This window comes from Amblyomma americanum, chromosome 2, assembly GCF_052857255.1.
Source record: "Amblyomma americanum isolate KBUSLIRL-KWMA chromosome 2, ASM5285725v1, whole genome shotgun sequence".
Taxonomy (NCBI): Eukaryota; Metazoa; Arthropoda; class Arachnida; order Ixodida; family Ixodidae; genus Amblyomma; species Amblyomma americanum.
The window spans coordinates 37,720,705-37,792,793 of NC_135498.1; the positions used below are offsets into that span (position 1 = coordinate 37,720,705).

Consider the following 72,089-nt stretch of genomic DNA (forward strand, 5'->3'; position numbering starts at 1 on the left):
ACCTACTGTGCTGCCCGGCGCCGTTTGGAGTCTGAAAATGCACAGCATGAAGATATCAGTGTCAGCCAGTATGATTGATATGGAGGGCATCATCGTTACGTGGCAGCAGCACGCAGAAGGAAATCTTCTAAGGTGAAAGAAGAGCGGTTGTATTAAACTGCTGGTAAGCTCTTTTGACATTATATTTGTGGCTTACTTCTGAAGGGAAGGCCGTAGCGAATAATATTTTTTTGCTATGAGGGAACGTGAAAAAAAAAGAATTTAATAACATAGCAAGCCCACGAATTGGACCTTCACGTCATCAAGCATTCTTGAATTGCTGAGAAAAGGTGAAATGCTACGAAAATTTAAAATATGCCCATGTGCTTGTTACTGCAAAATAAGTGTAACAGGGTACGCTGGCACAATAATGCCCAGCTTATCTTCAATAGGAAAATTGTACTAATGGGATGTTTACTCTACTACTGACACTAAATATCGCAGGCATTATCTTTACATGCTGACATTACTTAGAGTGTAGCGAATTTAGATTTCTCTTAACAATACAGGATAAACCTGTGCCATGGAGTGCACCACTGTTACCTCATGCCTTCCCCAGGTAGAATGATGTTTATTAAGAGAGGAGAAACGGCCTACAGAGAGATCATATTTGCAATAGAATTAGTGGCTTTCATGAGGTCACAACCAGTTCTAAAAAATATGAGCCTTCGTGTTCTCATGCAGTTGTCCTCGTCGGTATTTACATTTGGTTGTGAAAACAGTAAAGCAGACTGATAGTACTCGAGATCTGCATGCTTCTTAAATCTGCATGTATTAATCTTTCTTAGTCCCCTGCACACGAAGAAACAGCAATGTTAAATACGATATATGTGCGTCCACAGCTTCAACAAGAAAGCCGTAGTCTACCTTAGCATTCCGGATGGAAAAACTTTTATTTCACTCGCAGTTGACACTTAGTCGAATTGCCTTTTTCTTAAAGCTTTTGTAGATATTTTCAAGGCCCGTTGTCTGTGACCACAAGCTGTGCTTTGTATTTATATTTAAATATATTATTAGTATTCTGGTACATTTTAGTATTTTTTTGCATGCCAACAACATTCTAAAATTTATTCCATATTCTATTACATCTTCGGAAAAGGAAAACAGGCAGTTACTCGTGTCGCATTACTTGATGGTTGGTGGAACCATTGACAAGACCAAGAAGAGAGAGAGAGAATGAAAAGGAAACGCAGGGAGGTTAACCAGATGTGAGTCTCCGGTTTGCTAGCCTACAAGACCAAGAAATTTTCACCAATAGTGATGATGCATGTCATTTGGCTGGTTTGTTGAGGCTCTTAAGATAAATGGTGCTTGAAAAATGAGCATGATTGCAGATTATTTATGATAAAGAATGAGAATAAAGCATATATGTTTTTTTCACAGAGCTAATTGTGAAAAGCGAGACACAAAATCTTGCTTAAGCTGTAGCTCCCCAGTATTGTGATTTCCCTACATACGGTTTGCAGGCCGCGTACTCGTTACTACATCGAGCCTGGATGCAAAGTGAGATGTCAAAGTGTTGTCATGAACCAGTATTTTGGACTCAAAATATTTGGCACCACTTTGAGCAAACTGCGAGGAAAATGGGGAGCGAATGTGTAAATTAGAAACATCCAACAATTCTTCGTCTTTCGTTCCCTGGAAAATGTTGCATGCAAATAGAAGTAAATAGAAACAAAATAGGAAACAAAAGCTAATTGCTGCTAATTAGCGATACACCAGTTGCTCAGATTTTACCAACGCTAACTAAACATTGGTATTTAATTGCTGGTACACTAGCAAGTATAATATGGAGGTTATAATGTTTTTTTTATTCCTTCACAATATAGACGTTAAAGCGTTTCATGATTTAAAAATCGCGCAAAGCATGAAAGGAAACGCGCCCGAGTTAATTCTTGAATGGTATGGTAAGACATCCTGGAACGTGTTCTTCCTCAAACGGACAAATGTATCCCCGTTGGACTGCTTGAAGATCATTGGGGACTACATGAGGTTGTCAGAGCGTACTCACCGACTCATCGGGAGGGTATTCTGCAGATTACCTTGCATTGACATTGCAACGCTGATAATGAAGTGCCCTGTTAAGCTCCCAGAATAGCTGAGCACCTGACATCAACAGCCGCAAAATGCAGATTATTTGAATGCAACTGCTCTGTGTTATCCTTGTCAGGGTGCGCAAATCTGTAAGCACACGAGGGAGTGACTCTAAATGTAAGTGCGTAACGACGAGCTTCTATCCAAGCACTGGGAAAAAATTGTTAGCAAACTTTTATTAAGAGTAGAAGTTCCCGTCTTCATAACCGATACATTACAACTTTCGTGTGAGGAACCGTGACAAAGACTCGCCCTTTCGAACCTGCGCTTGTAGGCACAAATGACACTTTAATCACAAATATGACATCACAATGAACATGAAGTTGCAACTAATTACACCTGATACACAACAGCGTACGAGACAGTGCAGTGCATGGCCTGTGAAACAGAACACAGTGCTATAGGCGCAAGTGGATAAAGTTGGACAAAACGATATGTTTGTCTGTCCACTGGCAGGAATGTGCTTTGCAGATTTCATAAGTCCGAAGTACTGATTTAAACTGTCATGGCGACGATTTCATACTATATTACCATGCCGTTACGGTATTCCGAGTTATGCGAGAAATACTGTATCAGATAAACCAATGCAAGAAGCAGCCATGCAAACTAAAGCTTGAGATGTGATCTGGAGGAAAGAGTAATCCCCGCATTTTGCCTGTCAGCTACAACATATTTCGAATAAATAAACGCGTATTTACTAGTATCGTAACTCTACCGCAAAATATTATCAGGTGGTACATTTACGTAGATCTAGGTGCCCGCCGTGATAGTTCTCATAACCCGGCAATAATACTCCATCAGTAATTCCAAACGCACACAATTGGATGGCTGGAATCACTCGTCTAGTATATTGTTTGCCCGTTTTGCGAAGAAATTCATTCCGCTTTCCGCTGATGCGTTCGGTTGCACGTGAGCAGGCCCTGAGGCTGCCACGCTGCTTTAAATTGCGATAGAAAACGTTTTTGAAGTAATTGTTCGAGCGTCTTAAATCACATTCGATTGGCTTGTGCACGTACAGCTACCATGTTAGCGTCGGATATTTGCTTCTGTACGGTCACATAGTTTAAACCTTGTTTCTATCTTAATACCTAGTGAATGCCTTCTCACAAAACGGAGGCTCTCTTTCACTTAAGACTTTGTTGCTACCACTGCCAGAGGTTAAAAACAATCCTACAAGATGTCATGACTGCGATGCCTTGATCTTCAAGCAGCCATTACACATGTCATTACATAAAATTACATTCTGCGCTTCAACATTGGTAATTCGTTTAATTTTACAATTCCCCAGAAGATCCCTTACAGCAGCAAAGAAATTGATGGACGATTACGATGCCTGAGGAGCTCTTCACGTACTTTAGTTTTGCCACCCATCGGGATATTTCCGTGCGAGCCACCTTCCAGCTGCTCATTCCTCTGTTTTCGCCGAGTCAGGTGGTGTTTCGCTCTGCTTGTCACCTGCCAAATAACAGGTGACAGTGTGACCTGTCAGGTGGGTGCTACGCCGACTACGCCGACGCGTAGTGGCATGGCAGGTGGCACGTCACGCTTCTCGCCACCCTGAGAGATCTTCCCGTGACCACCACGTAACATCCAGGTGGCATTTCTCTCTTCTACTTGGACAACCGGTTTTACTCCGACGACGCGGAATGCAGGAACGGGCGCATAAGAGCTGCGCTCTAAAACATTTGAAGACGCACTTCTTTATCAACTTCATCATCTATTCTATAAATGTGATCAGTAGCGGTAAATAAACAATAAAACCAGATGCAAAAATCAGAGTGGTCATAAGCACTTCTACTCCGGTTCTCAATGTGAGAGACAGGAAGCAAGCACTGTTTTCATTCGTTTACAAAATGATCTCTACGTTCAGATCGTCCTCTATCAACGTGAGGACGTAGCGATCATCGAAGTATGAGGACTGCATAAAAATTATGACGATGATGAACAATCAACAGACGCAACCTAAGGATGTAAAATGCAGTGCAGCTCCCTGTTGCCCTTGCCATTGTAGAAAACTGAGTGGCCCCCGGTGTACTGTGGATGCTCTGTGTGAAATGACAAGGCTTTGCCGTCACTTTGGACGCATCGCTGACTTAGGACTTGATTCGGGGCACAATCCTCAGCAGAATCGGTGGGTCAGGTTCCAGGAGCACCTTCCCTTTCGCGAACGACAATGGGACCTGTAAAGAAGAACAACCCAAGGCATCAGAAGAGGGTCACTACCTTAAGCCTTATTTTCCCAAGATCCGAATGGAGGGTAATGCACTCACTAAGCAGGTACCGTACGTAAGGGATTTAGAAGCGTCATTTCCTTCAGCTGAATAGCCAAAAGGGATACAAGCTTATAAAAGAAAACAGTGGCTAGCAACAACAGCCAATGGCCTGCAGTGGGCGACATTGCTCCACTGACCAGTCAGAGCACTAAACGAAATCAACATTTTAACCTAGCACTCTTTTAAACAAGTAAGGGCTTCCTAATTTTATTTCTTATAATTTCATTTTGTGGTTTGCTTTTTGTTCCTGTAACAGCAATGCTCTAAAAGTTTACAATTTACATGTATCGAATAAAAACAAATGTATCGCGGTCATAAATGTGGGCGGATTTCCACTGCAGACTTAACTTGCACCCGACTACAGAAGTGTTAACTTTTTCCAGCTGAATACCAGACGCAGTACGCGCAGCAGCCGTCCGCATCAGTGTATTACATTTACACGAGCACGTCCAACGATGACCTGAGTACCAATTTCAACAATTTGCCTGCCAGAAAAACTTCCGCTCGTGAAGTCATTCCCCACATAGTCGCTGGGCTAATAATTTGCATCGTACTACGACGTGAACAAGCTGTTTTACGAGGATAACTTACTGCTTGCATTTACCGGAGCTGTTACACGCTCTCACACTTTCCCACTCAATCCGTTCTTCTATTTTGATTTCTCAAGCACCTTCGCCTTGTGTCTTACTCTCTCACTACCGTTCTTCACTTCCTCACTCATCCATTCGAACATTTTTCTTTGCGCTTGTGTTCAACTTCACTACAGCGATTACACTGACTCCCTTGCCTGTGTTTCTGCGCATTTCTCGAAGGTGACGATCTGCAGGAGGCGGTAGAGAATCTGCTTGACCTGGACCATGCCCAGGCGCATGCCGATGCAGCTTCGTGGACCAACTCCGAAGGGAAGGTACGTGTAGGTGTTGATCGAGTCTTTGTTCTCGGGAAGAAACCTGCGGACAACAAACCGCTGATTAGGTACTTGTTGCTGGGCCACAAAGTTTGCTCTTGTGTGGGGCAGGTTTTCCATTACTTATTAGTATTTAATGGTCGGTTTCGTTTGCTTTTACGGGGTTGAACGCCCCAAAGCGACTCAGGCCATGAGGGACTCCGTAGTCGATCGAAAGGCGAGCGCCATGGCCGGGATCGAACCAGCGTCTGTCGAGTCAGCAGACAAGCACCATAACCACGAACCACCGCGGCGCCTAATAAATATTCAATTACAGCTGTATTCATGTAGCGAAATCTATTGATTTGTAGGTTAAGATATGTGCACTCCTTACGCACTAGTAATCCAGTCGATGTTATTGCGGCTGACTTTGCGATCAAATCCGTAGACGAGGAGAAAAAATCTGTCGTCGTAAGTGCAAGAAAAGGCCTAGCACGGTCTATAGGATGACTCCTTCCCGTAAAAGTTGGCTTTCAGTGTGTGCAAGCGGGTTCAATCCCGGCCGCAGCAGCCGAATTTCGATGGAGGCCAAGCCCAGCGGGCACACGTGCGTTTTGAGATGTGAACGAACATTAGAGATCTCCTGGTTGTGGAAATTAATTGGGGGCAGTCCTCAAAGGCGCCTCTTTTTCTCTCTCTTCTTTCACCTTCTTCTTGTTTCCTTCACAGCGTCGTGGTTCGGGTGTCCAACAAGGAGTGACAGTTTATACACCCTTTATTTTCCCCGCAATCGCATCAAGGCGCGTGTTTCCACTAGCACAACGCTAGTACAACAAAGCATCCGCAAGTCTGCGCCTACACATTTAACGGAGAAATACTGACATCGTTTGCGAGATGCTGCGTAAAGCACGAAACTGAGAGGAGTACCATGTGTCCGCATGAATCCATTGCATAGCTGGAGCCACTAGCGTCCTCGCTCTGCTTAAGTCATATAAAATGCACGTGAGTGAAAGGGTTAACATGATTATCAGGAAAGCTAAGGGGCTGTAGCGGCTTCAACAGTGGATGGATACCAGGACCGTACCTTAAAGGACAGGATTAAGGAATAGGCGAAATGGGCAGAGATTTGAAAAATCGACGTTCGCGCTAGCTCTCTGTAATTTCACGAAATACGCAAGAAAGGTAAACGCTGCGAGTTTTTTTCTAACTGCGCAAAAGTTGCATTTTTCAAAGCAGAACTTTTAGCTCTGTGCGTTGTGTCCATATGAAGCTGTCAGCTTTGAGCACACGGTGACGCCGCTGAATGTTCTCGGGGCAACGTGCCAGATGTCGTGCCCCAGTACTATGAAATATACCATTTAAATGATCGATTCCGGCGGCAGAATGAATATTTGACTGATTTGAGTTTCAATATAGAGGAAACTAGAAGTTAGGGTTTCTTGTTTTCAGCACCTAGCTTGTTCTCCGCCTGTTCTCTACTCACCTCTCTGGCTTGAAGCTTTCCGGGTCCGGAAAGAATTCCGGATCGTAGTGCATCGCGTGCGCTGGAATCTCCACACGCATGCCCGGCGTGAAACGGACACCGGCCACCGTGGTGCTTTGAGAGCATATCCTGCTGAGCCTGAAATGAGGAAGCAACGTGTAATAAACGATCTTATTCAAATGAGCGTTCTTTCCTGGTACAAAAAGGGGCGCATGATCTACCATGCACAATTTATTTATTCGTACTCCTCAAAAAGGCTTATAAGGCTCTTGTATACACCACCAAGCAAGCGCATCTCGAATAGCATCTAAATATTGCGTGCCACTTTATTTTGAAATGAATGTGCCACTTATTCGAGAGCATACAGCAATGTGAAAGTTTAAGACAATTCAATTTATTAGTTGAGATCGGTAGTCCACAAGAGTTCGGTACAACTTTGCATTTGCCGCCATAAAGAAGCGAGAATATTATGGCTCACATGCTGCTGTGCAGTACCTGTGCTAATCTGCTCAAATATATTACTTACACCGAGGTGGGTGAGTACAGCCGCAGTGTTTCACTGATGACGGCATCCAAGAGCTCCATGGACCTGAGAGACTCGTATGTTGGATCGTCCTGTGCATTGCAAGTGCATTGCAAAAAAAAAATCGATTAATTGTGGCTCGGGCTTCCCTGACAAGTTACGTTGCCCTACATGTGGTTATTTTTTTTACAAGAGCCTTCATCACATTGACACATCTCAGGTTCGGAGTCGTAGATCACAGTGTTTCAAAAGGCGGCAATCTAGTACCAAATCGTTTGTCTCTTAAATTAAGCTAAGTTCTCTTGTAAAGCCTCACAAGTCATAATTGAATAAACTAAATGTACCTGAACTTTAAGAACACTAAGCTACTGACATTTTGCAAGCTGTTAATGCTGATGATGAATTTTTATGGCTCAAGGGCATCTAAGGTCAAAGAGCGCCATGACACAAGGCATTTTTCTTTTTCTCGAGGTGGGGTCAAAGACCCATTTTCCAAGCATTTCACCCTAAATAAGCCGAGCGCCAGACCAGGGGAAAGCTTGTACCCATTGTATCACCGGTGGGTACCCGGCGGCACTGGGGATTGAACCCCACACCTCCCGCATGCGAGGCGGATGCTCAACCACTTGGCCACCGCTGCGGCCAAGCTGTTGATACATTGAAAGACTATTATACTGGGAGGCGAAATTTCCTGCAGCAGTTATTTTTAATGAACTTTTCGAACAACAAGCGAGAGATAAGCTAAGGCTCTCGACGTAAGGGAACACTTAGATTTAGGACCCCCAAAATTTTTTAATGTTCACCCCAGTCTTCGTTCACCAGGCTTTGCAGATCTGGGCTCCTTAGAAATGGCGCTCAGTATTGAAGAACGCCTTCAGAATGGATCCATCGTGTCACGCATGTTCCGTGACTGAAACGATAGCAGAATTTTTATTTCTTTTTGGAGCTTCGCACTTCCATTGATTCTGACCACATTCTCATAGCGCCAACCGAGGCGTAGAGTTCGTCCTCGTGTTTGAGTCGACGGCTCCAGATAATATAGCCTTATCTGCCCTCCGGCTGGCGCAACCTCACGCGTCGAAGGCGGGCTTGTGCGCGTTGCGCAGACTCACCGTACTGTCCACTTCCTTTATCACTTGCTCCTGAATCTCTGGGTGTAGGGCCAGACAGTAGGCCGCACACGTCACAGTGAGCGCAATCGAGTCGCTCCCGGCGATAAACAGGCACATGCACTGGGCTGCGATGTCGTTGATTGCAGACGCTACAAACAAAGATTGATAGTGCGTCAAATGCTGATAAGCGCCACTGGCTCATGACAGTTTAGATACACGGGAATGCCCTTTTCCAGTTTTGTTTGTTGATGCGAAAGTGGCAATGTTTGTGTTTGCAAACAATGAGAGCTCTATCTTTCACCTTAGTGGGCCCTCCTGGTGAGGTACTCCTGAAATGCTAGCGTTTCGAAAGTGCAGATAGAGGCTATGCTCGAGGTGTGTGTCTCAAGCGTCAGCAAAACAGGCACCAAAAAGCTGCAAGTTGACGCTTTTCGTTTGTTTTTCTATTCGACGTTCGGGATCGATTAAAGCAAGCAACTGAATGTCAGGTCTGTAAGGTGTGCGGAGAACAAAACGTAGTCCTTAATCCCCATGCTTCTTCCCATTAAAAACTCGTGCGTTGTGCTTAAAAGAGAAATATACCACTACAAATTCATGCTCTGGTTGTGCTTGGGTACCCTACAATCCAGCTATAGTCAGGTTAGTGGTTTCACTGATTTTTTCAATGACGTCGTTTTCAGAAATTGGGGGGGGGGGGGGGACGGTATTGATAAAAACGCACATAAGTTGCCCTGAAAATGAGAAAAAAAAACATCCCCACTATCTTTCTCTTTAAAAGCTTGCGTGTGTGATTGCACCACAGCTGTCTTAAAGTGGGCGTTTTATGCCAACTCATGGGCACTTCATGCCGACGACCTAGGCCGTTGTAGAAGCAAGACAGCACAGTAGCGTTTTATAAGTGCACCGGAGTGCTGACGTTTGTTAACGGACGTGAGTGGCTTCCTTGCCCTTAGGGTCTGGGATGTAGGGGTTTTCGTCGACTGGGGTGAGGGCTCCTTGTCACAGGGGGTGTATGTTGCTAAAACCGTCGAAGTGGCTTCGGCGGACGCACGTGGCAGTGATCGTGGCTCAGCTCGAACCAGTAAACAGGCCCGTACACATCACTTTCCATTCTTCACTCACAACAGCTTTTTTATCGAGCGCGTAGTACACATTGAACATTCCTGCTTTTTTTTTTTGGCAAAGTACAGTTGCAACAATATCAATGAAAGCTTGTATAAGGTCCTGGACAAGCACTTGAAATAGCGAGAGGGAAAGGGGAAATGAGGTGCAACGAAGGCGTTTGCATGGTATATCGCGTTACCCTTTCGCGGACTCCGCAATGGTGGCGCAGGGGAAGGGTACGTGTACATATAAAATCGCAAGAAGCGTGTTTCAGGTTAGCCCCGCTTGGCTTACGGCAACGCTCCTTGTGTCTGTGGGCATTTCTTCCTTATATGATTGGGGTTTTCGTGCTTGAGTCTTGTTCTAATCTTTGAATAGAATTGCGTTCATTCTGCTTAGGGGTAGCTGTAGGAAAAATAGCAGTACGCGCACCAACGTGTAATGCTGCGCAAATGGTCTTCCGCGGGCTAGATAAGCGTTTTTTTTTATTTCCCAAGTAACACTCCAGTTCTTGGCTCAGCTGCAACACACTATCCTTATCACTCCAGCTTGTGTCACATGTTCACAAATGCGTGTCACAGCATGCGTATAGCGTAATAGACTTTCGCAACGCCCTTTTTCTCCAACTGTGAAGAAAAAAAATGACGTGTTGCGCACACAGCAAGAACCTTAGGCCATTTGAATAAGAGTTCTATTTTATTTGCTTTGTGCACGAATACTGGTGTGCAGAAAAATGTCCACGTTTAGCATGAGAACACCCGACTTCTCGAATCACACTGCGCAGAAAGCGTGTGTTTTTGCGTTCACCTGCTTCGTACGTGCTGGTGGGGTCAGGGGAGACTTCTAGTTCACACACAAGAGGAAACCGAAGCATGCAAGAGACATTTGTTAGGTTGTGGCAACCTAAAAAGAATAAAAAATGATAGGCCCCTGCCTGCACCCCTAACGTTAAACAGGCTTAATCCAATCTGAAAATAAATGAAAAAGCCCGAAGGCAATGACATAACTTTACCACCTGTAGGTGGGGAAAATGAAAAAAAAAATGAGGGGGGTAAAAAGCTACATAGCACCCACAGCCGGAGAAGCGTGCTCGGGGAGACTCCACTGATCCCCCCTGGGAAGTAGCGGAAGGGGTTCGATAAACGGGTTATCGGAAATGGGATGGGAATGGGGACAGCGATTTTTTGCTCTGATCCTTTTCGTATATCTCGACTCAAATACTGGCCTGCCTGTCCAGGACAGGGAGGGCGTCGAGATTGCCCAATGGTGCGGCCCCGCTCACGGGATGCCCGGCCATCCACCAAACGCAACGGGCTCTAACCGCCGGAGACAAAAAAACGTAAAACGGGGTCAGCTACCTCGGGCTCCTTCACGAGTTCGAGAGTATGTTTCGGACCTGCCGGCTACTTGAAGTTGAGTGCTGTTCGCGGTTTTTCAACTGAATGGGGAAAACTAAACGAACCAAGCTACATATTCAGGAAATCTTTGCGCAGAAAAACACAGGATGGGAGAGAGAAACACGCACACATACAAAAGCGCTAACGACACTCGACGTCTTCATCGGAGCCGTACATTACTGTTGGTAGAGTTTGGCGCCTCTTTTACTTTACCGACAGTTTCGGCCCTCCTGGGGTGTTATATGGAGACACACCTCTCCTCAAATGCGTATTGAGAATGGCTTCTAAAATGCACGACATTACGGAATGCTTTGCCCGATAAAAACCCATCTGGAACACCACGTGCAAGTTCCTTCGCCATAGCGTCTTTCGGGGCTTCCGGCACAAAATGGTGCATTGCAGCATAGACGCCGAATTGGGACAGCTCCTGGCTCCAGCCATAAGCCAAGCTCTCTCCCAAAGGGATATACGTCTCTGGTCGCAGCAGGTCATTGCTAAGGAGAGAGCAGAAGCACTGGAGTCTGGTGAGGGAAGGTAAATGCACAATTTGGTACGGAATAAAAAGAAGGGTTTCTGCTGCTACTGTTCAGCTACGTTAGAAGCGCGTTGCAGATTTGGAGAAAATGGTTTTCCGCAGCTGGACCAGCTACACCAAGCTAATAAGCGTGGCGCAAACTGCAAGTTCAAGCTGTAATAGCTTTCTCTTCGTGTAAGTTATACGACGTGCTGAGAGCAAGCAAATGGCTTGGTTTCATTGGGGTTTAACGTCGCAAAGCGACTCAGGCTGTGAAGGTCGCCGTAGTGAAGGGCTCCGGAAATTTCGACCACCTGTGGTTCTTTAGCGTGCGCTGACATCGCTCAGTGCACGGGGTTCTATAACTTCGCCTCCATGGAAATTCGACCGCCCCAGCCGGGATCGAAACCGGCGTCTTTCGGGTCAGCAGCCGAGCACCGTAACCCCTGAGCCACCGCGGCGGCCAACAAGCAATTGAGAACATGAGGTGTGTACATAGCTACGGCTACTTACACCTGGTTTCGTACACAAACCTAGTTTGGTTGACCAATTCGACAGTATTTCTAGTCCTTTACCTCTCGAATATAGATGCAATTCTCCTCCAAACCACTGTATTATATTGGATTCAAACACACTGCACTCCATCGCTGTCAGCTACTCCCACGAAATCTCGATAGCGTTCATCACAAACCACTTTGCTGCCGCATTATCAGAAATTCATAACAAGCGTTCGCTTGGCTGCCACCACTTTGCGCATCACCTTGAACATTGAAAAATCGCGCGTTTACATCACCCGTGACTTAAGGAAGACAGAGAATCACCTACTAGCCTCCCATTCAAGCGCTATAAGCCGCTAGGCTTAGCGGTACTGGCTGGGCGCGCTCCCAAATTCCTGGTAATGAGGCATCGAAGAGTAGCTTCTATTATAAGGAACTGTTACCTGAAAGTTTTATGCCTCCTTTGCCATTCTGCTGCATCTTGCTTTCCATATACATTTGCAATGCATCGTCGTGCCTCTGCGTAATGAAAAACAAGATTATAAGTTTCAATCCGTCCTCTGGCACAATTAATAACACCTGTAGCTGTACAAGAGATAATTAAAATGTTCCTGCATCACTGAACTCAAAAATGGTCTCGTTGAAGAATTTGGACAGTCGTTTTTTTTATTGTGGGTGGTACAACGCGAACTAGACGACGGACAAAAACAAGAAGACAACACAGACGACCGGTCGTCTGTGTTGTTTTCCTGATTTTGTCCGTCGTCTAGTTCGCGCTGTACCACCCGCAATGAATTATTACCAACTTTCCCACTTGTCCATCCTTCTTCAAAGTTTTTTTTAATTGTGCTGGCATGGTTTGTGACGACAGGTTTCAGGCGACCGAAAAAGGAAAAACTCAAAAATGTGACGTTGCTATAACCGAGAAGTACTCCAAAGTGAGCGTCGGACGAAGACCTCAGGTTTCGCGCTTATGACCGACGCGAACAGCTTTCATGCTGGGGATTTAATTTTCAGCATAGGGACCGGGGATAAAATCGTACCGTTAGGATGTCAACAACAGGAAGATACGAACGAGACGGGGAAGTTCGCGTGGCCTGCAACAAAGACCTGTAGATATCATAACCTCAGTTCAGCGCTTCGAGCACTGCTTAAATCAGCCAATAAGCGGATGTTTTGTCGGGGCGATACAGAGTACAATGGCTCATTGTAACGAAGCCCCAGAGGGTAAATGCTACTGCCTTAGTTTGCACCGTAAGTGCACTCACGCGCTTTACCTGCCGACGCGATATCACCGCCGAAGTGAGGAGTACACTACTCTATCTCTCAGTTTAATCTATCCCTGCGGATTTGTTTTTCCTCGTCAATACTAGACGTACCCAAAATACTTCTCGTAGGCACGAGTTCTACCTTGCTCTATTGTTGAGACGTACCTCGTTATCTCGGAGCCGTTGCTCGATTATATGCCTCGTGAAGTCGACGGCGTACTGGGCATCACCCTTGTTCGGAAATTCCACTCGGAGCGCTTTGAAGAGCCTTGGCAGGGTGGCTGAAAGGCGAAAAACAATATTTACGAAAGGGCATTCCTTGCAAGAAAAGTGTTGGCCATTATTAGTTCCTTGCCTAGAACAAATTCGAGATGCAGGACATTACGGAATAATAGCATCAAGACAATTTACAAGCGTGAATGTCGCTGTGTGAATGAAATAATTACCGTCTGATCATGCGAACACAAGACGCACGGCGTGGTCAAACGGAACAAAACATTGGCTTCAGAACTACAAGCAAAATAATTACGAAACTACCCGTCATGAAGACAAACATGGCAGATTCGATAATTGGACTTGTTTCTATGTAGTAGTTTCATAAAAAAAGACTTGATTCGTGTTGCATGCGAACTGTCCAGTGAAACTTACTATTTCCTGCCGAACATAAGATGGCGTGATGACGACGTCTTTGTTTCATTTTTGTTGCCTATTTAGGCCAAAATGAAATGAAATTACCTAAAGTTAACAACAGACACCGGGACATTGTTGACTTAGAGCAAGAGGCTCCTTAGTGCATTGATTTCGCATAATAAGCGTCCTGACCATAATGCCTTAAGGGCATCGCTGCATGCAATGCGTCGACTACCCAGAACGAGGCACCCACTCATCATGAGTAGCCTCCAGCCACCCGGAGAATTGAGGAACCCGCTGTAGCATTTGAGCATAGGGTGGTCCGTTTCCACGTGGCTGTCGATCTCCAGATCAAAGATGAGTGATGTGTACAGATCCATGGCTGACTTCTCTAGGAGGCTGGAAAGTAACAGGGTGATGTCATTGTTACAAGAGTTAAGCGTAAGTTTCACCTGCGGCAAGTCTCAAGAAACTATGACGGTCCTCTTTAGAGCTGTTCAAGCGGCGGCGTTGGTGACAACAATTTGAAATTTAGAGCGAATGCCTTTCGTTGAACCGTATCAGCCACAATATATTTAATATTTGGCTATTGCGGTGCAGAAGCAAAGGCAGAAAGAATTGCGATCCACGCGCCTGTAAATATGGACTTCCTCGGAAAGATGCGTTTGAAAACACAGCATGCCCTCTTACCGCCGTGGGGGCTTAATAGCTGTTGCGTTCAGATGCTGAATAAAAGGACGCAGGATGGAGTCCCGGCCACGGCAGCCGCATTTTGATGGAGGCGAAACGGAAAAGCGGCCATGTAATGTGCGATGTCAGCGCCCCCCCCCCCCCCCCCCCTTTCATCGCCTTTAGGGAAGAAGCCAAAGAAGCCGCCGTACTTACTAGAGTATTAAACGACATCGTAGAAATTTCGGAACTATTTTAACCATAGACGGTACCGACTACTAAACACATGGTGAGCGTCGGAATTTCAATCAGGACCGGTCTTTCTAGAAATCTGCGTCCGTTCGAGGCATTTGAGAACTGATCGCTTTGCCAGACTTCATACGCACTCGAACGCTGGAGAGGAATTGGTTTCCCACCGTACTTGACTTGACTGGACAGTTCGTGTAAAAAGAAGGCAAAAAGGTTTCCTCACTTGTCCTTCGTCAGCCGGTTTAACCAGCCCCCCCCCCCCCCCCCCCCCCTTTTTTTTTGTCATAACGTTAGAATGCTGTCCTTCTGGTCGAGTGAATATATGATTGTGTGCTTTGCAAGTCGAAGCGAAATAACTAGAAACGTTAGCTAAACAATAGGCACCTAATATGGGGGGCGAACAGGCTTTTTCTCAGTGAAACAGATCGTCATATCTGACAAAATAAAAGTGAAATGAAAAAGATGCTTTGTACTCACTGGTAAAGGTCAAACGGTTTTTCGCCTTCCAGCCTCTTTAGTAGCAGATTGCAGAACTTGTCCATGAGCTTCGTCATCTTTGGCAGCATCTAAAGATTTGCACATCGTACGCCAATGAAAACGCAAGCCTTCACAGAAATAAAACTACAGGGGCAGCCCTCAGATCAACTTAAAAAGCCTAAAAAAGCAGTTGTCTGCAATTACGCCCCAATAAAAGGTTAAGTATTTTTTCAACCACTCAAATATGAATGGAGACCGTATAATATTGGATAACAGAACAGCAGATTTATTGGCAGAAGTAGGTTAACTTTACCATTCGACAAGAACTCTCAGACTCTGTCCCAAGGCAATAGAAAGACGGGTATATTTTTTACATTTATTATGAGCTACAGAAGGAATAACCGGAAATTCTTTTGTGTTCCAGCTGATGTTTGCTGGTGCCTATGTTTAGAGTGTTATTACAGTAAGAAAGCTGTTATTATTCAGCGGCTGCCAGCTATGCTTCATCCTGCTCCTCACAATGTGGAATCCAACGCTGCATACCCCTAGTACTGCACTAAGGCAGAGATATCTGCAGACTAAAAATTCGTGCAGTGCATAAGGCAGGTTGCTGTAAAGAAGGGAAACGTCACCAAGGTGGAATCATCAAACTGCTAAGTACAGCCCGTGTGCAGCCTCGGAAAGCACTAATAATTGAGGAAATGGCTAGACTAACATATATAGAAATGCTCAGGTGTTTGAAACCTGGGCATTGTATTATACGCACTGATTTTATCCTTGCTGTCGTGAACATCGGAGATAGTGAACTGCGGGTGTGCTTCCAGTGGTCATTTTGCTGGTGCAGCACCATTTGGTCCCACAGGGCGTTTCCCGAGACCTTGTCATCCTGGGAGAAATGCATCGCACATTGTCATAAGTAGGTTCGTAAACGTTTTACTCGCGGTCTTCCGACTACTATATCTTGTACTCTGGAGGTAGCATCGTTTTTTTTTTCACGCAGTTATCTGACAGCGATATTCTTTGGCATAATAGCTCTGGTCGGAGGAGGTTTCTCAAAACATTAGTTGAGCTTTACCGACTTGCGAGCTGCATAAAACGGACACTTTTTAATGTGTACTCATATAAGTGCCGCAAGAGGATGTTTTCTGCGTTCTTTCTTCACGTGCAGGCCATCATTGGTTATAATATATTATTTACATACATATTAATGAGAAGAAATCATCCTAGTCTGTTGTCTTCTCCTTCAAAGCAGTCAAACTATCGCTATAATAAAATTAAGTATTGCTGGCTGAAGAAAGTGCACAGGAAACAGGTAAGAAAAAACACTGCTGAAATATTTACCTATAAAAAGTTTTTAATTGAGGCTTAAACGTAAGTAATTAAGGCTATAATTGAACAGTATAATAAAAGGAATGCTTAAGCCAATGGCGTCGCTATTCACATGCATTGATAGTAGGCACCATGTTTTTACTCACCGACTTATTGACGAATGACTTGAAATCCTTGACGAAAATGTCACGCAAGACTTCTGGGTCACCGACAACAAGGGTTGGTATTAATCCCTGGTATGACCTGAAACCCGCCGAGAGCCGTTTTATTACCTTTTTACCGCTCCTGCTAACATCTTGTAGAAGTTCTCGCTAAATTCTTCGAACGCCTTTTTAAAATCTATCAATTATGTGACTTCGTGTCCAGCAGTTATGAAATTCAGGTTTCAGTTGCCAAAGATTCACTTCCACACCATTTCGCTGAGTAGTACAGCACAATTAGAGGGAATCGAAGACAGTGTGAAATAAAGGTTTTCTCAACTTCTGCTAATAGTGAGGACACACTGTGAGGTGCTGGAGGGTCAAACACATATATGCGACCTCAATCTCATGACATATTTATACCTATGTTGGTGCCTACAAAGAAGCCCTTTATGCATTTCTCAGTTCAGGTGAGCAGCAAAAAATATTTAGGGACATTTGGTCAATCGTTCTGCACCGTGTTGTTTAGTTCCAAATCTTTCGTGAATAAAATGTTCGCTGGCATTCAAACCTCCTTCCATCCTTCCCGTAATTTTTGTTCAACAGATTATGAACGTTTCAAAGCTAAGACAAAGGTATAAATAATCGTCTTTACTATTTGTTCTCAGCAAAGACCAACTTTTTAAATGTTACCCAGACTAAGTGACCTTCTATCTGCTTGTATATAATCTATTCGTTGTTCGAATCGTTTCATGCTACCCAATCGTATCACTCAATCATATTGCTCAAATCATATAATGCTGCAGGTACCGCGATTAGCTTTCACCGATTAGCTTTTTTTGGGGATTCAACTTCTAGTTCTATAATAGCTGCGTATTTTTACCAAAACTTTGGTCGACTATTATTTTTCCCACTAGTCTCAACTGTCTCGTACCGGTGATTTCTTGTAATCCACACTAAGGGTACGTGGTACCCCTATTATGACACATATTTTCTTCCATAGCGCAAAAATTAACAACTCAAAACCAAGTTTACTCACCCGTGTATCCGGCCATAACGCTTGTAATTTCTTACCGCGACCTTGTTTAGCTCCTGAAAACAAAAGAACATAAACACTATAAACACGGCAAATTTCTTTTCTTTCGTTATCTGTCGATGAAAACAACTATGCTCTCCGCAGAACCACCAAAATGTTTTCCATAATTAATAATCCTTCTATAAATTTTCAACGATCTCCCACAGAAGCCCCGTCTTCCACGCCGACGCCCAGGCTACTTATTTTAGTTAAAGGTGAGAAGTCTTTAGCTGGCAGCCATGTTTCTAAAACTCAAAATTACGTGACATTAGGAATCGAGTTCATATTAAAATGTCCGCATAGCTCACGGCGAGAGAAACAAATGAATGGTTCGGAGAGGAAAATTATCTGGCAACTTCGTTTGGTTGGTTGGTTTATGGGGGTTTAACGTCCCAATGCGACTAAGGGTATGAGAGACGCCGTAGTGAAGGGCTCGGAAATTTAGACCACCTTGGGTTCTTTAACGTGCACTGGCATCGCACAGTACACGGGCCTCTAGAATTTCGCCTCCATCGAAGTTCGACCGCCGCGGCCGGGATCGAACCCGCGTCTTTCGGGTCAGCAGCCGAGCGCCATAACCACTGAGCCACCGTGGCGGCTATCTGGCAACTTCGTATTCGCACCTTTCGTGCAAAACGTGAAACACCAATAAATACGATGACTTATAAAATCCTATGAAGAATTGTCTACCTTACTCTGTTAAATAAGGATATGAAGCACTTACTCCAGTGAAACTGTCCCGAATGGCACGAATGTAGTCCAACACCGAGAGGTACGGAATGCCTTTCCCTTTCCAGAACGTGAACGTCCGGGCGAAAATGCTGCAAAATTGAGAAAAAACAAAGAAAAGTGTTCCGATAGCAACAAAGATTGTCTCTACTCTTCTCACGTACATGTGTGCGAGTCTGTGTTGACACCGCACCAGCTCTATTTTTGTTATTTCTGTTTGTTTACTTTGCTGCAACACACTCTCGTCAAGAAAAGAGGAAGCGCTGAAGTGCCTGTGTGTACCTTTCTTTCCCTCCATTCAGGAACAATCTATTTTTGTGCCCCTTGGATACAGACGTAATCTGGACCAAATGCCCATACATATTTTTATAACTGTAATATAACCCTGTATCTTCAACAGTGAGCGTGCTGATTTTATTCATTTGAGATGCGCGCCAGACTTATTTTCTCCTGTTTATTTACGTTAAAATATATGCGACAGCGGCGTACGCTAAGACGGAATCATAAATATATTTCCCCACAGTACTGATGTCCTGGTTGGATATAGAGGAAGCTTTTATAGTGACCAACAACAGCTGTTTTCCAATGGGAAGAGTTATGCTACAGACCAATTCCAAATCGGCTGCAGAATGCGCACAAGGTTATCAAAGGTCAGTGCTCCTGGAGTTAGCTCAAATGCCTTCTGGTTAGTTGGTGAAACATCTGTCTGAGACGGAGACCAATCGGAGAACAGATTTTCTAGCCACATGGGGTATAAACCAAGAGAATATATCTGCCGCTACTTGAAATCTACTGCACCTGTTAGTTGCAGAATTCCCCACTTAAACATCAATCTTAGCTGTCAACCCAGTCTCTTTTAACGCCACCTGCTGGATGAATCTTTTTCTTCGGACGCCGAGATGCTTATAACTTATTTAACAAAGCTGTGCATGAAAATAACGCATTTAATCTTGTGTCTGCGTTCCTGCCTGTTGTACTGCAGAGGCGTAAAAGTTGTTTAATTTTTGCTTAACGTCGGCCTGCTGTATACAATTTCTCATGATACTCAGGATGGGACTTCTGACTGAGTACTGAGCTGCTTTGAACAGCCGCAAATTATTGTTGAATAAAAAAAAAGCACTGAAAGTCAAACCCATTGGCGCTTAATTGACAAACGCGCCGATTTCTTAAGGGAACGCGGTTACGAAAAGACCTCCTGCGCCCTCACTGTCTCCCCTATGCCTTCACAGGTGCGTACAAGAAGCGCTCAATATTTTCGAGGTGTTCTGCAGACGTGTGTGCCAGATGATGCGCACTTTCAAGGCTCGAGGCTTACCCGACTACGAGGAACACGACGCTTAGGAGGACGAGTAGTACGGCGTGCCACATGGCTCCTGCTGCACGCGCTGTGCGGGCTCGGCGCGTTTGACAGCTCTGCGGGTCCAAGGAGGGGGATGGCCCCTGATGTCCAGCGGGGGGGAAGGAAAGGAAGAAAAGAAATACAGAACAACGCGCGTGATTGTTGCGGCTTTTGCATTCTTCGAGATAAGGGGAGAGCCAGTCGCGCGATAAGGGCGGCGGTGAACAAGCCGAAGCGATAAGGGAAAGGTCTCTCTCTCTTTCTCGTCCCTCCCGCTCGCGGCCTGCATGATTCGGCGAATTGCCCCAGATACTACACGCGTTGCGGCACCACGCGCTGTTGCCCAACTTGTTTTGAAGACGCGTCATGAAGAAAAGGGTTTCCCGAGCTGTTACCTTGCCTTCGAGTGGCGCACGCGACTGGCGCAGAGTGGGATGAGATTGCGTGTGCAAATATACTTCGCTGTCCGTAGGAAGTATTAGGGCTCCGAAGATGAATGCGGCGTTAGCCTAACTCGTTTTAAGCATTGAAAGGCATTGTAATTGTGGAGTGGCTGCGATAAGGAAGCTTTGATTCCAAGCGCGCTTGCTTTGCATTTAAAAAGCGACAGTCCGGCATAAGGATAAGGAATGGGTGATAAGGAGGCGTAACGGTATCGTGGAATTGTTGCTTGCATAGAAGTTTCTTTTTCCCGAATGGCAGGAATAAAATAACATTGAAGAAAGAATGTGTTACTTATTAAGCTATAACGACGTTGGAAGAAAGTGCCTCTCCGATGCGAAAAGATGAACACCAACTTGTCCGGTGTGAAAGATAGCCAGCTTGTCCGGTGTAGTATGTTTGTTGTTATAAAAGGACTGCATAATACAATGAAGTCGAGTCGATTCCACTCGGACAACCCATATCGAAGGTACAGCTAAGGATGAGGTCGCGAAATTGAATCCCGGACGCAGCGTTTGCGAATGTACAAAGCACCAGTGCACTACCCCATGTCAGTGCAAGTGAATAACAGCAGGTGATCGAAATTTACTCGGGGCCTTTCATTACAGCGTCTCTTATTTATGGAGTCCGTGCATGCTTTAGTGCGTTAACGTAAGATGTTTCACGACTGGTGCTAGCTTGAGGAGAGGCTACTTCTTTAGAAGTTGCCAGTTCCGTGAGCAATGTGGGAGAATAGAACTGTCCGAATTTTTAAAAATATTTTCGAATGCATTTATTTTATTAATACGTAAAGTAGCAAAATAATATATTTTGTGCACGGGGTTTCCAGATACTTCGCATAATATTAGACCTTGCAGTTTTTAATATTAGGAACGAGTTTAGGATGTCTTGGATTAACGTTGCGAAGACGAACTGTGACAGCAAGTTCAAGCGTGAACAATTATCATCAACCAGAATGCCTTATTTCCAGCTTTTATAGTTCTCAAACCTAGGCAACACACAAAATTTTCACAAATTTTATCCGCACAGTGCATGACAAGTACCTCTCATGCCTATTGCACCATTGACGCGAATTGCTAAGTACGCACCGTACCCACGTTTAATTTCATAAGCTCATGTTCCAGTTGATGGTTTGTTATACTTCTGGCAGACGTTGCGACTATGTGGGAGTGAAATATTAGGAAAATGCCTGTACGTGTTTTGGAGCAAGAATACTCCTTTTTATCTTCTTGGAGAATACCTTAAATTTTATATCCAGACAAAAACTATTTTAAAAATGTTTTAAAAGAATTTGAACTGCGTTTAAAAGTATGCGGGGTGCTAAATATTCCCAGTGAAGTGCGTGTCTCTCTTGCAGTAACAACGACCTGAGACAATGCACAATGTGAAAATACCTGCGCTCAGACTAGGGCGTGTGACTGATTGCTGGTTCTGTCTGTGATATGGAAGGCCACAAATTCCGCGCTGACTATTTTCAATCAATATGGGTGCTTTTATGTTCCCAGCCACCTTTGCCTTCCATTCCTCAGCGATATGAAGGACAATGCGTATTAGGTGAATGAACGCATGGCTGAAATGCTGCTAATCAAACCTAGGTTCGCAGTTATCTAAATATTTTCCCCAGATTCATTATTTACCGTCTCTGCCATTTATCGAAATCTCATTTGATGCTCTGCGGCAGTTAACAGTACTGCATGTTACTTGTCATTCTCTTGCCATACCAGAGAGCAAAACAGCTTCCGGAAAAAAGAAGGATAAAAAGTACACTCGCTTTAAAATAAACATCAGATAACATTGTTTCATCAATGAAATTAAATTTTAACAATATCTGCCCCGACAGTCTTACATAGAGCTGCAATAGAAGAACTTCTTTTTACGTACATGTTTCTTTTCCTTGCAGAAATCAGTGTATCAAGAAGGTATACTCATTCACAAAGCTGCGTCGGCCTGCTTGTCTCGCAAAATACTATGAAGCTTTGAAGTGCGCATTCGAATGTGGTTAACTTTATTTGCAACACATTTATTTTTGTTTCTGGGCTCGCGTTCAGATCCATTTTTAAATCAATCTCTCAGATCTACCTTCTCCAAAAAAAGACGTCACGATGTCAAAGATTCATCTGTGCCACTTATGCATCAATATTTATTACCCCACTATCCAACAATTCTACTACCAACTTTCTCCTTGTTCGTGTTATTTCCTCTTTACCATCAGTGCCCTCTGCGAGACGGTTTTGTATAGGCATTTTTGGATGCATTAGCATTTTTCTGCTGTTTAGGAGCCGCTTTCAACCTTAAAGCTTCGTATGCTTTCCTTGTGCCACCATTTTGTGCGTTCACGTAATCTGGTGCTCTGCTCTACGAGCAAGCTGCGCCATTACTGGCCGCGCCGAAAACGACCGATAAGCAATCGATGAGTACCCGACTAGCTGGCACTTGAAGCTGACGCGTTCACGCTTTCGGAGCGCCAAGGGGACAGCGCAATGCCGTGGAGAACCTCGGCGGTTTTGAACACCTTTGCTACCACTTGCGGTAGACTAAGGCAGCAGCGGAAAGTTCAAATCGGTTAACATCTATTCCCGCCATTACAGCCAACTAACAACTCTAAACGTTATCATTAAGATTTCAGTAAACATACTGCAACACCTGCTTGGTGTTCTATTCTACTAATACCAAAGACAGATGGTCCTTCAGCGAGCACACCGGCAAATTGAAATTGTAGCTATTAAAGAAACTAACACTGTGCAACACGGTGAAATAACATTTTGGTTGTAAATATAACACTTAGCACTTGGAGCTAAGCAGCACCAGTGTCACAATGCGAAAGTTCTGGTGTCTGTCGGTAGCTTCGGAGAGTGAAGCCCCGATCATCTAGAAGCACCGCCCACTCCTGCCCACCTTTACCCTCTAGAGATGCCATCCACAACCCATCAATCAACCCAACTCTAGCCTCCAGAAGCGCAACCCACCATCAACTCAGCTGTCTTCACAACCCACATTGGCTCCACCCACTAGAAGCCCACACAGCAGTCGTATAAAAAAGCGACAGCGTAATCGAATCAAAAGACTCAGTACCCCCCAGAAGCACAATCCACCAGCCCCCTCCACCCACATTCGCACTACACCCTCACGCTTGAGGGTAAATTGAACTGTTTTCGCAAAATTGTAGGATCAGGTGTCGGATCATCCAGCAAAATTTTATACTGCGAGAACCGTTTTGGGGAGTGTCCTCAAACCACTGATAGCGCCGAATTCCCAACAGTGGGGTTTGAGTCTGAAAAATGTTCAACAAAAAAATTAATGAGTCTTTGAACGACACTTCTTTCGTTTGAAAAAAAAATTTTTGTTGTTATGCTGACTTACAGTACTTTCCAAGTTGTCAGTTGCGACCAATGAAGGCATAGTTGAATGCCTCAGCTCAGTCGTAGCCTACTTCAATCGCTTTTTTTCCCTTGGCTTTCTTTTCAGATGCTTTCGTTCGTAACTAGAAAGGCCGGGGGCACAACGTGATGCTTTATTTTGTCATCGGTAGTAAATACTCTTGTCGCCTGGTTTACGATGCACGGCCGAATATCAGGTGGCAAGGTAAGCGGAAAGCATTTGAATATAGCGTGGGGTGGGCTGGTGCAGGAACAGGCTAACTGGAAACCACTGGGAGTTGCCTTTGTCCTCTAGGGGATGTAAGCGGAATAAAGTTTAGTAACTATGTACTACGAAGCAGCACATGAAAGTAGTTGTCACCGAACAGCAAACGTGGCGTTTCAGGGACATCAAAAACCACTCATTATGAGAGTAGGTATGGCAGAAAGAATGTGTTTCAAACGGACGCCATTGGTCGCAGTAGTACTCGTAGGTTACATACTTGGCTGAAGTATGAAGTAGGTACTAATGGAAAGGGAACGTAATTTGAGGTGAGAAGGAATCGGGTGGGCAAAGGAGATATCTGCAGCTACAGGGTGACGAAGGCTGGAGAAATATATTGATAACTGAACATCGCTAGGAGAGGTTTTTATGCTGCAGTGATCTCAACCTTGCTGTTGATACTAATGGTGAATGAACAAACTGGGGGATGTGTTGTTGCTGCCTCTACAGCTGCTCGCGCATTGCAGATAAGTGCAGTGTACTGCGATCTTCAAGAAAGCTCTTCTGGTTTTCGGTGTTCGAAAAACTGAGCGTGCAGTTCTGCCTAAAATTTATTTGTTGGCAATGGTTGCGGTTCACACGTGTGCATCGGCCATTACAGCACCACTGAAGATCCAAAAGTACGAAAAGGGCACATTAACTGCCCTCTTTCTTGTCTCTAAAGCAAACTGTTTGGCCTCATAATATCTCTCCAAGTCGGTCCTGTAACACTTCACAGTGTAAATACTTACAAACAGGGAGATCTGCTTTCGACGTAGTGTCTTATCATGCTCACTTACAAATGCTGATAGCATTACATGGCTCATCGCCAACGAAACCCTGTGTCGTTGACCGCGAAAATTTTCACAAAAAAATCCCAGGTGACGTCACTGTGGTATCAAAGGAAAATAAATTTATTCTGAAGGTGCGTGCAATTTAACGCAGGAACTTAAGATTGCAATGCAAGCGCGCAATCCATAGGCGCCGCGTTCCTGCCGGCAAACAAAGGTGAACCTAGCGGAAGCGTCGCGTTACGACTGCATGCTAATGAGTAGGTGTGTCGTTAGGAAAAAAGAAAAAAAAGAAAAATAATTCAAAATAGAATGGAAATGCACAGTAAAAATTAATAATGTGCTCGCATTCAAAGCATGTACGTTATCTTAAGTGCCCTCGGTAATTAAAAAAAAACATAGCATGGCAGGGTACAGTTGTAGGCCAGTTGGTTAGACATTACAACAACGAAAAATCGCAGAACACATGAGATGGAGGCAGACAACACAAGACGGTACTGCTTGCATCTTTTGCGGTTTTTCGCCGTTCTAAAAAATAGCACCTTCCTTAATAGAGCGCACTTGATGAAAGAGCTCTGACATAATTCTGAAAATGTTGATTGTGGTAACATTTATTGCCCTTAAAAGTGCGAAGGCAATGAAGATTAAAAAGACGGTTCATTCGAAGAAACGCCCCAGACTTTCAAGAGCATTGACTGATGACCCAGGCCCAGTACCGACGCAGCGGCGGGAAAGGGCTAACAGGGCAGGCAGAAAAAAAAATAGAAAGAATTGTGCTAAGAACGAAGAGGCAGGCAAAGTGCGACCGTTTACTTCGACGAAATTCATTCGACTACGGATACTAAGGGAACGCAGTTTTCTTCCTTATACACAACATAGTCACATGGCGATAGCGGTTGCCGACGCAGATACACGGTTGAGTTAGGCGCATGCGGCAGCAACATAAACATTAGCCAAATCCGGTGGTTGCTCACGAATACACGGAACTTGGCTGAGCGAATCAATTTTCTGTCCTTGCCGCGCTGCCCCTGCTTGCCTCACAGCAATTTTAAGTAATAAAGTACTGCGTATACAACGCTCCTCCTCAAACAAGATCAGAGTCATACGTCTGCCGGTCTGGCGGCCGCCGAACGCGGGTGCTATGCTGTGACTTAGCAGATGCAGCCATTTCCGGTGACAAAGCACCCTGATTGATCACTTCGCATGCGACAACTCATTTGCATCATGATGCTGTTCAGCGGGTTGATTGCTCGGATGCAGTAGCTCAATTACAACAGCATGCAACTCAGCAGATCCGTCACGCGTCAGAAAGGAACATCGCAGGTGATCGGCATGCGGGAAACGAGTTTGATTCTCTACAAACACGAGGTGTCTTGATGGAGACTTCACTTGGACAACCTTCCGAGAGCGCCACTTGAAGCTCTCAACACTTGCCGTACGCCCAAGTGCACGGTTACACGCCGCAAACACTGGGTCGCTCCTGCGGATGTTCTCACCGAACAGCGCCCTCTAGGGTTCAGCCTTAATACCTGCATCCAAGTTTCGTTTTAGCAAAAGTCAACCTTGTACGCAATTTCCACTTCGAGAAAAGTTCCGCAGGTGTTTACCCTCTGAATGTATGTGACGTAGTCCTGTACGCGATAAGAAAGTTGTCGAGCGAGTGCTGAGGGGACCTCGAACCTTTGTTTCTCTCGTCAGCTAATAAATGTTTCTGTAATTACTGCTTTACAGTTTGAAGCACGCGTTCTGCAGCGCACTTAAATTGCCGATGATACGGCGGAGTTCGGGTGTGCTTGACGCCGGTTGCAATCAAGAAATCGGAAAACTGTTATCGGCAACCACCTCAACCATCAATGATAACCACCTCAAAGGGAAGGCCGTGGCCAGCAAACAATGTCGTAAGAATTTCGACAGTTTTTTTTTGACAATTTTGGAAGTCATTATTTTTACTCCTACCCACTTCGAGTAAGAGTCAACTGCCACAAAAAAAAAAAAAAAACAGGAGAATCGTGGTTCACTCGCTCCCAAGGGTTTTTACATCATCTCCAAGTTCAGAGCGGTGCTGGCTGCCCTATAGAGACCTGAAGTTCTTACAGATGGGGCATTGTTTTGCAGTGTGTTCAAGGCAACTGTGAAACCCAGGCCACCAAACCGTTTACCTTGCAACCACTTTCATTTTCGTTATCCCTATGTGCTGTTCATGCAACAATGACAGCACTTTTTTCAGAAGCGACTCACCACTCCACTTTCCCAAAACAAACAGCCATCGTCCACTGAAAGTCCATAACGTCGAAGAAAGAATGGTTCATATTTGTCATCTACTGCTCACAGCCAACCATGCGAACTCATCTGTTGCGCACAGGACCCTATCTTTTGATGGTCCGAAATCGGTATCTTTTGCAGTTATGGGCATGTCCTTGGCAGTAGAGAAGTAACTTTGCTCAGCGACATCAGTAGCTTAAGCCAAAGGCAGGCGTCACAAGCCATCAGCGTTGCTTTGCTTATCTTTGTGCGGGGCTTGTACACAACTCAAAAACAGTAATTCGCAAGGAAACGGCCCCATCGATGAATTAGAGCTGCAGCTACAGGACTTCCATGCTGTTTCAGCTAAGATATCACAGTGAGTGGCTCATGGTCTGTTCCAATGCGGAAACTAAGCCTATACAGGTACTTGTGAAATTTCTTGTGCTAACACGATGGCTAGCGGAACCTTTTCGATATGCGCGCAGTTTCTGTCAGCCGGTATCATTAGCCTAGACGCAGACGCAACCGGGCGCTCCTCGCCGTAAGCCACATGTGCTAACACCACACTAAGCCATACCCACAGGCATCGCAAGTCAATTGGGTTTATTTGCTTATGTCATATAGTTCCAAAACGCTACCTTGACTTAGTAGCTGCTTGCATTGTGCAAAAGTGTCTTCACAATGACGCGACCATTTCCATACTGAGCCCTTGCTAAGAAGGCGGTGTAGCAGTTCTGGCAGGTTTGCTAGGTAGGGTAAAAATTTCAGATAGAACTTCACTAGATCTAAAAAAGACTAGAACTGAGTCATGTTCTCAGGTTCTAGTCCTTCACGAATAGTCTTCACTTTGTCAGCATTTGCATGAAAACAATGCCTGTCTACTTCGTACCTTAGGTAGTGCACTTTTTCATGAAAAAAATTGCACTTTCCTTCATTAATTGGGAAATCGTTCCTGCTTAGTGCGCCCAGCACATGCTCTAAAGAGCTGTAGCACTCTGCTTGGTCTTTGCCAGATAATCGACTCATCGTCTTAATAACAGGCGGCACCAGGGATGCCCTGCAACACCTGATCTATTACGGCCTGACACATGGCTGATGCGCTTGCTACCGCCATATGGTAACCGCCGGAACCTAAATAGCCTCATGCGCATGTTTACTGTGAGCAGTTCTTGAGCATGCTCGTTCAGCTCGATCTGGGCGTAGCCTCTGAAAGGCCTGGAACGGTGGACACGGTTCCGTGTACAAGATTCGCAAAAGTGCCCTCAGGAGGAGGCAAATGATAATGGTCTACTTCAATGGCATGGTTGACAGTCACTCTGTATTCACCACATATCCTTATTTCTTCTGCGTTTTCCTCAGGCACGATGACCTTCGGCGACAGCAGACTACGCAGCGACCCGCACACTTGATCTCCTAGGACAGATAGGAAGGCTGGTAACTTCTTACTTAAGTCTATTTCATTTGCTGTAGCAAACAAATCGAACCTTTCCAGGTAGGCTTCAATGTTGCTGGTCTCCGGGCAGAACTCCGGCAGCTTTCCTAGGCTGGTGGTCATCGCGGTTTGCTTATCCCATCTTGGTCGCCATTTGTTAAGAACGAACATGCGTGCGGAGTGCTACCGTTTACTTCGACGACAGACTTCCGACTACAAGCACAAAGGTAAGAAAATTTTCCTCCACATATACATAACAGTCACATGGCGATCACGGCTGCCGACAAACACACACGGTCGAGTCACGCGCAGACAGTAGTAACATGAACACTTGCCAACTCCGGCAGTAGATTACGAATACACGGACCTTGGCTGCACGAATCAATTTTCTCTCCTTGCCGCGTTACCCGTGCTTTCCTCGCACCACTTCCGAGTTGTACGAGAGTGTGTTTATACCAAACTACGACGACCCTGCTTCCTTCTGACTGTTCTTGATGCGTTCAAAGGTGTGTACATTTTTTACAGCGAAAACTGTAATAACTTGTTTTAAGCCATTTAGGGGATACAATAGTAGTAGTAGTCAGTGTTTTATTAAAATAAAAACGGCCGTGGCTTAGCTTGGTTAAGCCTGGTGATTGCGAAGCAATTGTAACATCTGGCTGTATGACTGCCTTAGCGAGAGGAGCGGAGCTGTTTTATACAGCTGGTGTGACGTCACTCTGACCGTAGCGCCCCTGGTGAGAGGAGCGGCAGTTAAGCCGCCGTTGGTGGCTACCGCCTCGCCTCGCGACGGCGTGAGATGGGGCCCCGTTTTTACACAGCTGGTGTGACATCACACCGACCGTAGCGCCCCTGGTGAGAGGAGCGGGAGTTAGGCCGCCGTTGGTGGCTACCGCCTCGCCTCGTGACGGCGTGAGATGGGGCCCCGTTTTTACACAGCTGGTGTGACGTCACCACGTGGTGTGACGTCACGCAGCAAGGTCACGCTAAAGGTCAATGGTGCCTACCACCGCCTCGCCACGGAACGGGCTGAAGTGCGACCTAAAGTAGTATTGCTTCGCAATAATAATAAAATACGAAGAAGCCAGTTGTGCATCTTCAAAAGCGATGGAGTCCAAACCATCCACTGAATTTGAGAAAACGAAAGACACATAACTACCTGAAATTGGAGGTAGACACCACCGGCACCTCACACACCGACACCTCACAGTGCGATTCAGATATCCCCTGACCCAGTGAGTAATTTATGCCCCTTTCCTTTCTTCCAAACCGATGGAGGATTTACGCTGCGAATAAGACGACAGTGGGGCTAGTCTATTTGCTTCGTGGAAGCGAGTACTGCAGTCTGTGAAGTGTGCCGGGAACGCGAGTGACCCGAAGACCGCAAGGGAATAGGCGCTAGAACGAGTAAGAGACGCGCAACCAGGCAGTCGCCTATGAAACGTCAAATTGGCCTGCCATTCCAGATCTCTCAGCGCTAATGCCAATTTGCTTTCGCTAATTAATGCACTAAGCCGGTAAGCTTGAATCCAATAATCTTTTAAGCTGTGCATTTGCGATAACTACTTAGACGCTGATTATTTGTACTTGGAAAGGGTGTCACCGCTGGTTTGAGAGAAGAAACGTCTGCCTTCGACGTGTAATCGTGTTTTTTTTTAAAATCCAGCGAAACGTTTCACAATGAGACAAAATATTTCTCTGAGAAGGGACTTTTATAGCAGTTTGGGCCGTAATTGTTTATCTTCATGCTAGCAGCATAAATCATAGTCGATATGCCTATGAACTGCAAAAGAGAAACAACCGTTGCTTTAGTAGTCAGAGCACAAAAAGGGGGCAGGAACAGAGCACTTCTACTATTATTCTACTTTTGTCTGGCTCACAGGTCTATGTGAAGCATACTGACACATCTGCACCGTGGCTTTTCGGCTGCTCTCTTTATTGATATCTTCACCATTAACAGCAGCAACCTGGCTACGCCCACTGCAGCATAAAGGCATCTCCCATATCTCTTCAATTAACCCCATCCTGTGTCAGCCACGGGCACCTTAATCTCCCTGCTTTTCCGTTCATCTTTCGCTCTCTCTCTTATCTCCTCAAACTTCTGAGCTATATCCGCCCCCCCCCCCCCCAACTTTCTGCCGCACCCTGCTACGCCTGACTTGTCCTGAAATCCAATCCCCTTACCCATTAGCGTAATGCAGTGTAATGTCATTTAATGCGGATTAATGTTGTGTCACTTCGTATGGAGCTCCAGACATTTGCGGCTTCTGTTGCAGGACTGTTATCTGGAAACGATCCTACCTTAGGTATTAGATAATGCTATATCGGCGCAAAATTTTCATGCGATCACGTGCTAAATACGAGTATATAATCACGTAAAACTTGACGACGGGGAAACGATTGCATCTTAGATATTAGGTAATGCGATATCGGCGCGAAATTTTCATTCTATCACGTGCTAAATACGCATATGCAATCACGTGAAACTTCACGACGTGGAAATGATTGTACCTTAGATATTCCGTAATGCGATATCGGCGCAAAATTTTCATGCGATCACGTGCTAAATATGAGTATGTAATCTCGTGAAACTTCACGACGTGGAAATGATTGTACCTTAGATATTAGATAATGCTATATCGGCACAAAATTTTCATGCGATCACGTGCTAAATATGAGTATGTAATCTCGTGAAACTTCACGACGTGGAAATGATTGTACCTTAGATATTAGATAATGCTATATCGGCACAAAATTTTCATGCGATCACGTGCTAAATATGAGTATGTAATCTCGTGAAACTTCACGACGTGGAAATGATTGTACCTTAGATATTAGATAATGCTATATCGGCACAAAATTTTCATGCGATCACGTGCTAAATATGAGTATGTAATCTCGTGAAACTTCACGACGTGGAAATGATTGTACCTTAGATATTAGATAATGCTATATCGGCACAAAATTTTCATGCGATCACGTGCTAAATATGAGTATGTAATCTCGTGAAACTTCACGACGTGGAAATGATTGTACCTTAGATATTAGATAATGCTATATCGGCACAAAATTTTCATGCGATCACGTGCTAAATATGAGTATGTAATCTCGTGAAACTTCACGACGTGGAAATGATTGTACCTTAGATATTAGATAATGCTATATCGGCACAAAATTTTCATGCGATCACGTGCTAAATATGAGTATGTAATCTCGTGAAACTTCACGACGTGGAAATGATTGTACCTTAGATATTAGATAATGCTATATCGGCACAAAATTTTCATGCGATCACGTGCTAAATATGAGTATGTAATCTCGTGAAACTTCACGACGTGGAAATGATTGTACCTTAGATATTAGATAATGCTATATCGGCACAAAATTTTCATGCGATCACGTGCTAAATATGAGTATGTAATCTCGTGAAACTTCACGACGTGGAAATGATTGTACCTTAGATATTAGATAATGCTATATCGGCACAAAATTTTCATGCGATCACGTGCTAAATATGAGTATGTAATCTCGTGAAACTTCACGACGTGGAAATGATTGTACCTTAGATATTAGATAATGCTATATCGGCACAAAATTTTCATGCGATCACGTGCTAAATATGAGTATGTAATCTCGTGAAACTTCACGACGTGGAAATGATTGTACCTTAGATATTAGATAATGCTATATCGGCACAAAATTTTCATGCGATCACGTGCTAAATATGAGTATGTAATCTCGTGAAACTTCACGACGTGGAAATGATTGTACCTTAGATATTAGATAATGCTATATCGGCACAAAATTTTCATCCGATCACGTGCTAAATATGAGTATGTAATCTCGTGAAACTTCACGACGTGGAAATGATTGTACCTTAGATATTAGATAATGCTATATCGGCACAAAATTTTCATGCGATCACGTGCTAAATACGAGTATGCAATGTCATGAAACTTCACGACGTAGAAATGATTGCACCTTCGATGTTAGGCAATGCGATATCGGCGCAAAAGTTTAATGCGATCACGTGCTAAATACGCATATGCAATCACGTGAAACTTCACGACGTGGAAATGATTGTACCTTAGATATTAGATAATGCTATATCGGCGCAAAATTTTCATGCGATCACGTGCTAAATACGAGTATATAATCACGTAAAACTTGACGACAGGGAAACGATTGTATCTTAGATATTAGGTAATGCGATATCGGCGCGAAATTTTCATGCTATCACGTTCTAGATATGAGTATGTAATCTAGTGAAACTTCACGACGTGGAAATGATTGTACCTTAGATATTAGGTAATGCGATATCGGCGCAAAATTTTCATGCGATCACGTGCTAAATATGAGTATGTAATCTCGCGAAACTTTACGACGTGGAAATGATTGTACCTTAGATATTAGGTAATGCGATATCGGCGCGAAATTTTCATGCTATCACGTTCTAAATATAGTTACATAGTCCAAGGTTCGACGGAACACCGTCTGGTCAGGGCGAAGCATGATTTATTCACAAATGAAAATTAGGTCACTGACCAAGTCGAAAGATGAAAAATGACGTTTCGGGTCCCATACGGGGCCCTTGTTCACAATGAGGCTGTCACGGAAGAAGGAATGGTTATATACGCTTCAGAATCTTCTGCAATCTTTTCACGTAGATAGGATGTAGCGTGCCCTGATTCTTGTTTAGCGTGTTGGCCGTTGTCTGGATGATTAGGGATTCTAGATGAAGTCTTGCAGATAGGTTTCTTTCCGTCGCCAAGATTTCCACCTCATCCCAGCCAATCTCGTGGCCAGCGGACAGCACGTGCTCTGCAACTGCATTTTTTGCTGCGCGCTTGTTTCTGACGTCGCCCTAGTGCTCCTTCATGCGCCGCTGGAAGTTCCCGGTTTCCCCAATGTAGACGGAGGGGCAGTCGCTGCAAGGGATCCTATAAACAACGCCAGGGAACTTGGCACGTGGTAGCGGGTCCTTCACGTTGACCACATCGGCTCGCACGTTGACCACACCGCCTTTGGACGCTACGTCGTAACGAAGGCAGAGCGACAGCTTGTACAAGCCCGCATCGATGAATGTAAGTACACCTTGAAGCGCCTACAACAGGAGGCTTTCTTTGCGAAGCGGCAACTAGAGTTCCGCATGCCAGAAATCTACGCGGAGGTACAACTAGCTGCCAACCAAGAAGCGAGGCGCACAACAGAAAAGCACGAAGTGTCGCAAAGAAGCAAACTATGCACTTTGCTGGGGGAAAAAAGGAACGAGTCTAGAGGACCAGTCTTCAAGGTTAAAAACTTGTCGTCGTACACCATGAGTGCCACCGAAGAAATGGTGCTAAGCCGAGGCTTGAATTTCAATCAGGGGAAGCCGCCGGATACGCGGAAGATGATTTGCGCTGTGGAAAGAGCCATTAGTCTTCTTGATAAAGACGTACAAGAAGATGTCAGAATGAATGCGATCGGTGTTCTTAAAGGAATGCGGAAACAGCACCATGAGCACATTCTTTCCGAAGGTGAACGGAAGGCCCTCGAGTCGCTGAGAAAGAAGGAAGATATTGCAATTCTGCCCGCAGACAAAGGAAATGTGACTGTTGTGCTTGACCGGTCTGCGTACCACTCAAAAATGTCAGAGATGCTCGAGGACGCGACAACCTACTGCAAGCTCAGTAAGGACCCTACGTCCAAAATACAGTCCCGCTTGCAAGTGATCCTGTGTGACATATTCAGTGGTCTTCCGCCTTCTCAAAGAAAGCTGTACTACAGGCTTCTTTGCACTAACGGATCCGCTCCGGCAATATGTGGCTTGCCGGAAATTCACAAAAGTGGTACTCCGCTAAGGCCAATCGTGGATTTCACCAGGTCGCCTCTTTTCCGTCTATCCGGTTATCTGCACAAAGTGTTGGCTCCGTTGGTGGGACAAACAGCGACGCACATCAAGAATTCGCAAGACTTTATTGAAAAAGTCAAGGATGTCGTCCTCGAAGAAAGCGATGTGCTCGTGTCCTTTGATGTATGTTCCCTGTTCACAAGTGTCCCGGTCGACCTTGCTGTGGAAACCTGCAAGGAGCTCATAAAAAGCGACCCCTCATTTCCCGATCGCACGCCGTTGAACGTCAGCGAGATCAGCGAATTGCTTCATTTCTGCTTAGCCAATACGTATTTTTCTTACAACGGCACAGTGTACAAGCAGATCTTCGGAACCGCAATGGGAGCGTCCATTTCAGTCACGGCTGCCAACCTGACAATGGAGTCTATTGAACAGAAAGCCCTGAACTCGTTCACACATCGTCCAAAGGTGTTTCTGAGGTATGTTGATGACTGCTTTTGCATTTTAAACAAGAAGCACATTCACAGCTTCCTTGAACACCTGAATGCCGTAGAGCCATCCATAAATTTCACTTTGGAAGAGGAAGCGAACGGCATGATCCCGTTCTTGGATGTGCTCGTCAAACGTGATGCGCATCGGTTAGCCTTCAGCGTCTTCCGAAAAGCAACGCACACGGGGAGATACCTGGATTTTGATTCCGCTCATCCTACGGCTCACAAGCGTTCAGTGGTTGCGTCACTTGTCAACCGTGCTAAAAACATCTGTTCCGACCCGGTCAGCCTTGGCAACGAGATGAAGCTTATACAGCACGATCTTGAGCGAAACGGCTACCCTAGAAATTTTACCAGCAAAGTCACCAAGAAAGCCACCTACACACGAGGAGCACAACAGCTGACAAAAAAGATAAAACGTGCTGCAATTCCCTACGTGCGTCAGATCAGCGAGGCCCTTTCTAGGATTTTCCGTAAACACGAAGTGCACATTGCACACGTGCCAACTAGCAAACTGCGAGCCGATGTGGTCAACGTGAAGGACCCGCTACCACGTGCCAAGTTCCCTGGCGTTGTTTATAGGATCCCTTGCAGCGACTGCCCCTCCGTCTACATTGGGGAAACCGGGAACTTCCAGCGGCGCATGAAGGAGCACCAGGGCGACGTCAGAAACAAGCGCGCAGCAAAAAATGCAGTTGCAGAGCACGTGCTGTCCACTGGCCACGAGATTGACTGGGATGAGGTGGAAATCTTGGCGACGGAAAGAAACCTATCTGCAAGACTTCATCTAGAATCCCTAATCATCCAGACAACGGCCAACACGCTAAACAAGAATCAGGGCACGCTACATCCTATCTACGTGAAAAGATTGCAGAAGATTCTGAAGCGTATATAACCATTCCTTCTTCCGTGACAGCCTCATTGTGAACAAGGGCCCCGTATGGGACCCGAAACGTCATTTTTCATCTTTCGACTTGGTCAGTGACCTAATTTTCATTTGTGAATAAATCACGTTCTAAATATGAGTATGTAATCTAGTGAAACTTCCCGACGTGGAAATTATTGTACCTTAGATATTAGGTAATGCTATATCGGCGCAAAATTTTCATGCGATCACGTGCTAAATATGAGTATGTAATCTCGCGAAACTTTACGACGTGGAAATGATTGTACCTTAGATATTAGATAATGCTATATCGGCGCAAAATTTTCATGCGATCACGTGCTAAATACGAGTATGCAATCACGTGAAACTTCACGACACTAAACTCAAAAGAGGACATGAAATGCAGGCTACAATAAAAATACACTGGCTGTATATTCAGCATCTCTCAAAGTGGCCCTAAACGTTTAGCATTACAGGGTTTTCGGAAGATATACTTTAAAAGAAACTGCAGGATGATGATTGAAAAAAAAAAGATCCCATTTTGTTCCGAATTGGTACTGGTGTGCCCTGCATAAGCAAGTGCGCCATGGAATGCCGCAACTCTACGAAAACTGTGAGCGCACATGTTATAACATAGCGACTAGGCACGAAGGAATAGTTCTCTAAACATTCGTCAATGGCTCTATAAATGATTTTGCAAGGTGCGATGAGATTAGTGTGTTTTGCTTTGTCTCAGAGGCTGCGCTGATCTATAAAATCAGAGCCATCGTTAAAACAAAAGTCTGTCTCTATTTAGAAAAAGGAATTTTACTTAAGCTTCAAATAAAGCTTTCCCGCCTTAAAAAGTGTGACCAGAAGCTGATACACTTACTACTAAAAGACCCCCCCTCCTTTTTTTTTTACTTCAAGAAAAATGGTTCGCATTGCTCCACGAGTTCAGAGCATGGATTTATGACGTGAGCATGCAACTGGAGAGCTAAGTCATAAGGCTGTTTTCTGCCCTACATCTGCGTGGATTAATTTGATAAATGGGCACAATGTAACGGGGCGAAAGAATGTAACCGTGATCGCAAAACTTCAGAGCTTCTGGTAAGCAGCAATGACCACTAAAGGTGGGACATTTCAGATACATACCTATATGTTGTTCTTGTGGTTGCGGCTGACGTACAATGCGAAAAAAATGGGAACGGCGCGCATGAGCACCGCTTAAACAAACAAGTGTTATTTTTTATTTATTGTTTTTAAGAGCCCGAAAGAATAACAACGCTGAAATATTCCACCACCTGTTCGTTTTTACGAATATACATGTGTTTTTAAAAGAGCTTTATTTGCGTGAGCAGAAGCTTTCGAATGCAGCTGCTCATTTTTATAAACCCGGCCGCTTAGTAAAAGAGAGGATGCTTACAGAAAGCGGCATGAAAACGCCATTTTTATTTCAAATAATAAAAAAAGAAATGTGCGAATAAGAGTTGATAGACATTCTAAGCACTCTTCTTGAGAACGCATATTTTACCCGCACCGTGACCCCGCCGCGGTGGCTCAGTGGTTAGGGCGCACGGCTACTTATCCGGAGCTCCAGGGTTCGAACCCGACCACGGCGGCTGCGTTTTTATGGAGGCAAAACGCTAAGGCGCCCGTGTGCTGTGCGATGTCAGTGCACGTTAAAGATCCCCAGGTGGTCGAAATTATTCCGGAGTCCTCCACTACGGCACCTCTCTCTTCCTTTCTTCTTTCACTCCCTCCTTTATCCCTCCCCTTGCGGCGCGGTTCAGCTGTCCAAAGATATGTGAGACAGATAGTACGCCATTTCCTTTCCCCCAAAACCAATTAAAGTTACCCGCACCGTGCGCGTAGGTATATCTCTGTGTCCGACACTTTCCCCTAATATTTCTCATGAAGTACTGAGATACGTTTTCAGTCCCTAGAAACATTTTTATTTCCTGCTATCAGCTTCTAATGCACCTCTTGTTTTGCGTTTTCTTCAATGCTATGAGCGCCACTTATATTGCGTGACCTTTGTGTATCTCCTGAGCCCTTCAGAACTGTTTGATTAAAAGATTTTTATGATTAAAAGCAACGCAGTGGGCTCTAAGCTTTCCTTTATTTGAGAGACCCAAGTTAATTTCAATCACTTTAGGTTGATAAGTTTATAAAAAATTTATTTGTAACAGTGATTTTGCGTCTAATATTCATGGGCACGGGGAAGCTGTGGCTTCAACTAATAATCGTGCGCTCACGAGCCGAACGCAATAGCATGCAGGCTACTACGGAAGATCGTACCTTTCACAATTAACCGCACTTCCAGGTGCGTAAACCACACAATGCTGAATGCAGTTTATAGTTATTGTTGATAATAAAAAAAGAAAGAACTACATGACAGAAAGGTAAAAAACAAAATTGTGAAACCAGTCGTGTGTGCCCCGCCGCGGTGGCTCAGTGGTTAGGGCGCTCGACTACTGATCCGGAGTTCCCGGGTTCGAACCCGACCGCGGCGGCTGCGTTTTTATGGAGGAAAAACGCTAAGGCGCCCGTGTGCTGTGCGATGTCAGTGCACGTTAAAGATCCCCAGGCGGTCGAAAATATTCCGGAGCCCTCCACTACGGCACACCTCTCTTCCTTTCTTCTTTCACTCCCTCCTTTATCCCTTCCCTTACGGCGCGGTTCAGGTGTCCAAAGATATATGAGACAGATACTGCGCCATTTCCTTTCCCCAAAAACCAATTATTATTATTATTATTATTATTATTATTATTATTATTATTATTAGTCGTGTGTTGAAAATGTTAGCATATGGGTCAATTGCGCTTGAGCACCGAACAGATGAAGCAACATTGAAATGCCTCGCAGCACATGTACTGCATGGTCTTGTTCGGCGCATCACAGCTTTTAGCTGCAGTTAAATCACTGACATACGTGCTTGTGGTAGAAATATGAAATTTTGCCTAAATGACACGCATGCACCGGCACAATTATTCAGAATATAGAAGCCGCTAAACTTAGTCACTTTTCTCGATTGTTTGATGCTGCATTGATTTCTGGGTCGCGTTGTGCAGGTCAAGCATGGAAGGGCAGATGACATCCCCTAGTTCCAGGCTGCCAAGCATTTCAGCATTTTCTCTCTACTTCTCTACTTTGTGGACATAGGTGGACACCTATACATTTTTGCGTCAAAGTAAATCTCAGCGAACACAAGGACGCTTCAGACTAACGGGTAACCTGCTGACGCGGACATACGCTTGTCACGTGATCTCATCTAATTTGAATAAGTCGCAGGTGGTTATAACAAGACACAGATACCAGTACCGATCCTGGGCTCCAGACATGATGATAATGTGGTGATGCTTTACAGCATCTTCTAAATTTCCTCCATAAGTTTAACCTCCCTAGTGCTTGAGTTCATGGCTAGGCTTGGGAGAGTAAAAAAACAATTCCGAAAGGTCAGCGACACTTTGTGGTCCCTAGCCGTTGTCGCTCAGCATATACATCTGAGGATGAAGGCGAGCAACAGTTACTGGGAGCGGTCAATAAGTCACTTCCATGTCTGTCTATTGCAAGTCGCCGCATTGCTCATTGCGCCGCAAGGCGGTATCTATTCGGCACCAATGGTTTGTGCACGCCACTTTTCTCGTCGGTGCGTGTCGCAGTGCCCAGTTACAGTTAGGTTTAAGGTGGTCAGAAAAGGTGACCGCAGTTTTCGGCACTCTGTATGAGACTGTTGTTCCTTGTAAGCATTCATAAGCACTCGCTGCTTGATTGCTGGATGCACGTGTCAATCTGAATGTCTAGAAAGTCACTGTAAGCAAAAATATTAAACAATGCCGAAGTGAACAAAAGAATTCTCTCGATCAACGCCTCCATTTTCGTATGCAGCGACGTGCAGAACTCCCCAACGACGAAATCATTTCGGTGGCGTCCGCGCGTTTCGCACACGTGCCTTCCATGTTTATCTGCGTGCTTACGGCCGCACGATAAGACGTGTCTTTTGTGGCCCCTGAGCTGACAACTCGCTTGGGGGCCCGTTTGTTCCGAGTGAAAAGCTGAGGCAACGAGAAGAGCCTGCCGCTGCGAGAAAGGAACGGGTTTCAGCCAGTTCGAAGGTTGCGCCCAGCTGACGCTGCCGTGAGCTCTGCGCGCCTAATACTGGGATACTACTTTCTCTGTGGGGCGAGAGTCGGATGCATAATGTAAACGTCGCCGCGTGGCACATCATCTTTCCGTTTATCTGGGCCGGTATACTGCGATGGTATCTCTCCTTGAACCTGTCCTTGCTAGTGGTGGAAGGGTGGCAGGTATCAACAAGGCCGCAGATCCTAACGCACTCATTTTTTTTATTGCCGTATTTTCCGGAGAGAACACTGGGCTTCACAGCTGGGTTATATATTCGCGGCTGCGTGACTGTGCTTCTGTGCGTTTATTTATTTTCGCAATGCCAAGGTGACACAGCATAACATAGTTCCCATTGCGCCCCCTCGTGTCCTTTCTTCCTGTCCACAGAGATCTCTCTTTAGTGAACGCTATTACGCCATATCGGTGAGCACTAAGAGCTCTGATAAAGAAAGTGCAGTAGGGACCTGTCGCCTACAACTGTTTGGCGCAGTCGTTTTCTACTGATCTTGTTTAGAGGAGGAATGCGATGGAATTCATGCAGCATCAGGATACATTGTCAGTGCATGATGTCTAATATGGGGGTATATGTCGATAGGAAAAGAAGATAATGCAGCTACAGACGGCAGAGTGCGAGATTGTGAATACGTAATCGTATGAAATATGCAAGGGTAGGACGATCGTGGGGATGCACGATGGTCTAGCTGAGGATGAATAAAATAGAGCTTTTTCCTGTCATAGATGGAAACTAGCTGATGACAGTGATAAAAATAAATACTAGATTTTTGTTCATAAATGAGGAGGGATGGTTGAGAAAGCTTCATAGGTTGTTAAATGAAAAAAAAACAAAGCACTGTTTCTGGAGGTACTACACCATATATAGGTGCTTATTTATTATGAGAATATGCAGTAGTCGTTCAAAGAATTGTATGCATTTTGACGACAATAGCTACGAGTAGTTTTTGTTTTCGAAGACTTAAGGGCATTAAAAGACAGTATTTAGCATCATAACTCTTTGAAAATAACAATTACCGTCTATTCGTGCTATGAGTCAAGCTTCACAGCTCTAAAGGAATATACTTCGCAAAGATAGAAAGCTGGGAGAGCTGGTGGAAATATGGGGGGGGGGGATGCAACAAGCGCACACAAGCGAACAGGAAAGTGTAGAACCAGCGAGAGAGAATACTGTCTTCACGACAGCAATGTGCTTCTGCATTGGTTCTCATTTGCTCTCATATCTGTCCACGAGCTTTTCGTAGCGGGTCAAAATTACACCCGAGTAATTAGGACAGCCATAAACAGGCGAGATCAAGGGAACTATATAAGTTGCAAACATTTGTGAAGAAAAACGTTTAGCTTTCACTCCTTCACTGAGTTCATGAGACCGCATTTTAGAGCTACACCAAGCATGAAATTCTTGCACTCAAGAGTAAGCAGATGGCTAATTAAACTTGAACGCTCTGCTTCCTTCAGGTTTGTGTAGTGAAATAATCTGAGATAATTTTTGAATTCGTTTCACTTACAAAAAATACGCGCTCAATAATGTTTTCAGTCATTCTGCTTTCAAGGCAACAACCTCAGCACATTCATAATCACTGTGCCGTTACTTGCTATTGCCCTTGAGGAAAAAAAAAGTAATTTGAATTATAAGAATAGCTAACCTTGTCATATATATATATATATATATATATATATATATATATATATATATATATATATATATATATATATATATATATATATATATATATATATATATATATATATATAAGCAGCAGAGCACCGGACGCGACAGTCGGAGGTCTTGGGTTCATATCCCACCGGTGGCATGGTTGTTTTTTCTGCTGCTTTATAAGTAATTTTCTTTAAACTAAGTGATTGGCACTACAAGTTAAAAAAGAATCAAATTAGAAACATTCCTCTATGCACCTTGGTTTCGGTAACTGTTGGCTTCCTTAACATGTTTTTCAAACGAGCCCCTCATTTCATATGCCTTCTTTGCAAATATATATATATATATATATATATATATATATATATATATATATATATATATATATATATATATATATATATATGCGTGCGTGCGTGCGTGCGTGTGTGTGTGTGTGTGTGTGTGTGTGTGTGTGTGTGTGTGTGTGTGTGTGTGTGTGTGTGTGTGTGTGTGTGTGTGTGTGTGTGTGTGTGTGTGTGTGTGTGTGTGTGTGTGTGTGTGTGTGTGTGTGTGTGTGTGTGTGTGTGTGTGTGTGTGTGTGTGTGTGTGTGTGTGTGTGTGTGTGTGTGTGTGTGTGTGTGTGTGTGTGTGTGTGTGTGTGTGTGTGTGTGTGTGTGTGTGTGTGTGTGTGTGTGTGTGTGTGTGTGTGTGTGTGTGTGTGTGTGTGTGTGTGTGTGTGTGTGTGTGTGTGTGTGTGTGTGTGTGTGTGTGTGTGTGTGTGTGTGTGTGTGTGTGTGTGTGTGTGTGTGTGTGTGTGTGTGTGTGTGTGTGTGTGTGTGTGTGTGTGTGTGTGTGTGTGTGTGTGTGTGTGTGTGTGTGTGTGTGTGTGTGTGTGTGTGTGTGTGTGTGTGTGTGTGTGTGTGTGTGTGTGTGTGTGTGTGTGTGTGTGTGTGTGTGTGTGTGTGTGTGTGTGTGTGTGTGTGTGTGTGTGTGTGTGTGTGTGTGTGTGTGTGTGTGTGTGTGTGTGTGTGTGTGTGTGTGTGTGTGTGTGTGTGTGTGTGTGTGTGTGTGTGTGTGTGTGTGTGTGTGTGTGTGTGTGTGTGTGTGTGTGTGTGTGTGTGTGTGTGTGTGTGTGTGTGTGTGTGTGTGTGTGTGTGTGTGTGTGTGTGTGTGTGTGTGTGTGTGTGTGTGTGTGTGTGTGTGTAAGTGATGCTACCCTAGGCCGTATTACCTGACGATTCTCTTCCTTGTTCATTCTTTGTTATCTATGCCCCAAGTATCTACCGCCTTTGACATCTGGTATAAGAGGTAGTTGGACTTAAAACCCTGGTTTCAAAGCAGGAAATTTTTCATGCTTCCCAAAACTGCTAAAAAAATTTATATAAAAGAATTCGTAATTTTGGAGTCGGTGCAACTTCTGCATTTATATCCCGCTCCATGCAATGCGTGATCGAATTTATTACACTGAGTTGAAGCGGTTGACTTGTTCTTGTCGATAAGAAGCCACTCGAGACAGGACGAATTGAGCACGAACAGGGAAGGAATGTTGTCCTTGGCTCGATTAGGAGCGCAGTGAACAAAAAGACAGATAGGTAGGTAAACAAGCATTTTCTCTTGCCAAATTAGAACTGAAGGCTAGCTTAGGCATGACCTTTCTGCCTTAAGAGAACAAGCCGTACGCGGCAAGGATGTCAAAAGTAAATGCTCAGCATGGCTGACTGAAATTGCAACTATTTCGCAGCGTTGAAAAATATTTAATACTCTCTCCAGTAATTGTAACACCAGCAGTCTGCTTTTTTTGTATTACAACCTGCAGGTTTATTGTGTTTTTTCGCAATTTAAAAAGGAACTTCCTTCGCTTTTGAACTTGCGAGAGGTTTTTAAAAAAAGCTTGCGAACTACCTTTACTGCTGTGTCAGACAGTAACGGCGCATTTTTTTTATCCGCATTGCAGAAGTGAGCACAGTTTTGTGCATTCGCTTGCACAAATCAGTTGATTGATACTACAAAAACCGACAGCCGCTAAAACTCATTTTGGGTAGTTTTTGGGTACGCAATACTATTGTCTTGACTACGGCTTGTAGTGGTGACACCATGCCTCATAAACCGATGATTATGATATACTCAAAGTGTTACAGTTAGCCTAATATTGCTTCAATACGTCCGGGCAAACTTGCAGACGTTGATCTTTCTGTTCCTGTTACTAATATTGTGTCGAGCGCATTGAACCCGACATTGAAATTGAAAGAGAGTTCCGTGGCCATAATTCACCATTCGTGGGCGGTGAGCTGGTTGAGACACGCATAATTTTGCAGTGTGGCTACTTCGCATGGCTGCCTCGAGCTTGGCTTTGTTGTCTACGCCCCGCTCACCAGTTTTATAATGCAGCGTTCATCGCTCCACTCTCGGCGACGTTCACGTATTTAGTTAACGTGAACACGCACAATATTTTCTGCGCGACAACTACAATAGGAATTGTGTTGCACTTTTTACACTCGCAGGACTCTGAACGTCACGCCATTATGTCGCACAGATTTTGTGGTGTTATCTATGCTATGGCAAAAATATTTTCTCCCTTTTCGCACGAAACGGTGATACGGGGATTGTTGCTGTCTGCTCCCATTGCTATAGCCTTGTGTTCCTTTGCTGGGAATAGCTCTACCGTAGTTACTCTCTAGAGATATGCCCCTTTGAAGCGGTCGTTATTAATGGAACAGTATTGTCTCCTAAACTTGTCCTTTTCCTGCCCCTACACGGCGCCAAGTATTTTAATCTGTTTGTTCTTGGTAGACAGCAAGCAGTTAATGAGAACTGCTCCCTTTCTGTGGTGTTGTACAGTGTCCAGAAGACATCTGAGACGAAGACGGGAACCCTCCTTGTCTGACAACTGGCTTCTTCCGCGTGAAGACGATGTCTTGCACGCTCGACAAGTAATGATACTGACGCACTCGAAGCTGACCCTCCGAACGCTGAATCGGGGTTTTCCCTCGAAGAAGTAGCTCCAGAGTTCACTGCACTTAGCGCAGAATGAACAAAGCCGCATATCTGCAAACTGCTTTCAGCGGTTGCCTCATCACACAACCTACCTTTTCAGGCAGTGTCTGTTTAAGCGGCAAAGCGAATGCACTGACAGGGAGTTTTGACCTTTGCAATTTTACAGCCACACTACGAGCATACGCCTGCAATATCGTACTCCGTATATAAAAGAAAAACTTGGAAGCATTACTTTTAGATTGGTTCTCGTAATATATTTATTTACTGTTGTTGTCTACATCAATGCAAATGAAACAACTTTCACAAGTTCAAAGCACGTACCGTGGTCGTCGTAATATATTTATTTAATGTTAGTCTTTTAACCAATGCAAATGACACAATCTATCAGGAGTTAAAAGCACGTATGTTACTTAACGAATTAGAAATATTTAATGTCATTCATTGAGTGGCATGCTGTCTTGTTTCAATCGCCTGCACGTTCTCTAAACGGAAAAAGAAGGCAGAATTTTTAGCCGTCATTCTTAATGCACACAAAAGAGGACTTGGACTCCACGACATTACAAATATTTCCGTTCTGTTAGGTATTGAGAGACTGTAGCATGTACCCAACTTTGTGTCCAAACACAGAAGTGATGCTCCCTAGCAGGCAGTAGTACTTTATGCGGTGCATTCGAGCTTAGTAAGCGTTCGTCTTCAGTCTGCGTTCCTCTATAGCACAGGTCGTAGGTGGCAGGGGCGCGGGGCACAGGGCAGGGTTCCGATGCCCCGCTTCATCCTTGGAGGTAAGGTAAATAATTGGCCGATGGCCTTGTTTATACATGCTACATATGCCTGCCACTACAGGCCGAAGAAGGGCTTGCCACCTAACAGATTTCACTTGAGCGGAAGATAACCTAAAACGTGGGACGCCTGTACATTTGAAATTTGCTTTCACGCTTTCGGTAGCTGTTTACAGCCGTGAAAAGAATAGCAAAATTAGGGAAACCCCGTCGGCCCTCCTTCCATGCAGCTTTTACGTGCAGGCACAGGAGCACGTGCTGCGATTCTTTGTGCTGCGTGCTCTTCGCTGTCGCCAATGTTTACAACAGTGCAAACAGCGAGAAAGTAGCAAGTTTCATTCCTCGTAAAGAAGGTGCCCGAATGCGGCGATTCTCCCTATGCCTGTCACACCCCCAGTTGCGGCGGTGTTGCAAAGCCCTCGTGGTTCGACTCGGCGAGGGAGTGTTTCTTCCTTATCTGGAACGACCCTTAGCTGTCGCAGCAGTTGCTGTATCCACCGCAGATGTACGCTACACTCATGGCTGCCGCGCCGCCATTTCGCAGCTTGCAGAGCTCCCTCTGCCTCGTCTCTCTTCCCACCCGCGGTCGACATGTGAGGCACTCCAGCGCGGATAAGGCGAGGTGGTCGTACGACGCGTCTGGAGTGGCCATCGTCCCTCTCTGGAGGACGTCGGTTCAAGTACCGGTAGACAAAAGACAGCTCGCCCCAAGCATGTTGGGGCCCTCAGCAACGCCAAGGACCACGGCTAAAGCCCTGTTGGGAGCGCCCGTTTGCTCGCTAGATGTGAGCAATCTGGCTGCCATGGCCTCCGCCCGTCGTTTCGCATGGCCGACTGAGAAGATAGCCCAACAGGGCAGGGTGGTCCTTGCAGATTAGTGCCGTCACACAGTTGTCCGTTTGCATTTCCCGAGTTTGCTGGCGTCATGTGGAAGCAGTGAGATTAGCGAAGGGAGCTGGGTTATCCAATCCTTGACGTTCGTTGGAACTGGGGGTGTTATTGTTTCTTTGTTTACAGATCTTCTTTCAACCTGCAAGTTTTCGGTTCGCGAGGATATTAATCTCAAATAGCCATTTTTAGGGGATCTGGACTCTTTCCCACGAGTTACTGCGAGCTAAGAGAAGCTGGACCCAGTAAACAAGGAGGGCGCGCGTTCAAAGCATCTCGCACGTATAAGAATAGGTCGTGGTGGCCGCACTGTGTGATAACAAGAACACTCACCAGTCGCGAACCATTCGACCCGCTACCGGCTACCGGTTTTGTGCGTTCGACCTCTGATTTGCTAATGTCAGTCGTCACTTCCACTACACTTCTTAGCGAGTCACAGCACGATACATTACGAAGGAGCAGAAAGCCAAGAGCAGGCAGCCCTGGCAGCTCACTACGTACATTGAACCCCTGATTCTAGCTGAACAAAGAAACGAAGAGCAAGCGTACACTGTGAAGAAATTTCAGTTGCCCTAAACTCATGGCCTCGCACCCCCTAAAATGGGTGTTTGCCTGGCCATCCACACCCATGTAATTACATGGGCGTGAAAATTACAGTTGAATCTTTTTGCCGATTGCTTTGTAGTTGCTCAAGTCGTCTTGATTTTAACAAATGCACAAGTAACTACTACTTTGAGAGACGCTGATCACTTGAGTGTTGCATGTACTCTTACAGGGAAGGTGAACAGTTCGCAGGAAACGTTGCCGAAAACTCCTAATATGCACTACGGTATTTGTCTTCATACTTATGTTTGTTATTTATAGCATATTTTGATGTCTGCATGATGTTCATGGCGTGTTTTTACTGTATTATCAACAAACTTATCTTTTGTGGGGAAACCGTCCTCCCGTCCGTCCGTCCGTCCGTCCGTCCGTCCGTCTGTCCGTCCGTCCGTCCGTCCATCCGTCCGTCCGTCTAACCTAACCTGTTGTCCATCTGGTTTTCTGTCTACCTGCGTGCGTGCCATCCTGCAGTAGTGTGTGCATGCGTGTCTGTATTTGTTTTGTGCGTGTTTTTATGCAAGCGTGTAACCTCCACCTTCTTAAATATGCATATTTCATCCACCTCCATCCTCCAGACCTAAAGAAGGCCACGACCGACCAGGCACTTTCATCATCTTCTCACTCGCTTCCAACCCCACAGACGCATCCGCCCATCACATGTAACGACGAAATGTAGTTCGAAGATTGAATGGGAAGACGACCAATGTAAAAGCGTGGTGCACATCAATACTGGCAATGCAGATTTTCCGCATCACATCGTATGATCCCGTCTGCATTTTTTTATTTCATTCAAAAGTAAAAAAATATAGATACGCCAGCGTTCAGGCAAACCCGCTCGAAAATCCATGTGTCCCATAAGCCAGGTAAAGAACAGTTTGAGGCATGACTGGACTTAGTAGTGCAAAGGTACTTGAATGGCAGGACCTCAATACGGGTGGAAACTACGGAAGTAAACCACAGCAGCCCGCTGGGGACCTGAACTACGATAATTCACCCAATCCTCAAATGGGCGCCGTGCAAATTGCCGTCATGGCCACACGCATCAAATCTGCAAATGTCCTTAAGTGGAAGACTGGAATAGCTCTCACCGTGCTACATGCAAGATTGAAAAACAGTTCTATTGTTGATTACCAAGTTTATGTGCACTCGTACTCCTGCAGCAACGTTGCACCCCTAAAACCTTAAAGATGCATGGATGAACTGAAGGCGCCAGCGTGCTCAGCGCAGCTTTCAGCACGCTGCCACTAAAGACCTCAATGTCAGATTTCGCCTATGTTTGTCTGATGTAGCACTTGTAATGGCCATTCCCCGTATTTAGCGGTTTTGAGTTTGTCGGTAGATGGTTTTGTGGAAGACTGCTCACCTGCCCACCGAATGGTGGGCAGGGGAACTTGAGCATCCTGACCACCGGGTCAGGCCGCAGCTCAATTAATTGTGAGTGGCTGCTCGCGAAGAGCAACTTGGAAGTCAACCCAACCCAAGCAACCCGAGTCCCCCTGATGGCTGCACCTGCCATAGAACGAAAGTCGCGCATTGCTTGAGCGCTGCAGAACTGGGCCAGGAGTTCTAGGAAGACTCCAAAGGATCTATGAATGTAGAGAATGACCAATTCCGCATATGTGGACATTAACCCTTTATCGCCATCCGAACAACTGCCATCTTTGAACGTGCACTCTGAACACCTCAATCGAAGTAAAAACCGAACTGCTAGCGCGCCTAATTCGCATCTGGCCTAACTACGAAAAACGACCGTAATTTTTTTTAGTGCATTCGTTCTCATTCTTCAGTGCCGTGTGCTCGCCATTGTGAAAAGAAAATTGAAACTGAATCCGATATTGTTTAAGTCGCGCGCCATCGATATGTGCTTGTCGTATACTTAAAACCCTTTGGCTTGCGTCAGGAGCGTCAAAAAGCAACAGCTCTGCCACCTGTACGCTGCGGCGTTCCTTTCAAATGGTCACAGCTGTGCGCTGCCTAGGAGCGGCAGCGCTGCGCATTTACACATTTTTTGGCGGATGATCGGTAGCCTGCAATAGCGCATCAACACCCAGTTAGTTTCCAAATGGGATTTTCTTTTATGCAGTACGGAGAAAAGCAGGACAACTAGGAGCCCACTATTTTATGGTTCCGCGCTGATTTCTGTGCAGGTGGGTTCTCAGGACTGAACCCACATGAAGGCCCAAATCCCAATACTGGATAGCGTGTCACGTGGTTCAGGAAAACAAAATAAAATCGTCTGCACCCTTACACGATGCAAGCCGGACACGACAGGCCGCGGGTTACGTCTCACATTCTTGGCACATATTATGTGCTGGGATCCCGGTTCAGTCCGCCGTGGAAATACACTGCTGAGCGCGCCCTAATGAAAGATCGAAATTTCATTTTTGTTAAAAAGCTGCCCCACGCTGATGGACGAGCGTACCGGCGTTGTCAACGAGCGGGCACAATGGGATTCCGTGCTGTTTCGTCCCGAACGAGTCACTCAGTCACCTGATGGAAGATCATCGAACCGAAATAGACTCAGTATATTTTTAGGGCGCAAACGGTTTCACACGACCGATGTGTACAAGGACAAAATAGAGATGTCGCGTCGAAATGCGGTAAATAGACGCATTGTACACTGCAGGGCACTAATTATCGTATTAATAATAAGGTGTTTTGTAGCCCTTGAAGAGATACCGAACAGCCACGCAGAAATGAGCTCTGAATACATCTCTTACATTAATGAAAAATCTTTGTCTGAAGCAGCGCTTCCAGATGATTGAAAGTACTAAAAATAACACCGATAGAGAAAGCGCAAAACAAGTCGCTGCTTACGTCTTTATTTTAACTTGGGTTTGCCTAATTTTTTATGCTGATTTTCAAAGTGCAATAGAGTCGCCTAATGCGTTCTGGTGTGTAAGGGTTGGAAAAGAACACTGACAGTCAACATTAAAGTCACGTAAGTGTCATTTGATCTTAAACAGCGGCTTACGTTTAAAAAAAATTCCGCACTGAAGAGGCAGGAGAAACGAGACAATTTCGCCTCTTCGTTACGAATCCGGTGATTTCTTGTCGCTGGTTACGACGAACAAATATATTGCGCCTTCGTAATGCAGTTTTGTAGGCTGCGAATGCATAAGCGTCGTGCGCCCTCGTTTCGTTCGAGCTAGGCCACGACAACAGCGAGCGCAGTGTTTGCCAAAGTATACAAGACTGTGTGCCGAGCAGCAGTAGTGTTTGTTATCAACGAAGCTACCTTATCAGGCGCAAAGAGGTCCTCTGAAGCAGCGCGTAACATCGCATTTAGAATGTGTTCTTTTCCTGGCTTAGATTAAGGATGACGCAGATAAGATAGTTCTTTATGAAACACAGGCGGTCGTTGTGCACAACAGGCTAACTAGTAACGTTTATTTACTTTGACGTTGAACCTAGACCCTTCAAATAGACGGAGGTAAATTCATCGTCATTGGCAAGTCAACAAACAGTATTGGAGTCGTCCAGTGGCTCCACATCCTCAATGCCAACGATTGTCACTTATGTGTTAGTATGATTAAATGGAACGAGGACTTCCGCCTTTGTTGTCGTTGTGACAAGAAATGTGTGGAACATATAGTGTCAAATATATACGTGATGAAATTCATGCATATGTCTTTTTTATATTGCGTGAATTAGACTGCAAGGATTTAGTTGAAAACTTCTGAGCGAGGGAAAAATGTAAAATGAAATGTCGAAAGAGCTAAACATGGTCTTTTCATAGGATACATGTGACATGAAAAGTGCGCTTTTGTTTGTTGCCTTCATAGCCTGGAAAGTGTTCATTTATTATGGTCTGTACATTGTTCTCCAGTGCTTGTGTGGCAGCGCAGAAAGACAAAGTGCTGCTATCTGGCCACGAATATGAACAGAGCCACGCTACGCAACTGCCAGTGCATTCCTGGCATATCGTGGCGCTAGATCGTAACCTGAACTTCGGAGTAGTTCTTGTAAAGCTTTTTGCTTGATATATTCGTTTTGAGAACGTCAGAATTCTACAGAGGTTCTTATGAGGTGCTCCTTTTTTCGACTGGCCATGATTCATGGTCAAAACCTTCCTCACTTTTTTTTTTGCCTTAACCTTGTCCACAGTGATTCAGATGCGTGTTTCTACTCTATAGCAACCCTAATTAACCGAAGAGATTTGCGCTGAAGCTACAATTTTGCTGTATTCTAAAACAACTCGAATGAGCAGGATTGTTCATCGCATTTTCAAATGAGCCAGAAAAATTTGCGGTCAAACAAAGCATTGGCTTGTCGTCTCACGAGAGCGAATATTTACGTTGATAGTCCACACAAGCAAGCAAGAAAGACACCAAGTTTAAGTTCACAATTTTTTTTTCGTGAAATTCTACGTTAAAACGTACGGGAGGCACTGAGCTGCCATATTCAAAAATGTATCCATGAAAACTATATCACTTCACATGCAACAATGCAAACATGGAGCATGTTATTGTTACCATAACACCTTTTGCCTTTTCTTAACGGCTATAATTCCGTACACAACCGAAATATAAGACGACTGGTTTGAAAAATTCAATCATATAGAATAAAGTCAGGCAAGCTAACGAAGTGGATGTGCGCGGCTTTCATGCAACTGGACAGCTTTACTGGGCACTCGGCTATCCTGATTTAGGCAGGTCCTCTGCGCTTCTTTTTGTTTTCGGAGTTCGAGCCGGCTCTAAAGACTACAAAAAATGAAGGGAACACTTAAGCTCTGCCTTAAGGCTATGACGGAAAAGCGTAAAAGGTTAATTCATATACATCTGCAGAAGGCCACTCTCTGCATTACATTCACAGATCCCTGACAGTCCTCATACTCAGTGGTGCAGCACTTAAGCAATGCGAAACTGCCCTGCGATATCAGGTGCTCCCAGCGGAGGGCCTTGTGCTGCCCAGGTTGCTTTTTCCGAGCGAGCAAACACTAATTTCACTGCCTCCTCCCACGGTGGGAAGTCTTATCACTATCCGCTGGGCAGGTTGTGATGACGCCACAACGTCACGTCGCCTAGGTGGCCCACCTGCCCGCTAGGTTGCTCTCTGGTAACTACCTGCCAGAACCATGCCGTTATTTCTCGCTCTATCACAACGCGGACGCCAGATTTTCTGGTGCACGGGGCTGTTAATGCTATCGCGTTAATATCTCTTCTTCTCAAGAACCCTCCGCAGGTGACCACACATTGTAACCGAAAGCCTAGGATTCCGCTGCTGTCCAACGGCGGCTTCATGAGGCCGGAGAGTGAGAACTCCCACGAATGAGCTTTCTGGTGGAGCGCGATCAAATTTGGCCCTCAAGCGGGTACATTTAAAGGAAAAGCGGGCCGGACGGTCCTACAGTGAAGCCATTTCTTCCCCCTTCCTTATCTATATTGAAGAACAGGACTTCTGGTTTGGTTGTTTCTACGTTTATGATGCTTGATTTTTAGGTAATTTTGCACGTGCCCGAGGTATGAGAGCCTGCAACTCACACGGCATTTGTTATCTAGTTGCTTGCACTATACGTGAGAGTGAACGGTCGGATCAGCGCCGCAACACACTCTCGAAACGAGCAAAGCATTCGACCTGTGAGAAAAATATATCCAGTTGACAAAGCGTGTTCCGCGAATGCACTTGAAACGGCAGTCTAAAATCATTTCAGCTGTCAGGTGGTATGAACGGCTGTCTCCCCGTTGATTAATTCGTAAGATTACATTAGTTTCTCTTCACCGACTATTCAGAGCACGAGGTTTTTTTTTTCTTTGACTATGCACGGCTCCTCATTGAAGACACAAGTTTCATACACACAGCAAATCGATGTAAACATGGCAGGTGCCGACCAACAGTGTTCAGTTCCAGCACACGCGTCACACGTTTTCAAACGCACAGTTTTTCAAATCATTGCGCGAACCTTGCATAAAGTACGTTGCATGGAGGCTTCAGTTTCGTGTTTGTACTTGCTCGCTATTCATCCGTCTTTTCAACTGGAAGTTCACCGTAGTAAAATTTTCAGAACATCTCAACAGGCTTTCAACACTGAGATAAGAGCAAAATATCGCACACTTCACAACGCGAAGGTTCCGATTTCTTTGCCAGAGTCGACTCAAGGCTCCTTTCCATGAGGAATTATTCACGTACCAACAAGGTACGGAATAAGCGCTATCAATGAGGGGCAAGCAAAACCGAAGAAAGCATTCTGTTAATTACCCGCACTGCGCACAACTTCATTTTGAAGCTCCATGCTCACCAAAAATTTCAAGGAGTAGGTTCATGTTTGACTTACCTCGGTGCCCAGCAGAGGAGTGGCAAAGGAAACACGTGAAGCGTCGTAGAACCTGCTGCAAGAAAGAGTTGCGACCTGCAATCTCGTGCCGGAACTTGGCATCCTGTTGCCACTTTTCCTGGCAGAGTTATCGGAGTTGCGGCGTAATGGCGTGCTTCCTATACCGTCACAAACAACACGAGCGTAATTGTGAAACGGGATGTAAATGATTATTATTATTATGTAAATGAGACATTTTCTAGGAAGCGTCGGCTCTTGGCAGTGGGTGAGGGGAGCTGAGCGACGCGGAAAAGCTCACGACGGCCACTTCTACAGAGGCTGCGAATGACGCTATCTGTTGCTCTGCCGCCGCTCTACCAGTCTTGGCTGACTGATGATTCACCTAAAAAAAATGACTTCATGTGGTCGTCAAATAGAAAGAAGTGCTGCAGTTCAATAAGGTATCAGTGAAAATAATATCCCTTAGCTGCGGCACGGGGGCTACATTCACTCAGCAATGTAAGGAGTGTGAACTAGTTAGTTTTCGGAGAGAAATGTAACATCGATACTATCTCGATATCGTCTAGGGATTCAGATCCTCAAGCCGTAATTTCTCTGTAGCGCATATTATGTTTGAGCGTTTGCTAGGACTTGAGGTATGCCGCAGTACGCATTTAAATGTAAACGTAAAATATTGTGTTTATCATCCCGAACTGACAAAAAGGCACAAATATATCAGTAAGAAAGAAGAACAAGTGCATATTCTTGACTCATACTCTTGCTATCGTTCAATACGTTCTACACGGCTGGCGTTAAACCGAGGTCTGAAAATTAAATAAGAGAACTGACATTTCTCGTTTTAAAAATGTAAGTGCTTGTGAAATTAATTGTGCTGAGCAGGGTGTGAAACTGAAGACGAGCTGTGATATGAATTTTTATCAGCTCGAAAACCGCACACAGGGAACACTGAGCGAAAAGCACTTGCTGGTCGCTGTTTCTCTTTTTACGACTGTGTCACTCTGCACTGTTCAGCCTTGAGAGAGATAGAAAGAGGCTCTTAATTAAAAAGTACAGATATTAGCTGGTATGGGAAGCTGCCAGGTAGAGAAAGGCTTTAAGAGAAGGGTACACAAAAAGGTTAGGTAAACTAACTGAAAAAATGAAGATATGCGGGGATTGAACTGAGGTAAACACGCTTTAAAAGGGGGGGACAGAGCAATGGTTTAAAATTTTTGTCAACAAGTCCAATGTCCTGCGGATAGGCAAGTAAGTTCAGTGCACGGTGCTGCTGAGCACTGCAGTCCGGGTGACCTGAAACAGATAATTTTGAATGGCACATGAAATTTCTCCCTGGCTACTTTTTCCGAAATTCTTCCTGTTTGATTAGCGAGTACACGTGCCCGACTCTTGGTTGACCTCCCGTGCAGATATGTGCAATTGACGCATGAAAAACAGACTGCCGCTTTATGATCGAGGGCCGTTCACTTTAACACGTTTCTTTTATACTCAAAGAGCTTATAACCAATAAAATTGCAGAGAGCCATTTGTCCTGCAGTGCTGACGATAATGCTATGGTGATTGATGTGAAGCTATAAACCGGTATCACAGCGGTCACTACGCATGCGCGGTGCTTCTCCTTACCAATACCTCGCTGTATGTGGGAGGTCGCGCCAAAAAAAAACAATTGGCTGCGGCTGCTAGAAGGCAGGAATAAACGAACATCCCTGGGCCAGGTTGTTTTCCTGCAATGGAGTTAGCTGGTGCGAAGATGATAAGGAGTGGTCAGTAGGCGGGAATTAATAGAGGGATTTAGCACAGCGTGCGCCAGTACGCATACGCTGACTTGTCTCGATGCGGCAGTCATGCAAGTAGCCGGGCTGCACCTGGCGCCATCTGGTGCCCTCACCGGGATGTGAGCATCCACAGTGTCTCCTGGCGGAAGCGGTTTGCGTTGTGCTATGCTTCTGCAATGAGTGATGATCCCTGCGGTAATCAACCGGCACGCTCAGTTAACAAGGCATACATTAGTCAAGAGACAGTCTAGCCGGATTATGATTTTCGATAGTTGTGGTTTGGGCTTGTTGGTCTGATTCAGAGATTAGGGGATGCAGCGCGAACTGACCTGCACAAACTGTCATGTCTTGCGTTTCGCGCTCTATTTCCTAAAATTGTGATCTTCGTTGCTGGGCTCCGCATGCCGCGCGTCTTTAAAGGTTTACTCAAAAGCAAAAAATAAATCTGATAGACATGTTCCGCGCTATGGAAATAAAAACCTTCTGCGCTAGGAAATAAAAACAAATTATTAAAGAAAATTTCGAAGCTACTAATTAATTCACAACTACAAGAACATCGCCATCTGTCATCGCATATTATCACACATTTTACGCCCGTGGTCTTCACCTTTGCGATTGATTCACGGTGCGCAAATTTGATTCTATAATGCTTTGCGGGTTCCATGGAATGTATTGATTTGCTGCTAAAATCAGTGCCATTGAATTGCGAAACTGAAACTGGGCCCTTTGTCGGAAATTTTGACGAACACGTTCGCGAATAAAGCTGAGTTTCACGCGTTGCGGGAGCAGGTGCGCAAGGCCTCCGCCGCTCGCCCGTCAAAGGACAAAGGTTGAGGCTTCCCAGAAACCTCGGGTCGTTCAGCTTTGCTAGTGAAGTAGCGCTTCCGCGCTAAAAAGGTTGGCCGTTCTAATGAAGCCGAGGAGTGAGCGATGATGCGATGCCTGCGTCCAAGCAATATATGACGAAGGATTGGTCGACGAGAGACCCACTGTTGCTTCTATCTTCTTTGATTTACCTTGCTAATGCCGCAAAAGTATACTTTCCAGCGGTTCTAACAAGTAATTTATCCCCCAGTTTACGCAAACAAACATTGCTACGCCACTTTTTTTTGCGTTTTGGAATTTACGGTTCATACATTTACTAACAAGAGGTCTCACTGCAGTGTCATAAATCTGGTGCCACTTTTGTATACTGCAGCGTTATTGACTTGGCTCTCCTTCGGATGATCACGTAGTGCACAGGGCCCAGCTAACAGCGAAAGCTAGGGGAGCACTGGACAGCGGACCTCCTTGAGGTAGTAGATGTTTCTCACCACCACTACCGTGGTGGCTAATTGGCTTTGACGTTAGGCTGCCGATCCTTAGGGCGCGGGTGCGATCCCTGCCGGGGGGCCCTTATTCCCATGGAACCTGACTGCAAAAACGCCCCAGTGCTGTATGATGTCAGCGCAGCTAGCGGATCCGATGGTCTAAATCAGTCCGTTGTCCTCCACTACGGTGTCCCCATAGCCCATGCGTCGCTTCAAGACGTTAAACCCTACAATTCTCAATTCCTTTTTATGACGAATAAACTGTAAAGCCGGAGTAGGTTAGGGAGTTTTCGAGAAAACAGAGTCGCCGTCGCCGTTTTGAGTTGTAAACAACAACTGCCGCGTTTTCCCGTTTAAAAATGTCTATTTTGCACTGATACGCTTTTGCCATAAGGTTAAAACGTGCGGGTCCCGGAATATGCGCACTCAAACAAATGTGAAAGCTGTAATCACGTGGTGCATCCAGGTAGGACTGGGAGTAGGTGCAATAAAGAGAGTATAGAGTGCCATGTGACGCACTATCACTCTATATTAATTGGCAGGAGAAAGATTTAGAAGCCCGGGGTTTTTTAAAATGTTATTCTGACGGCAACTGTTCGAAAATCCCGTATGCTATTTATTGGCCCATGCGCTTATTGACCATCTCCAGATGTGGTTGACAGCATGTCGGGAATGCTGCACGTGGGTGGGAGGCAGTATAGGCCGCCTTTGGTAGATGTAGCCCAGGTTGGACGCAGTTCCCTGCTACCCGCAACCTTGCACCACCTCTGGGGAATATAGAGTGTTGTTTTCACCATATGTATGTTGTTGCCTCTGATATATGTGTGTTAATTGTTCGCGGAGTGTACACTCCATTCTTGGTTCCAGTCCCTACAAACTGACTTCACCGATTGCATTTGTATTTGTGAGTGTTCGTCCGTTCATATCTTCAGAGCCTGTATGATCTGCAATCACAAATGTGTTCTGATATATATGTGTGTTTCAGTCTTGGCTTTAATCCGTATTTGCCGAAGGTCGAGTGTATTTGGATTGTGAACGTGTGCGTGCATGCGCGCGCGTGTATGGACGTCTGTGGGTGTGGTTTTTTATGCACACGCTTACGTTGAAAGTAAGCGGGCATTTTTAGAGTGATAGCACTTATAGTGGGCATTCCCCTCGTTTAGCCGTTATGTGCTTGTCGATGATTCGTTTGTTTGTTTGTCTCAAGCCTACTTTGTGGCAGGCTGCACATTATTTTGTGGGCAACCTGCCAGGTGTATGTATATATATACTGCCCACCGTGGCAGTTGTCAGTTCAGTTAATGATTAGTCGCGTGAGGCTGCTCGCGAAGAGCGACCTGGGTCTCACAAGCCTCACCGGTGGCAGCATCTGTCATCGCAGGGCATTTCCTTTAATAATAATAATAATAATAATAATAATAATAATAATAATAATAATAATAATAATAATAATAATAATAATAATAATAATAATAATAATAATAATAATAATAATAATAATAATAATAATAATATTAATAATAATAATAATAATATTACTATTATTAATAATAATAATAACAATAATAATAATAATAATAATAATTTCCGCCGTGTAGTGAGATATTGGGTAGTGGGCAAAAGCCGGTGCTCGAGGAACAATAATGAATTTTCTACCAAGAAATAAATGCCAAATATTTTTTCAAAGAGGAGTTTAAATAAAATACGCCAGAAAAAAATATTACAACATTTTGACAGAAACTAAAGATCTACCGACGAACAGCTGGATGATCTACTCACTGCACCACAGACTCAGATGAAATTTTGAAAATTTTTAGTGATGACATGTGGACTTGGAATTTTCCGGCGCAGTACAGCTTCACCCGAGTGTAGAACGCGCAGCAGCATTTAAACGCTTGTTGCTTCGCTTGTGGCGAAATGCCTTCAAGGATATCCGAGAGTGCTTCCGTTATTCTCAACCTTAAAGCATTGAGACCTCTTAGCGATGCTGTTACATAATAGCGCTGGCTGTTGGTGCCACGTTCTCAGCGCACATAGCTCTTGCTGCTTACTGAGATATAGATCTACCGTCTAAGATTTTGGCAGAAGACCCTAGGCTTCCTGATAACCGGCGAAACGGATAGCGACCGATGTCAAAACGCACAAATAAAAGAGATTGATACATAAATAGACTGAGAAAGTCCATGAGGATCGACAGCTGTTCAAGCTCATATATACCGATACCAGAAGAAGCAGCGGAAAAGAGAAGCACTACATAATCGGGTCAAAAAAGTGCCATTCCTTTCTCTGGTCTATTGGTTACTACTGTTTTATTCTTTTTGCACCATTCCCTCCATTTGGACATTGCACGAAAATTCCAGGATGTGATGTGCTGCGTTGACGTTAAAGCGAGAAGCGTGCAAGAGAGGTAGTAAACTGCAAGAAATTACAATACATGACATCAGCACTCTAGCACCTCTCCGCGCCATTTGCTAAAATGTTTTCACTTGTCTGTATTAATCTGGCTATCTCCAATTACTGGTGAGAGGGACATCGTTGCGTGGAACTTGCTGCAGAGAGAACACAAAGCAAGCCCTTTGACCTCCGGACAATAAAAAAACTAAAAAGCTGGAATCGCAATTCGGTTTTGAAGTGCGCAATACGTATTCTTAAGCAACATTTTTAAAAACAAGAATTCTTTTTGGCCAGATGTCTCGGCTAATAATAATAATAATAATAATAATAATAATAATAATAATAATAATAATAATAATAATAATAATAATAATAATAATAATAATAATAGGTTTTTGGGGAAAGGAAATGGCGCAGTATATGTCTCATATATAGTTGGGCACCTGAACAGCGCCGTAAGGGAAGGGATAAAGGAGGGAGTGAAATAAGAAAGAGGTGCCGTAGTGGAGGGCTCCGGAATAATTTCGACCACCTGGGAATCTTTAAAGTGCACTGACACCGCACAGCACACGGGCGCCTTAGCGATTTGCCCCCATAAAAACGCAGCCTCCGCGGTAGGGTTCGAACCCCGGAACTCCGGATCAGTAGCCGAACGCCTTAACCCCTGAGCCACCGCGGCGGGTAGTCTCGGCTCTCCGCTTCCGGATTGCGGGCATTTTCACAGCATGATACTGGCACTAGTGAGATACCAACTCAGACAGTGTTTGTTTCAATGCGCTCAAGAGATAGTCGTGATTCGCACAGCGTGGTCCAGCAGTTCCCAGCGTGCCTCAGCACAAATACCAGTGGAATCAGCGCCTTCTTGCGCCTCAGTAATGGACATTAGCGATTGCAAATGTTCGCAGTGAAAGCTAGAGTGGAAAACAGACTGGATTCGGGCTCGAAAACCAGAAAAACTAGGTCACGTGACCGACGTGCCTTCTCCCGTCACGTGACCTAGGTCATGTGGTGCCATGCTCGCGCCAGCTGCTCTTCTCTGTCGTGAAATGAATTCAAGCGCGGCAAATTCAAATGAGTGCAATGAGTCGCAAACAGCTTTCGCCATCCCGCAGTTAAGAAATATCTAAGTGCCTCCAAAGAATTTTTTTCTTTAGCTTTTTACAGGAGTATTGGAAAGATTCAGTGAATGATTGCAAGCGCGATGGACGGATATACGGGTCTGCATATGATTTTTGTTTTCAAAACATATTTTCTCAAATTTCTCAATTGCTCACTAAATTTTTTGCAAGTTCGAAACAAATAAAAACATCCATGCCGACTCTTGTTTTCGAGTGACGAGAACTTAACCGAAATAACACTAGCGCGAAGATTGTTTATTGTCAGTGTTGGGCCGAAACAGAACAGTAACGATGAATTACTAACAAAGCAAAGATTCTACCGCCGCAGTGGCTTAGTGATTTGAGCATCCTCCTCGCATTCGGGAGGTGGAGGGCTCGATTCCCAGTGCCGCCGACTACCCACCGGTGACACAATGGATTGAAGTTTTGCCCTGGTCTGGTGCTATGCTTATTTAAGGGGGAATGCTTGGGAAATGGGTCTTTGACCCTACCTTGAGAACACGAAAAATACTTTGTTCCATGGCGCCCTTTGGCCACTGATGCACTTGCGCCATAAGAAGCCATCATCAACATCAAAGCAAATATTGTAAAATGCGAGTACCTAAACACGCGTAACTAAATAAATAAATATAGATACCCAAAATAGCTCCCACCAAAGCAACTATTTGCGCATCCAGGAATTTTGCTGACACCAAAGTGCCGCTTCAGCGACCGCCAGTAAATCAAGGGGCGCTATTTGCTCGCTGTGGAATACTGTGAAAGCAGCCGCCAATTTTGATATCGTACGGAGAGCTGTAGACGACAACGCTCTCGCAGGAGGGCTCTGTGGGCGCCGGCGAACAACGCTTTCATTAAGCGAGTCCGCATACACGGCCGGGCCGTTCGGTGGAGCCGACCGACTAGCTCCTCAGCAGTAGACGTTTCACATGTTCTGTGGCGCTTTCCTCGCGTTCTTTTTCACACCGTCGCGTGCTGAATAGTCTAATTGAAGGCAAAACTATGTTTATGCTCCCGTGTGGATCTAAATAGCTCGTTTATCTGAGCAGGAACTGTCAAAAAGCAAACGTAGGTAAGGGCAGCTTATGGTGGCCCGTGAGCGGACGATATTATGAAAACCGCGCAAAACTGCGATATAACCGTTAAGCCCATCTCTGTGTCGCCATTGGAAGCCCCGCCGCGGTGGCTCAGTGGTTAGGCGTTCGACTACTGATCCGGAGTTCCCGGGCTCGAACCCGACCGCGGCGGCTGCGTTTTTATGGAGGCAAAACGCTAAGGCGCCCTTGTGCTGTGCGATGTCAGTGCACGTTAAAGATCCCCAGGTGGTCGAAATTATTCCGGAGCCCTACACTACGGCACCTATTCTTCCTTTCTTCTTTCACTCCCTCCTATATCCCTTCCCTTACGGCGCGGTTCAGGTGTCCAAAGATATATGAGACAGATACTGCGCCATTTCCTTTCCCCAAAAACCAATTATTATTCAGTTATTATACCCGCCGCGGTAGCTCAGTGGTTAAGGCGCTCGTCTACTGAGCTGGAGTTCCCGGGCTCGAACCCGACCGCGGCGGCTGCGTTTTTATGGAGGCAAAACGCTAAGGCGCCCTTGTGCTGTGCGATGTCAGTGCACGTTAAAGATCCCCAGGTGGTCGAAATTATTCCGGAGCCCTCCACTACGGCACCTATTCTTCCTTTCTTCTTTCACTCCCTCCTATATCCCTTCCCTTACGGCGCGGTTCAGGTGTCCAAAGATATATGAGACAGATACTGCGCCATTTCCTTTCCCCAAAAAACCAATTATTATTATTATTCGCCATTGGATGACCACATGGCTTACGAATGGAAACTTGGCCTACAAGCTTTCCCCCCTAATCTGCCCATACTCCAGTGTATGTTGCTTGTGGTAACTAAATTTTCTATTGTACTGTATCATCGGCGTCATCATCATGACAACGCCCACTGCAGAGCAAAGGCCCCTTCCAAGTCTCTCCAATTAATACCCTTTGCCAGCTTCGGCCCTCGTGTCCCCACAAACTTCTTAATCTTATCCGCCCGCCTAACTAACTTACTGCCACCCCATGCTACGCTTGCCTTCTCATGGAATCCACTCCGTTGCCGTTAAGGACCACCTGTTATCTTCCTTTCGCATTACATGCCCTGCGCAAGCCCATTTCTTCCTCCAATTTTGACTAGGATGTCATTAAACCGCGCTTGTTTCCTCACCCACTCTGCCCGCTTCCGATCTCTTAAAATTACGCCTATTATTTTTCTTTGCGTAGCTCGGTGCGTTGCCCTTAAATTTAGCTGAACCCTTTTCGTTAGCCTCCACGTTTCTGTACTGTGCACTCTAGTCAAATTGGTTTGGTTTTAGGGGGTTTTTAACGTCCCAAAGCGACTCAGGCTATGCGGGACGCAGTAGTGAAGGGGTCCGGAAATTTCGACCACCTGGGGTTCTTTAACGTGCACTGACATCGCACAGTATATATACGGGCCTCTAGCAATTCGCCTCCATCGAAATTCGACCGCCGCGACCGGGATCGAACCCGCGTCTTTCGGGTCAGCAGCCGAGCGCCATAACCACTCAGCCACCGCGGCGGCTATCTAGTAAAATTGAAATAGAAGACCACCTCGCTCGAATTAAATTGCGGCATCGTTGCTGTTTGCATTTTTTTCGCGCCTTCGTGCTGTACTTGGTCGGCTCCTTCTGCCCGCTTCCGCAGTGTGCGCTTGTCACACTTTTCTCTTACTTTTAACTTTTTCCTTTGCTTCGTGTTTCAGTCGCTTCAGCGTTCGGCTGTTGCATCCAAGCCCACGGGGCCGACTCTCGCTGCATATTGATTTGGATGGAGGGCCCACGTCGGTGCGTGTTATTGAATCTCAGGCTGTCGAAATAAAGAGTGCTTTGCTGTACTTCGGTGCGACACCAATACAACTTGCGCAGGTTCCTTTTGCGCGGCCGCGCCGGGGTGTACAATGTTGGCCGTAGTGTGCAGAGCCGCATTGATACCGCGTGTGCCCGTAGGATAGAGCGCTAGTTTATGTGTGGAGTGGCGTCCATAAACTTCGCCTGTTGTTGTGCTCGTTGGCAGTTGACGCGGGGTGGACCGAGTAAGTCTATATTTTAGAAGACATGCCGGTCGTTTTCGCCTGTCACTGCAGGCGACGAAACAAACCTGTTGTTTGCTGATCACTACTAAATCGTCCTGCCTTAATTCCCCGACCCTTATAAAAATGGTCTATAGACTTCTTATAGACTCCATTGCCTTCCTATAGATATTTTTGTCTAGTCATAGTCTATGGACTGTCTATAGACAAAAGTCTATTAAAAGTGTATGACCATAAAACTATAGATTGTCTATAAACTGTCTATGGGATTTGTATTGCCTATAGACTGTTCGATATGAATTGTCTATAGAGTCTATGGACAGAAGTGTGTGGACAGTCTACAGACTGTCTAAACAAATCTTTGTAAGGGGATAATTCATCGACCCTTAACGATTGCTCCTAGGTTACAGCTTCAATTGACAACACACCCACCTGTAAGCGCATGAGTCATCTAAGTGAAACCCACGACACACGCACTACGCTTGCCCGCCTTCCGGCAACTGCGGCGCTGCTTCAGTCATGGCTGAAAATTCCTAGCCACGAACATAATCGGCGCACGCTGTAATCGCCGGGCATCTGTATGCGCCCTTGAAGAGACGGGCTCGGCGGGCGAGAACAGCACGGGGAAAGGGAAATAACGAGCAGCACGCAAATACGAGGTGTCAAAATGCCGCTGCAGCATCGTGCTCATTCAACGCCGCAGAATTCTGCCGCCAGGGAAGGACTGCGGCGCTGGCATCGCGAGCACAAACTCAAGCTTGACTGACTGATGTTTCTGAGAGGGAGAAGGAAAATGAAAGTGCACGGGCCTCCCTACTGGCTCAAGCCGAGCCACGCTCGCTGCCGCGTGCTCAAAGTAGGAGGGGTAAAGGATAGGAGAGTAAAGAGTTAAAGAAAAGACGCGCCGCGCTAATATGCCCCGCGCCGATCCCGGAGGCGGTGCAATACCGGGCCGACCCGTGCCAGAGTGCTTCAAGCCAAGCACTCCACTAGAGCTTGGGTTCGGGAAGCTATCAGGATGTGGGGTCAGTCACGCACTGCTTTTAGATTGGAGATTTTTTATTAGCTCAACTTCTGGTTTGCTGGCGTGAACCATGGTCCACTTTCCATGGCAGCAAAGAGCTAATACAGAAACCTGGAACAACAACGTCGGTTTTCTTTCTGCAAATACTGAAATAATTCTGAGCATTCTGGACCCGTCTTTCATATTTCGGGACCTAGCTTCAGTTGTTCGTCTGCTAATTCATATCATGCATCTAATGCCCTCAGCTAACTGGTACGCGAGTTTTCTTTTCATTTCTGCCACATAAGAAGGGGAAATAATCAAAGTCACTTACCGAGGCAGGACCATGTAAAGCGTATTGATGCGTTCGAGCTCTATTTTCACCAGACCACCATGTTTACCAGTCGTACTTGTGGAAAATTTGTACGCCAGAAAGAGGACTCAAACATATATTTGTATCGGTAAGCAATTTTAAACATCGTTGTGAAAGCTTGTAGATCGAAAATAAGCTGCCTTAGCCCAAACACAGCAGCAAGCCGTAAGAGATAGGGTTCGGCCAGTAGTGGAAGCTGAAGCAGCAGAGAACGTGCAAAGCTTAAATGTCATATCTCTGTAAATAGGCCACTTTTTCGCCCGAATTTTAATTTCTAGCTTTCCGCGTTCTGGTCAGATGCTGTCAGCCATTGTTATGTGGATTGCAGGTGATAGTCAGGGCTGAACAAAGAATCATGTTTCTTTTTATTACAGGTCATATCAGGCACTCGCACCAAGCTTGGTTGTTGATCCAGGCCTGCTCCGACACATGTTCATCAAGGACATGAAGTCATTCGTAAACAAGTCGGGTAGTCAGAGCATATGGGCTTGCCTTCCGTCCTTGCTTATGGCAATTATATGTCACACGTGCTCGTGAGCAAAAGACTGCTATGCCAATTAGCGCCTCCGATGTCGTGTGCTGAAAGGTACTTTTTAGAATCTTTTCGTTGTATCACGTATTGTAAAGGGGATAAACGTGGAACTCCTGCTGTTTTTGCGAGCACATCTGCGGAGAAATGAAGATAACTTCTTCTTGGGAACTATTTAGCGTTATGAAACCCCCTACATGGTTACCCAACAATTTTAATTTCTAGCTTTCCGCGTTCTGGTCAGATGCTGTCAGCCATTGTTATGTGGATTGCAGGTGATAGTCAGGGCTGAACAAAGAATCGTGTTTCTTTTTATTACAGGTCATATCAGGCACTCGCACCAAGCTTGGTTGTTGATCCAGGCCTGCTCCGACACATGTTCATCAAGGACATCAAGTCATTCGTAAACAAGTCGGGGAGTCAGAGCATATGGGCTTGCCTTCCGTCCTTGCTTTTGGCAATTATATGTCACACGTGCTCGTGAGCAAAAGGCTGCTATGCCAATTAGCGCCTCCGATGTCGTGTGCTGAAAGGTACTTTTTAGAATCTTTTCCTTGTATCACGTATTGTAAAGGGGATAAACGTGTAACTCCTGCTGTTTTTGCGAGCACATCTGCGGAGAAATGAAGATAACTTCTTCTTGGGAACTATTTAGCGTTATGAAACCCCCTACATGGTTACCCAACAATTTTAATTTCTAGCTTTCCGCGTTCTGGTCAGATGCTGTCAGCCATTGTTATGTGGATTGCAGGTGATAGTCAGGGCTGAACAAAGAATCGTGTTTCTTTTTATTACAGGTCATATCAGGCACTCGCACCAAGCTTGGTTGTTGATCCAGGCCTGCTCCGACACATGTTCATCAAGGACATCAAGTCATTCGTAAACAAGTCGGGGAGTCAGAGCATATGGGTTTGCCTTCCGTCCTTGCTTTTGGCAATTATATGTCACACGTGCTCGTGAGCAAAAGGCTGCTATGCCAATTAGCGCCCCCGATGTCGTGTGCTGAAAGGTACTTTTTAGAATCTTTTCCTTGTATCACGTATTGTAAAGGGGATAAACGCGCAACTCCTGCTGTTTTTGCGAGCACAGCTGCGGAGAAATGAAGATAACTTCTTCTTGGGAGCTATTTAGCGTTATGAAACCCCCGACATGGTTACCCAAAAATCGCCTTACGCGCTTCTTTCCTTGCTTCGCTATAGTCGGTGGCTTGTTTGGCGCTTTCTTTCTGATATGTTTTGTACGTTCACGTTATTTTTCTTCCGGACAGTCTTTGTGTAATGCACAACAAACAAAAAGTAAAAAGAAAAGCGAGGGTGCGAAGCGAGAAATCTTTTCAACAGGTTAGTTTGCTCGATTGCCCTGCCATCTATGGACTGCAATGTGAAGCTTATCGCACGAGTGGTTTACTTTCGCGGAACCAGCTGGGGCTCGTGCATGCCTTGTTCCGTCGACGTACCCAGGACCGCCCAGGACCCCAGTGTAGGAATTGACGAGGACCATGGTGAAAGGATCCATTCTATTCTTGCACCGCGCGATTGCGTCTATACATTCTCCAACTTGCGGCTGCAAAACCGTCAGAGCCGCCAATGTCTTGCCCCTACATGTGTTCTTAACTCACCTATCTTCTTCCCCCTTCTGGTCCCATTTGATTCTGACTGTGATAACATTTCTATCCCATGGTATCGGTAACTGCAGTGATCAAGTCTACATTGTTAATTTCGTCTAGAAATCCACCGCCGATATTGCTGTGACGTCTATATTATTATGCTTTAACGTTTCACTGAGTTGCGTTTACTTCAAGGCAGATCTTTCCTTTCGCGCATGCAGTTACAAACCAAGGGTGTGAAAAAGTTGAACTAATTGTTTTTTTTTCAGTAGTTCCCCTCTCACTTTATTTTTCTGCCCTTTTGAATAATGTAATGGTGGTCTAACGAGCGATATACTAGTGCTGCGGGCAAGGTGTTCTGTCGACCTTAACCTACAATTTGTTGTACTGGTCTGCGTGATAGCGGCGGCCAGTTAGTTTGCTCATGATGTGCTCGGTATAAAATTTGTATGAATTCTGCTCTGCTATGGTATCGGACAACACTTGGCATAGGGGTTATGGAACATTGCGTATTTGGGAGAGTATTTTGTCCAGTACCATGCAACAGAGCACCACTTGTCTGCTCGAATTTATTTGCCTTGGGATGCGTTGTGATATTGAACACATTACCCTCCCGCTGAGTGGCTTCTGCAGTTAAACGCCAGCCGCAATTATTACCAATCTTAGTTCTTGCAAACCAAACAAGGCAGGCCGCTGTTTAACCAGGCTTGGATGAAACTTTCTTGCTACCGTATAGAGGACCTGCAGTGGAGACCTGATGCGCGGTCATTATCTGACTGAACCTGACCCCTTGTGGCTTTTGGGTAAAAATATCAGTTTGGTCGTTGTGTGGAAAATGTTGCGTCCCATATTTTTGACTGTTTTTCGGAAGGTATACCGCTTGGAAATGGGCAAACATCTAGATGCCGCATTTTTCTCCTCCTCTTACGTTTCCCCCCTGAATGCGCCGCGTCTATTGACGCCATCTGCTGTAGTGAGCGCGATTCGTGACTTTTTCAGAAAGAAAAAAAAAACATTGTTGATCATTAAGCACACCATGTCAATAGCTACACGCTTCTTTAATTGCAAACTTCAGTTATCTGGCTATAAATGGGATTACTGGCGAGCTTGGGCCAGTGTAAGAAGTGTGATGAAATATTTCTTGCGTTGGAAGCAGTGTTTTGTCCACGTAATATTTTTCTCTTCCTTTCACGCGGGAATTTTTTAACTTTTAATATTTTTTTTTCTGGTTTCGCATGAACGCTCCATCGCCCAAAGGCCTGTGGTTATGTGGCCGTCGACAAGTTTTCTGAAAAAAAAAAACCTATATTCCGGTTTAATTTTTGGTACTGCACTTAGCTCTGAGCGGAACTAAATTTGAGTGTATCATTTTTTAAAGGTCTAGGTTATAATATTGGTCAAATTTCAGTATTGTAGTATTGGCAATATCGTGTGCTGTGCGATGTCAGTGCACGTTAAAGATCCTCAGGTGGCCGAAATTATTCCGGAGCCCTCCACTACGGCACCTCTTTCTTTTCTTCTTTCACTCCCTCCTTTATCCCTTCCCTTACGGCGTGGTTCAGGTGTCCGCCGATATATGGGACAGATACTGCGCCATTTCCTTTCCCCCAAAGAACCAATTTATTATAATATTGGCCTACAGTGAGTAAAACTTGCCTGAATTGGGAACAGTTGGGGATAGTTAATGAAGAATACCTTAGTAATCTGTGATTCGCTGATGACATGGTCTTGCAAGTCATTCGTGAGATTAACTGCAATCATGATCAATTAGTTCGACAGGCAAAGCAGTACGGTCAGTCTAAAAGTTAATGCGCAGCAAACCAAACCAATGCTCAACAGTCTCGGAAGGGGACAGCAGTGTAAAATTGGTAGCGAGATGCTGGAAGTGGTTAGGGAACACGTCTACATAAGGAAGGTAGTGACCGCTGATCCGGATCTTTAGAGGGAAATAACTAGAAGAATAAGAATGGGGTGGAGCACATTTGACAGGTGCTCTCAGATCATGAATGGCAGTTCACCGATATACCTCAAGTGAAAAGTATATAACAGCTGTATCTTACCGGTACTCACGTGTGGTTCAGAAAAATGGTGGCTATAACGAAAAGGGTTGAACTTATGGACAACGCAACGAGCTGCGAAAATGGAAATGATAGGTGTAACAAGACAGGAAGAGGGCAGAGTGGGTGAGAGAGCAAACGCGGGTTAATGACATCCTAGTCGAAATCAAGAGGAAGAAATTGGCTTGGGCAGGGCATGTGCTACGAAGGCAAGATAATCGACGGTCCTTAATGGTGACGGAGTGGATTCTAAGAGAAGGCAAGCGTAGCAGGGGGCGGCAGAAATTTAAGTTTGGAGGTGGGTTGACTACCAAGTTTGTGGGGATAGGGTGGCCGCAACTGGCAAAGGACAGGGTTGATTGGAGAGTAGCAATTTGGGCCTTTTGGTGGGTCATGACGAAGTGTTGGTAGGCAAAGACACAGGGACTCAGCATGTATGCTGTGTCCTTATATGGACACAGCATATCTGGAGATGTATGCTAGAGGCCTTTGACCTCAGTTGGTGTAGTCAGGCTGATTATGATGATGATAATGACTAAGGAGCCAATATTTAAACTGTGTGTACTGTCGACGCATGATTTCTTTTTTTATATAGCGTCTGGTATGAAATCAGTCGTTATTGCACCGAGCTTTTCTTTTGCGTTTTTTGGAAGCGTGAAAGGAAAGAAATATTTTGTCTTTATTTTGTCACCTCTACTACGACTCCTTGCACATTGTTTCGTAGTATAAACGTGGTGAAAGTGCTGGTTTGTCAGGTAAGACAGTGTCTTATTTTGCCGAAGGTTTACGCAGCACGGCGCGAAGAAAAAGTGGGCCGTCAAAGTCTGGAAGAAGCTGGCACGGCTTAAACTTCAGCGGGACCTGTAAACAAATAAAAAAGAGAAGTAGATGCGATGAGCACGGTTTACAACTTTACATGGCACTTAAAAAATGGGAATTGCATTTCAAAGGCACACTTTTGAACAATATTGAAATAAGATACTGTTATAATTTCGTGCGATTTCTTTCATTCGAGTACACATTGGTTTAAGAGATGTGACGATCAATGACTTGCAATACATATGAGAGAGAAAACTAATGGCAGGGGTAGTTTTCTGCCCCCTCTCCAAGCAGGAAGTAGTTTAACCCACGAGGACTTGCAGCTGGCAACAGAGTGGCGTGGAGTCTTGAATAAGGTACGGCGTTAGTGCTCGGCCGCAGTCTTCCTTGTTCCGGGTATAGAAAGCCACTCGACAAATGGCTTAACATTCGACATTTTCACCGCAGTATCTGTAGAGGGTTGGAATATTTTAAAGTTAACAGTAATTTTTAGGTCGAGACAATTTTCGCAACTGCAATAAATGAGTGAAAATTTGCATCGGTTTCGTAAATATCCAGAGAATTATTTTTGCTATCGCTTTAGAATGTCATTCTTAATGTCACCATGCTTGATATTTCCTGGCAGATCTCGGAAAATAGGATTAAGACATAGTATCTTCTATTTTAGGTGGGTTCGGTTATGTAAATGGCGTGTCACAGTATTCTGAATCTCCAGAAAGAGCGACACTTAATAAAAGCCGGAGTCAGGCAGACACTTCAGATCAGAAAAGTGTGTAGTATTTTGTGACAGACGAAATGTCTGGGAAACGTATGGCTTACACGGGGGGTCTGTATTTAAATGCAGGACTGTTAATTCGTAAACAAAGGGTATTCATGAAAAAAAATAAGTGTTTGTAAAAGTGGATTCTAGGTCCCACACTTTTTAGGAGAAAATTATTTTCTACATGCGCCACAGCATTCTCGTAGACAATATTCTTTAGAAATTGGATTTCATGCCAGGTTATCTCAAATGTTTGGTGCGATTGCTTCGAAGGTAGCTGTAATTCTTTCCCGAAGCTCTTGCATCATTAAGACTTTAGCTAAATATACCATGCCGCTTAGATACTCCTCGGCTGAAAAATTATAAATGGGCAATGGCGGGTGATATCAGTGTACGGGAAATTGGACCTTGCCTTTCAAATAATCTGCATGAAAATTACTGCGAAGAGTCTAATACAGGTGAGAACATTTTCCTTCTTCCTGGATGAATGAACATGGATGTCGACGTATGAGATAACCTAAGTGTTATCTGTGCATATGATAAAGTTCTTGTGATTGTGTCCAACATTCTTTCGGCTGTCTCACGGAGACTCTATGACACACCAAATTTTCGCTCTGAAACTCTGTGCCAGTGAGGTGGGTGATTCTTCAAGATAAGTGGACAGATGCTTCATGTGGAAAGATTACGTTGGACATAAAGTCCTTCTGATTCTCTGTAATGAGTAATGTTTGTCACTGTTGTTTCAAATTTATACAGTATAGAATACAAAAAAAAACTGAGCTGGTATAGCTATTTATAGCTTTTACAACTGTCATTGGTTTTAGAGCACTTATGGCAGTAGCTGCTAAAAGAGCGCAACACCAGGAATAAACAATAAAAAGCACACTGTCAAAGGGGCACTAACTTCCGATTGTGTATTTCTTGCCCAAGTACGGTGTACGGACACGCACGAAGGGCCAACAAGAAATATAAATGAAAGCACAACAAAATTGTAACAAAATGATAAACATCGATTATATGATAGGAATTGATCCAAAAAGATGTGTTCTTTTCTTCAATAGTATGAGCACTGCTACGCTTACGCATCTGCACATGCTATCTCGACTCCTGGATGATTTTTAATACCTGCTGATTTTTGTGACACGGGACAACACAACTTCGCTCTAACACAGGCATGCCCTTTTTTTTTTGCGCCTAGACTCAGCCACGCATAGTTGGAAATGAATGCAGAGATGGTGCTGATTGCCCCTTTAACATTATGAACCTGCTCCTTTAACTTGTTGCACATCTACTTGCCTGGCCAGTATATAATCGTTTCCACAATACAACGTTACAGGACAGACACCAGCGTCATCACGGGACAAATTGATTATTTTTGTGGCCAAATGTACTTTTTTTCCTTTGGTATTTTCAATTACGCTCTAATATAGTAACGCTAATCAAAAAGGTTCAATTAATTTATCATAACAAATTGAGTCAGGGAATTCGAATAAGTACGCCCAGTATTGCCAATTCTCACGGCTCTAAAAAGGAAAAGCCGCGGAAACCGTGCTTTGTTGTCGCATCCCATGCAGTAGTCGCCCCAATTTTACCTTGGCTGGTATATTGTGACTATTCTGTTCCTTCAATTCATTCCGTTCTCATCTTCCACAACACTGACTGGCAGACCGCGACGATAGCACGGGCTTGGTGTCACTTGAGCCAAGAACAGGAGGTGCGAAAAAGCTAAACTATTTTAGTATTACCAGCCGAATTCTTATAGTATTCTTGATTTTGCATGAGCTGTTTTGAGTAGCACGGGCATCAGACTTGCATTTTCTCGCGTGATGGGCCCCACCAATTTCAAACATAAGGGGTGATGTGTTTTGCTCACAGCAGGCACTGGAGATCACTAGCCGGACTGCGAAAACTGTTCGCACAATAGAGTTTGCGTTATTTGCAGATTTATTGGCTAATATCATATTATCCTATCATGACACCCAAGGTCGCGCGCAGGGGCTAGTGTCTAACAGATTTTAAGCGTGAAGTAGTTTTAGTATCTATTCGCGGCACATTAAGGTGAACATCCCTAAGTCCACGGTGAACCTAAGGGCGAGTTTTTAAGTCTTAAGTTTTTAAGGTGTCATTAACAAGTAAGGTACGCAGGATATGTGGATTTCAAGCTGACTTCAAACAGACTATAACTCGCCTTCAGGTATGTATAGAACCATTCGCCTCCCTTGCAAGGAACGTATACACGTTTTTGCGAATACCCGAGATGTGGAAACGTGAAATGTGGAAACGTGGAATACTGATCGACCCGCCACGGTGGTTCATTGGTTAGAGCGCTCGGCTACTGATCCGGAGTTCCCGGGTCCGAACCCTACCGCGGCGGCCGCGTTTCGACGGAG

The 72,089-nt window shown here is 45.0% G+C and overlaps 1 protein-coding gene and 1 pseudogene across 3 annotated transcripts in view; both read right to left on the reverse strand.

The window, feature by feature from the left end:
- Positions 1-2,294: 2,294 nt before the first annotated feature.
- Positions 2,295-52,976, reverse strand: LOC144121015 (cytochrome P450 3A41-like). 2 transcript variants are annotated; one of them, XM_077653918.1, is made up of 15 exons: positions 52,860-52,976; positions 19,804-19,928; positions 18,484-18,580; positions 17,724-17,776; positions 16,691-16,787; positions 15,982-16,101; positions 15,216-15,304; positions 14,074-14,219; positions 13,356-13,471; positions 12,366-12,441; positions 8,411-8,559; positions 7,302-7,390; positions 6,776-6,913; positions 5,194-5,356; positions 2,295-4,313 (listed from the first exon to the last, which is right to left on the reverse strand). In XM_077653918.1, the coding sequence occupies exons 1-15, from the start codon at positions 52,959-52,961 to the stop codon at positions 4,227-4,229; spliced, it is 1,647 nt and encodes a 548-aa protein (XP_077510044.1). In that variant the 5' UTR covers positions 52,962-52,976; the 3' UTR covers positions 2,295-4,226. The 2 variants fall into 2 exon arrangements, with proteins under 2 accessions (XP_077510044.1, XP_077510045.1); XM_077653919.1 differs by lacking the exon at positions 52,860-52,976 and adding an exon at positions 28,406-28,565.
- A 15,801-nt stretch (positions 52,977-68,777) lies between these two features.
- Positions 68,778-72,089, reverse strand: part of LOC144119630 (uncharacterized) — a 53,281-nt pseudogene continuing 49,969 nt past the window's right edge. The window contains exon 28 of the transcript XR_013312399.1: positions 68,778-68,981. The product of XR_013312399.1 is annotated as an uncharacterized LOC144119630 (transcript). The remainder of the gene's footprint in view (positions 68,982-72,089) is intronic.

Coding starts and splice junctions, on each gene's coding strand:
- LOC144121015 (XM_077653918.1), bottom strand. CDS start 52,961: ATGCCAAGTTCCGGCACGAGATTGCAGGTCGCAACTCTTTCTTGCAGC. Junction 15,305..15,981: donor CGACAGCAAGGATAAAATCA/GTGCGTATAATA, acceptor GCAAATCTTTAG/ATGCTGCCAAAGATGACGAA. Junction 6,914..7,301: donor CTGTACTCACCCACCTCGGT/GTAAGTAATATA, acceptor TCCTCATTTCAG/GCTCAGCAGGATATGCTCTC.